General features: G+C 41.3%; 3 protein-coding genes across 8 annotated transcripts; all 3 read right to left on the reverse strand.

The window, feature by feature from the left end:
• Positions 1–6,711: 6,711 nt before the first annotated feature.
• LOC307039198 (endothelin-3-like) lies at positions 6,712–11,674 on the reverse strand. Of its 2 annotated transcripts, none has more exons than XM_079681042.1 (4): positions 11,414–11,674; positions 10,723–10,912; positions 8,313–8,456; positions 6,712–7,898 (listed from the first exon to the last, which is right to left on the reverse strand). In XM_079681042.1, the coding sequence occupies exons 1-4, from the start codon at positions 11,559–11,561 to the stop codon at positions 7,823–7,825; spliced, it is 558 nt and encodes a 185-aa protein (XP_079537168.1). In that variant the 5' UTR covers positions 11,562–11,674; the 3' UTR covers positions 6,712–7,822. The 2 variants fall into 2 exon arrangements, with proteins under 2 accessions (XP_079537168.1, XP_079537167.1); XM_079681041.1 differs by having other exon boundaries at positions 10,723–10,915.
• A 2,192-nt stretch (positions 11,675–13,866) lies between these two features.
• LOC307041962 (uncharacterized protein) lies at positions 13,867–24,745 on the reverse strand. 4 transcript variants are annotated; one of them, XM_079685581.1, is made up of 4 exons: positions 24,046–24,745; positions 19,118–23,219; positions 16,977–17,131; positions 13,867–16,223 (listed from the first exon to the last, which is right to left on the reverse strand). In XM_079685581.1, exons 2-4 carry the CDS (start codon positions 23,169–23,171, stop codon positions 15,504–15,506), a joined length of 4,929 nt encoding a protein of 1,642 aa, XP_079541707.1. In that variant the 5' UTR covers positions 23,172–23,219; positions 24,046–24,745; the 3' UTR covers positions 13,867–15,503. The 4 variants fall into 4 exon arrangements, with proteins under 4 accessions (XP_079541707.1, XP_079541706.1, XP_079541709.1 ...); XM_079685580.1 differs by having other exon boundaries at positions 19,118–24,745; XM_079685583.1 differs by having other exon boundaries at positions 16,077–16,219; positions 19,118–24,745.
• A 10,700-nt stretch (positions 24,746–35,445) lies between these two features.
• pdrg1 (p53 and DNA-damage regulated 1) lies at positions 35,446–39,193 on the reverse strand. Of its 2 annotated transcripts, none has more exons than XM_079681192.1 (5): positions 39,038–39,193; positions 38,308–38,377; positions 38,128–38,202; positions 37,915–37,995; positions 35,446–35,822 (listed from the first exon to the last, which is right to left on the reverse strand). In XM_079681192.1, the coding sequence occupies exons 1-5, from the start codon at positions 39,119–39,121 to the stop codon at positions 35,740–35,742; spliced, it is 393 nt and encodes a 130-aa protein (XP_079537318.1). In that variant the 5' UTR covers positions 39,122–39,193; the 3' UTR covers positions 35,446–35,739. The 2 variants fall into 2 exon arrangements, with proteins under 2 accessions (XP_079537318.1, XP_079537317.1); XM_079681191.1 differs by having other exon boundaries at positions 38,922–39,059.
• Between the last annotated feature and the right edge of the window lie 32,896 nt (positions 39,194–72,089).

A 72,089-nucleotide genomic window follows, 5' to 3' on the forward strand; every position in this document is an offset into this window, starting at 1 on the left:
GCGTATTATCCTTTGCAGCCCGCTGAGAGAGAACTGCCCCCACACCGAGGTTAGAGGCATCCACCTCTACCACGAACTGTCGAAGTGGATCTGGGATGGTGAGGATGGGAGCAGAGGTGAACATCTCCTTTAGGCCTTGAAAAGCGTTAGCAGCTTTGGAGTTCCATTCCAGACATGAGGAGAGCTAAGTATATGTAGCGGGGAAGCAATAGAACTGAAATTCCTGATGAAACGTCTGTAAAAATGTGCAAACCCCAGGAACTGCTCTAGTTTTTTCCTGTTAACAGGAACTGGCCACTGCGCCACGGCACTGACCTTGGGAGGGTCCATCTTTATTTGACCGGGGGCGATGATGAAACCCAGGAATGATGTGGTTTGGACATGGAACTCGCACTTCTCTGCTTTGACATAAAGTTGGTTCTGTAGCAGGCGGTCGAGGACTTGACGGACATGCTGCTGGTGGGTTATGTTGTCAAGAGAAAAAATCGAAATGTCATCAAGATATACAAACACAAACTTATTCAGGAAGTCCCCCAACACCTCATTTATGAGGGCCTGAAACACTGCCGGTGCGTTTGTCAAGCCAAAAGGCATCACTAGGTACTCATTGTGTCCACTAGGTGTGTTAAATCCAGTCTTTCATTCGTCCCCCTCCCTGATTCTCACCAAATGATAAGAATTCCTTAAATCCAGTTTGGTGAAAATGTTGGCGTCTTGCAAAAGTTGAAAGGCGGAGGAGATGAGTGGGAGAGGGTACCTGTTTTTGATGGTGATTGCGTTCAGAGGGCTGTAGTCTATACAGGGCCGGAGTGATCCATCCTTTTTGTCGACAAAAAATAATCCCGCTCCCGCCGGTGACGAGGAAGGGCGAATGAGTCCGGCTTGCAAGGAGGTCTCAATATAATTGTTCATGGCCTCCCTTTCAGGTCCGGAAAGAGAGTAGAGGCGACCCTTGGGTATGGGGGAGCCAGGTACCAAGTTTATAGCACAGTCATTAGGCCTATGTGGTGGCAGGGCAGTAGCTCAGGCTTTACTAAAAACTTCCTTCAGGTCCCAATAGCAATCGGGCACCTTGGACTTGTCAGGCAAATCTTGCTCCTGTACTTGGATAGCCTCAGTCATTTCTGTACATGCAATCTGGACAACATCTTGGGTCTCAATCCTTCTAGCAACGGTAGTGTTGTCACCAGTCTTATTGTCTCTCAAACAGAAATGTTTGCAGTCCTCTCCCCATCCCTTAACTCTCCCAGATCTCCAGTCTATGTGTGGGTTGTGCTTGACTAACCATGGGTAACCAAGAATAAGTGGATGCTGAGCAGAGTCAAATAAATGGAAAGTCATGTGTTCAGTATGTGTTGCATTTACGGTTATTTCAATGGGCATAGTACGATGGGTAACGGTAAACAATAACCGACCATCCAGAGCAGAGGCCTTTAACGGTTGCTTCAAAGGAATTACCACACAGTTCCACTTCTTGGCCAACCCCCAATCCATTAAACTTTCATCTGCACCAGAGTCTATGAGAACCCCCTGAGTTAAAACATGTCTGTCTACTTTTACTGGCACCTGTGTCAATGTACGAGGAGGGAATCCAGATGACAGTCGGCTCACCAGAGTCCTCCTCATCCCTGATGAGCCTGAACTTTTACTGTACAAGAAGCCAGGAGGTGCCCCTGCTCCCCACAGTAAAAACACCTGCCCTCCTGAATGCGCCGAAGACGTTCCTCCGGAGTCAACTTTGCCCGAGCCAACTGCATGGGCTCCTCTGAGACACTAGGGGGAGTATCGGCAGGAGGTCTCCAGGCGGGACGATGGCTTGGTGTGTCCCCTTGGTGTCGAGGCAGACGTGCCACATTCTTAAACCTTTCTTTTTGTCTTTCAGCCAGTCTAATGACAGACTCCAAGTCTTCTGGGAGGTCCAAAGGTATTAACTGGTCTTTAATGGAATCCGAAAGACCAGACAAAAAGGCGTCGAGCAGTGCTGAAGAATTCCAGCCACTATCTGCTGCAAGGGTCTTGAACTCAATGGCATAATCCGATACTCTGTGCTGGCTCTGCTTAATCTGCATCAGTGTTCTGGCTGCCTCTCTTCCAGTAGCCGTGCGATTAAACACCTTGGTGAGAGTGTCTGTAAATACATCCAGAGAATTACAGGCAGGTGAACCTCTCGCCCATTCGGACATAGCCCAGGCTGCTGCTCTCCCCGTTAAGTGGCTCACCATGAAGGCCACTTTAGAGTGATCAGTGGGGAATACAGCAGGGTTATATTTATAATGGAGATCACAATGAACAATGAAAGGGCGACAGTCACCGGAATCTCCGGAGAATCGCTCTGGAGATGCCAGACGAGGCGGTGGAGCATGGAGTGGCACATGGTCAGCTGGAGCAGTTAACAACCACAACATTGCAAAGGCGAGTAAATGTAAATTAAAAACGTTTCACAATTTTTAAATTTCTTCTTCTTTCTTGCAGTGAGGTGAAGCTGACCTTGCACTTGGTGCCAGTAAGGATGTTCCTCATGCAGGCTGAATGTTTCTCCTTCCTTACTGACACAGAAGCCCTTGATTTGCAATGCTTCACTAATTGTCATTTCCCTGGCTCCGTAGGGACACTTTACCTCCAGCACAGCGGAAGACCCTACCAGACCATCTGGAGATGCCCCCAACAATCCTGATTGGGAGAGCCACAAATCTGACTCATGGACCTGCATCTGGGTTGAAGTGGTGAATGCCCTGACGCCCTCACATTCATTCATAGTCCCCCACTGTACAGACAAAACACCATCAAGGGCCTGTTGTTGCCCTAGCACCCTGGCAATAAGGGAAGCAGTCACACGCTTTGACCTCAGGACAGCTCCAAAGTTGCTGGCACTCAACCTTCCTTTCCTGAACAAATGCCAGTTTGGGTTGGTTCGCTGACCAGTGGTAGCCACCTGAATTGCCCTCTGTTGCTCTTTAGACAATGCCATGCTTGCCACAATTGCCTCAGGTCCCTGATGCCCAACAGATTTGATAATTTCAGGAACAGTAAGTGTTTCCAAGCTGCAGTGTTCCACTTCTGGCTCGGGGGAGAGAAGCCAAGAAATTCCTGAGAACCTGCCCCCGAGTCTGTCCCTCAGCCAGTCAGGATCTTCGGAGGTGGGCTCTCTTGTCAGCGGGTTAAATTAGTTATTGGTTGGAGGAAATAGCTCCTCCACTGAATGCATACGTTTAGCTGCCTTTGGCTTCTTCCACTGACAGGGGGTGTCAGTGCAGCTGAAATTGTAGATGGCAAAGATGGCTCATGCAGCCGCATGACTGCATTTTCATTCTCCACATGGGCATTCACATTTTGTGGAGAGAATTCCCTCTTCTCCTGTAGATACCTGTGGTGGTGGGATTGTTTTATTATTTAAAATATATTTACATTTGTAATGCCTTCCCAATTATCCCTTTAATTTTTTATAGCCTACTGTATCTTTATTTCATGGATATTTCTGTGTTTTCTGGTGTGTAATATTTGTAATCTTGGGGCCTCTTCTCTTTAACGTCTACATGCTACCACTGGCTCAGATAATGAAGAACAACAAAATAAGTTACCATAGCTATGCGGATGACACACAAATGTACGTAACCATTTCACCAGGAGACTATGCTCCGATTCAAACACTGAGTAAGTGCATTGAACAAATCAATGACTGGATGTGTCAGAACTTTCTCCAATTAAACAAAGATAAAACTGAGGCAATGGTTTTTGGAGCCAAGGCAGGACGTTTAAAAGTTAGCGCTGAGCTTCAGTCTGCAATGTTCAAAACAACAGATAAAGCCAGAAATCTAGGTGTAGTCATGGACTCTGACCTGAGTTTCAACAGTCACATTAAAACTGTTACTAAATCAGCTTACTATCACCTAAAGAACATATCTAGGATTAAAAGACTAATGTCACAGCAGGATTTGGAAAAACTTGTCCATGCTTTTATCTTCAGTAGACTGGACTACTGCAATGGTGTCTTCACAGGTCTCACTAAAAAATCTATTAGAAAGCTGCAGCTGATTCAGAACGCCGCTGCTCGAGTCCTTACCAACACTAAGAAAGTGGATCACATCACTCCTGTTCTGAAGTCTTTACACTGGCTTCCTGTGTGTCAAAGAATAGATTTCAAAATACTGCTGCTGGTTTATAAAGCAATGAATGGTTTAAGCCCAAAATACATTTCTGACCTCCTGCTAAATGATGAACCATCCAGATCTCTCAGGTCTTCAGGGACTGGTCAGCTTTCTGTCCCCAGAGTCAGAACTAAACATGGTAAAGCAGCGTTCAGTTATTATGCTCCAAATATCTGGAACAAACTCCCAGAAACCTGCAGGTCCGCTACAACACTTACTACTTTTAAATCCAGGCTGAAGACTTTTCTTTTTGTCGCTGCTTTTAATTGAACTATTCATATCTTAGACTGGGTAGACCTAGGACCAGGTGGATGGATTATATCTCTTCGCTGGCCTGGGAGCGCCTTGGAATCCCCCAGTCAGAGCTGGTTGATGTGGCCAGGGAAAAGAAAGTTTGGGGCTCTCTGCTGGAACTGCTACCTCCGCGACCCGACCACGGATAAGCAGGAGAAGAAGATGGATATTTTAGACTGCACTGTAACTTTTATCCATATATTTTTTCTTTTAATGTTTATTTTATTAGCTTTTCTTTTTAATGACTGATTTTAAATGCCATTTTCTTAATGTCTTTCATTTTTTTTAAAGCACTTTGAATTGCCTTGTGTTGAAAAGTGCTATATAAATAAGCTTGCCTTGCCTTGCCTAATAAAGATTTCATGTGACACATACAATTGATTTGTTGATGGGAATTAATGTGAATAAATTAACTCTAGGTTAACGGTACTCTTGCTATCACTACTCACCGACACTATAAACCTTGTCCCTCATGCTAGCCCTGACAACACCGGTAAGCACACCTTCATCTAGGCTGCACTGTAACGTGTCCTGACTTGTAGTGGTTCTCTCCTATCTACACTCTTCTTGTCATCTTTGTAAAACGATATCAGACTGGTAATTGACACAGCCATGACTTCTAGTTAAATTCAGTGTGGCTAAAATGAAAAGCTTTGTTAAAATATGCAAGCCCGCGAAAGTCAAAGTCAGCTTTATTGTCAAATATTCTACATGTGTTATACATCCAGAAATGTTGTTTCCCACAGTGTGACATGTATACATAAAACAAAACAAAAAGGGCCTAGATAAACGTGGTATACATTAAACAAAACAAAAAGGGCCTAGATAACCGGGGTATACAGTTTAAAATGTTAATATATTTAAAGTGTTCAAAGTGCAGTTTCAGTGCAAGTCAGTTGAAACGATCTTAAGTTGGCGTGACGTTGAAGTCGTGCGACCCTGCTGCTGTACTGGCTTGTAGTTCGTCTATAGCATAGCGTTAGCATTTTGCTTCTGGCGACTAGATTTATGATTCAAAAATTATAAAAGTAGGGTTGACATGTGGAGATTATCCGGCTGAACAAAACGTGATCCGTCTCTTAAATGTGTGTCAACCACAGACCTTATTTCGAGCTATTTTCCAAAATCCTATGGAGAAATTGCATTGGTTTTTGACAAAGGAACCGGAAGAAGTTTACTTCCGGGTTTTATGACGCGTCACTGCGGTTCTCTATAACTCTCAGAATAACGTTATTAGCACATTTTTACAACTTGAGGAACGAATGTTTTTAATAAGAGCTACAAGTGTTCATACTGGGTAGTTTATTTAGTTTTTAAAAAATTATCCAACGATTTACAGACCACTCTTTCCCCATGTAAGTCAATGGGAAAAAGTGTTTCCGGGCCTGGCAACCAAACGGAAGTGTAGTACCGCCGTTTGGCTAGCACGAATATTTTCATCTGAGTCCGGCGCACTTCCTGGGGGCTTGACTTAAAACCGCCGTGTGGACTGGCCGTAACTCGCAGAGAGGGCCAGACGAGCTTCTTTCATTTAACCCTTCACATTCCAACAGAAACTGAACAGGCAGATTTGAAGGATTTATTTATTTAGAAATGTTATTCTAAATACAATTAAATACAATTATTTTTGGTAAAAGTAATGAAAAATATTTTTGAAAAAATATATATATAAAAAAAAAGGTTTTCAAATATTATTTTTTGGAATATCTTAGGACCTCAGGGCTTAGGGGGCCCTGACGGCTCGCCACTGGTTAAAAGCTATAAAACGTTAAAAAATCACGACTGATTTTGGAAAAGAAACACTGCTGCTGCCATCTTGTATGACGTCACTCCATGTCGGCAGTGAAGATTGCATCGGCGGTGTCTTGTCTTATATGAATTATAATTTATTTGTGCATGGCAACCATTGTATGGCTAAGATCGATATACACAATATACATTTTAGTTTTGGCGCTAGGCATTTTAGGAAAAAAATGACTGAATTTTCTGTCTTAATAACAAACAAAGTTTTTTTGTATTCTTACGTTATAAGAATAGTGTCTAAATATTAAGAATAAACTTGACATTTCAAGATTAAAGTAGAACATTAGAAAATAAATCAAATTCCTTTATAAAACTACATTTACTGAAAGTTGTACTTTTCTCAAAATCAAACCCATGTTCCTCCTCAGGTTTGATCCTTTATCTCTCTGATACTGGACTGGATAATGGGGCCACCAATACATACAGCGTGGTTTCAGTAGATAGTTGATCCTTGGGTATTTCATGCATATATTCATCAGGCAAGCAGATACTGTGTGGGGGAAACTTCTGAAGCAATTGGAGTCAGGACTCAGAGAGATACGAGGAGAGCTGGAGCTTTGAAGGCAAACACTGATGGCTTTATTTGGAGCTTCGGCCGGAGAATTCACAAAACCAGTCAAAGAGTCAGAGGTTCTGACTTCACGGTATAGTTGCCACAATCAATTCTGAAGAACTCTACCCCAGACCCATGTATTTAGCTAGTTCAGAGAGAACAATCAGCATTGCGCATAACAAGATAGAATCATAACACCTCTATCAGCTGACGCCAACAGGCAGGAACAGGAAGACAGAACCCTGAGAGCACAGCAGCCAAGGTTACAGGTGCGTGTGCTCAGTCAGGACAGTTTGAACTGATACACTGGGTCAGAGTTATGGGCCTTGGAAAATATTTCCCCAACAGATACAATTTATGAACATTACACATACATGATGATATTGATCTACTGCCATCTTAACACAAAGTTATAGCTCTCATTCTTAACATCATTTCTGTGATCACATCTACAATATAATTCTATATACAACGTTTTTTATACACATTCAAACTACATATTGTAATTATGTATTTCCTATAAAACACATTTAATTTTTATTTCACAATCCTTGGATACAGCTTAACACAAGTTCCATTTCCTCCAAAAAATCATAGCAAAGTAAAGTAGTTCTTCCAAATGCTTTCCACAATTACTGCTGAAATAACTCCCCTCAAAAGGTAACAAGTTAATATAAAATGTACGGGTTGTTTCCGTGACTGTGACCATTTTTGAATTTTGAAACATAACGGCCGGTTAGAAGTCCCTGTGGAGGGGCACGGCTGTGAGATCACATTCCCTCTGATATTTGAACATGATGTGGCCTCCACTTCACAAATCCTGAACATGTGAGCTTCACCAAAGTCTTTCATCTTTGACCATCCTACGTTGTGACAGGATGTTAGAAGAACCCTGATGAGAAATCTGCAGAGCTGCTGTCCTCACTTTCAGTTTGTGCATCTCCTTCACCATTCTTCCTCTCAGCCGGATAGAAAGCAGAAGGTCAGGGCTGCCTGCAGGACAGTTGGTGATGATGTCACTGAGACGTCATGTGATCACAGGCCTCCTGCGCAGCGCAGCGTTCCTCCTGTCAGCTCCAGACTCTGCTCTGGGGGGCCTCCGCCTGTGGCCAAAAGTACACAGAGACGCTTTTCATTTCCTAAAGAGGAACACCTTAGATTACCTTTATATTTAGACCTTAGGCCTTGTTTAAATTATAGTTGGAAACCTAATACAATAAGCTTGTGCCCGAACATTATCCCCCAATCAGAATTCCCATTAAAGAGACAATATAAAGTAAGGGCATGTCAAGCATGGGGATGATCATGGCTCCTAAGGTTCCTAGCAGGTAAATATTGATGAGTTAGAGTGGGTTACATTTTTGGTTTGGTTTTGATGGACACCCATAGGATAATGAGATATGTGTGTTTTCAGTAGCTATGGTAAAACATGTGATCACTGTATATTCTAAAAATAACATTCTTGTGATATGTATGACTTACACTTCTGCCCACTTCACCTTTCCTGTATTAGTTACCTGTTCACACAGAAGCGGCTGCAGTCGGAGTCAGTTTGCTGTATGCAGACACAGCGCTGGGCCCTGCCCCCCCTCTTAGTCCCAGCAGAGCGCCGCTCACGTTGGGGCGCCTGGTAGCTGGACAGACCGTATAGGACAGTGTGCCTGAAGAAGAGAAGGGAACTCTTGTACTTTGAGACTAAAGGCTCGTCATGTTCCTGTTTCAGTGATGCAGAGGCTGGGGCAGTGGCAGTGTCAAATTGAGAGGTGTTTCTAATATGCAGCCGCTGTTTGTTTATGAACAGTAAACTCAAACTGGAGTGCTGCTGGGTATGTAAATGATTTGGTCATGTCCACTATTGGGAATACATTTTTTAAAGACAAAATATCTAGCATAAGAAAACATTTCATTGTATATTGAGAGCCAGCATTAATTTATAATATTAATAATGATAATAATATTATTTCAGTTTCCAACTTCTCTGGTCATCTCGCGTATTCACTCACTGTTTGATGATAGTTATAAAAACCTTGTGTCAAGCTTCCTTATCTGCACCGTGAAGTAGAGATAACAGAGCAAAGGGTGTTTCAAGGTTCTCAAAGTCTCAACGTTTTTAGGCAAATGTATTTTCATCAATATTACATGGATGTATAACCCCACGTTAACCTCGCCTCAATCTTCTCAAGGTCAAGATCATCTCAGGTTGACATTGATGGTAGTATGAGTACACAGCAATGAAACGGTCCAATCTCCTGTGATATCTTGTATTAACTTATATGAATGCACTTGTGTGGCAAACTCCTGAGTTTCATGTTATTTGTACTCTTTCTCTAAATGAAGACCTTTGCCCCAATGTAGACTGGGAATGAGTTCAATCTGACCAGGAATAAGCACATCTAGACAAAGGTGTGTTGATCACATTACCTTGCCATGTTAACAGGGACTACAATGAACTCAGTGAAAGGAGAGTAACTCCAATATCTTTGAAACAGCAGAAAATATAATCCTTTTCCATTCCTCCTCAGCTGACCTCAGCATGCATCACATCTGAAGGTCGGCTGCTGGTGAGCTCTACATCTGAAGCCTGGCTTTACCGTTCACCTCCCGCTGGAGGTGAACACCATATATTTGCCTAAGAAGAATCTGAAGATAATGAAACTGCTTGCAAAGTTGTATTATTATTTGCATTGTGCAGGCATTGTGCCTGCATGGTTAACAAGTTTAACACAAATTGGTCACTGACAGCCAGGGTTTTCCCAGAAAAGGTTTCTGTACGGTCAGTGCTTGAATTGGAATAAGAAAGGTGCCAGTACTCTAAATCGGCAAATGTTTCAAGTCAATTTATTTATACAGCCCAAAAACAAGTATTTGGCTCAAAGTCATAGTATATCCTATAATGCTTGTGGGTTTGTCTCTTTACTGTATATTTTAGAAAGGCTCACTGTATGTAAACATATTGACTCAGGGTGCATCTGAGATTAGAGGGGGTGCAGTGGTAAAGTGCTATTTTAAAAGTGGGGAGTGGACCTGACACCCTCTAGCGGGGTCCGGGGGCAAGCTCCCCCGGGAAGAGTTTTTCTCTAAATATTGAAGTTAGATGCATCAATCTGGTGCAATTTGAGAGCAAAATGAAGAGATATATGGATACCTCTCAACATCCATATGAAACAACTGTAAACAGATTTACTTTTTCTTTATGGATATAAAAGAAAGTAAAGCCTGACTCCTACTGGCGGCTAGTTAAATGACTCCTCGTCCCTGAGTACACTCACCATCTTTCAGCAGGAACGGAGAGAGGGAATCCTTGTCCGGCGACAATCGCTGTCTTTTTGCACTATTATTAAGCCACTCTAACAATTTCGAAATGCTAACATTATGTGATGTCTTTTCTGCTCTAGTCTATCGGCGGCCGGCGGCATCTCATGACGCATCTAGGTACGCTGGGCATATTTGTTGTCATGCGTCATGACGTGCCGCCGGCGGCCGCTGGCTGAGTACCGGCATTTAACTGAGCACCGGCACCTTACCTTGCACTGTGTACGGTCCAGAGAGCAGCAGCACTCGGCCCGAAGCCTTATAGCGTTTCTGAGGGAAACCCTAGGCAACTGAAACCTTTTGACATCATATATATGTTCATATTACTTATTTTATAACTGTCAAGCACTAAACCTGGAATAAGTTGGGATCTTTCAATACATCCATATGTCATGTGTGTGCCTCCTGATGTAAACAAAATGTAATGTGTTGATAGCTTTCCAGCTTTACAATGTTCGTATACTAATAAGATACTGAAGCTGGAAGGCTGTGATAACAGACACTATGTAAGTAGATGAGTAACACAGTAAAGCATGGTTGGATGATTCTTCAGGTAAACCCTATAGAAGCATCAACGGGACAGAACAGTGCTATTCCAGATCAAATAAGACTTACTCTGGTGAGTGGATCCAGATGATGTCCAGGTGGCAGTAATACACACACTCCTTGTCTTTGTAGGTGTAACATGTGCATCTCTTGAAGCGTCTGGGGGGCCCCTGGAGGCCACAGGTAGAGCAGGGCTCCACTTCATGGGGGGTCCCCTCCACCTCCTCCCCCTGGCTCACAGCTGCGCTCCATGAGGAACCTGCTGGATCACACACTTGCTCTCTTAACTTCTGCCTCAAATTGCATCACTGAACATCTAATATTGTATTAGAAGTGGTAATCCAATGCTGATGACTGTAATATCAACACTGGCTGCGATTTCAGCAACAGGCAGAGTGCTGATCTGATTGGTTGCCTGGTCAACTGACAATGACTTATCTGATAATGGATTCATTTCAACAGTTGACATAGCAAACAGTGTCACCGTGAGGCTTCTACTCTGTTACACATCACTGTAAATGACCAGAATCAGAATCGGTTTTATTACCAAGTAGTTTTACACTTCACTTTTGGCTCTTGTTACCTGACAAGACCATGTGTTTACATCTATTTACATAGACTCAGTGTTTGCGCCTAAAAGATACCACAACTTTACTCCTTTTGTTGTTGTTTGTTATATTTGTAGTGACTTCAATGCTGATGTGAACAGTATGAGTACTGAAGCCTCACAAAAAAAGTCTAACACTTCTGGGCTACTCACCGTTTGCCAAAGATGCTGTCACCAGGATAAGAATCCAAACTCCCACATCAACAGGTGGTATGATAGCCATCACACATGAAACATCTGAAAAATAAAACGGCTGTTGAAGAGATGTGCAGGTGCTGTCCTCAGTCCTGTTAATGTTCATCAGTCTCCTCAGTGACAGAGTAGAGCTGCTGCTCCAGGTCCTCCCACTCTCACTCACACACACTGCTTCAATGAGAACTGGCAGATTAGACACAAGTCACCAGTGACACCGCTGTTTCCTGTTAACTTCAAAATAAAAGCTTCCATGTCAAACACTGATGGAGTGCAGAGCCATCTGGAGGTTTGCTACTGTTACTCTGGAGAGGATTTGTAAAGGGCAGAGTTGGGGCAGTCATCACCAAATTGTCTATTTACTGCTGGAAGACCTAAAAATAGAGTATTTTGAAATGTTCCAATAATGTTTTTCTTATTTTAATCAAATATTAGCTTAACTACACAAATAAACAGGAATTGTGGTGCATTCTTGGCGGCTCACCCATCCACTGAAATCTGTCAGCTATTTAGCATCCGGAAAGAATAAAGCACACCTGAAAGACAAAGGCACTTACAAAGAGAAGCCCTTCACTGAGGCAGAGGAGCGCAATTATTCATAATGTAGCGAATTAATGACATTGGTCCCTATGAATTAGAAGAAGAATTGACAAATCACTGTTTCTGATGTGTGCGCCTCACTGGTGTTTGGAGTTAGTGTCTACACCTTAAAGCCAAATGTTACATCTTTGGAAATATAATCCCATGTTCTCTTTTGTTTAGTTTGTTGATGTGGCTGTAAAAGCCAATGAAACAACAGCACCTCCTGACCATGCTTAAAAGGTTTAAAGTAAAAAGTGACATTGCCCAGCCGGTAGAGTTATGAGGAAGCATTCCCTGGTATTGCCAACCTGCTGGGGATGATTCCACATTCCCATTCCCTATATGCTGTATATCATTAGCGGCCGGCCCATAGGGGCGCTAGGGGCGCCCCCCCTCTTCCCACATCTTTGATTGTCATAAAAAAAAAAAACATTTTAAAATATATTTAAAAAAGAAATATATATATATTTTATTATTTAAGGTAAATATTATATAGTTGGTATCAGTAAAATGTATAATCTACAGTAAAATCTCGTTTAAAATTGTTTTACGATGTCTAAAGTTACTGATAAGTCACATGTTTCCTGGCTGGCCGCAGCGTGTATCATTACCCTCTCTCGTCCGGGCGGTAAGAAAGAGCCCTCAGCCAGAGCAGCTGCAGCCAACAAGCTGACTGTTGCTATCTGTAAACTATGCCACCATAACATGATTTCAGCCAATCAGCGTCGTCAGATCTGATGCTCAAAGGGCGCCCTGTCAGCGCCCTGGACTGTGTGTCTGTGAGTTGTTTGAACTCGTATCCAAGGTGACGCTACAGTAGTTGTCGAGGATGGCTGCGGCTGCAGGTGGAGACTCCGGTGCTAGTGGATCGCCAGAGCTGTAGATTAACATTTACATGCTTATTGTAGTTGTAAGGGCAATGCCTGTGGCACCATGGAGCATATGTGTGGGCTGGACCTGTATTTTACAGGAAAGGAGTGAGCAGAGGGTCGAGTTGTCGATTCTTGTTCAGTTGTCATCTTCCTCACCCTCTCAGACTTTGAGTTGCGCGCGCTACTAAAGAGACGCGCTACCATGGAAACCAAACAATGGTGTAGCTGTATTAAAGTCAGAGTGGAAACAGTTGTCAGTAAATCTGATTTTGTCAGAAATCGGGAGAAATACGGGAGTCTCCCGTGAAAATCGGGAGGGTTGGCAAGTATCACACACACACACACACACACACACACACACACACACACACACACACACACACACACACACACACACACACACACACACACACATAATGTTCGTATTTAGTCTCCTGATTTTAAATGGGAATTCAATAATTTCAGTGTTCCCAAAGCACCAGTGTTCTGCAGTTTGTGTGGGCATACTGTACTGTTGAACAGTTTTGGAAGATTCATAGCTAACCACACTGAAAACTATGGATTATCATATTTTAGGCCTCAAATTGTCCTCCCCCCCTCCACCAGCCGCCACTGCTGTATATATAATATGAGAATGGCTATAGGCACATATGGGAACCCACAGAGGCACATCCTTAATACTGTATCATCACAAAACAAGGCATCAACTTTTGAAAAGTAACCGCTTCCTGAAAAGGATTAAAAAAAATCTCTTCCACAATGACAATCCTAACCCCCTAACCCTAACCCAAGTTGTTCATTTACTTTGCATTAATATTTCTGACATTAACCCACTCACAATGACAAGAAAACTATATTTAATACAATAATGCAATTAAAATCCTCTATATTTTGTCTATTCAAATGAAAGTGTGTGTTCACTATTATTTGAGTCTAAATACATTAATGAAATCAACACTGTGCATTAACAATTATTTATTTTACTGGTGCAAAATCGTCCACATCTGCTTTTGCTGAGGTGTATTGAAGAAAATGTGTGAATGGCCTGCAGAGCGCCACCTGCAGGATGCCTGGCTTCAATCTACCTCAGCCCTCAGGCCAGAGTTCAGGGACCTGAGGAGGGGCTTGTGGTGATGGCTGGGGTTCCACAAGAAAATTATAAACAACAAAATTAAAATGAACATTAATTAATTCAAAATTTGAACAATTTGAAACACATTAATAAATCAACTTGCACTCCTGCACACATACAACTGTAAAGTCCAAAAGTTGTTAACCACTAATAGGCTGAGGAATGGAAAGCATGTCATCGTGAGCTGTAGCTGTGTAAAAAATGCAAATGCTGAATTATGTACAAACATGTTCACATGCACCCACTTCCTGTTCTTGTGACTGCAGGTGCCTAATCATAGCTGCTGACTCATCACAAAACCCATGCTGGGAAAGGCTCAGCCAATACCGCTTCACCTGCTGATCGGACAGCACAGATCTGTTTAGTGCTGCAGCATGTGAGTCACAGACACAGGTGGTGTCTGAAGATTCAGAGTAAAACAGAGTGCACTTTATGAGAGAAAGAGAGTGTGTGGGAAGGCAATCATTCTTTATCTGTATGTAAGAGCGTGTCAGCAGTTCAGGGTTAGAAGTGTGTCTGGAAACGGCAGCAGCAGCAGACAAGCAAAAAGACACAAGGTAGATGTAAAGCAAGCAAACTCGCTGCTCACACAAACCATAGCCTGCTGTTCCATCTAACTGAGACCTACAGGTGAATACTCATTTCTGCTAGTCACTTAAACATCAGTTAAGAGACCTTGAGAACAAGATCGGAAGGCTTGTGTCATGGGCGCTAGTAGCTTTCCTATTGAGCTAGCTGGCCAAAGAAAAATAGGTCTTTGTTTTATAGTCATTCACTCTTTCATATGTTCAGTTCTAAGAAAGCCTGGGTGCTGGTATTGGGCATGAGTGGAATGATGGCAAAAACCTCTAAATATTCCACACATTAATCCCAGATAACTACCCGCATTGCTACTAGTCACAGTAGGGAAATTATCAATTCAGAAATTAACAAGTTAAACCAGATACAAACGGTGTATTGATCTGCATTGATCCTAACATGGGGTTGTGGGGGGCCAGCTCTGTGAACACAGTGTGTGACAGTCAGTGTGTGAACACAGTGTGTGACAGTCAGTGTGTGACAGTCAGTGTGTGAACACAGTGTGTGACAGTTAGTGTGTGACAGTCAGTGTGTGAACACAGTGCGTAACACTCAGTGGGTGACACTCAGTGTGTGACAGTCAGTGTGTGACAGTCAGTGTGTGAACTCAGACACGTCACAGCTGATTTCTGACAGTCAGAATTTCACAGTTATGAGTGAGCAGTTTTACTGTACACTTATAATAACAATTCATAATACCCACCCTACTGACCTTCACATTTATAATTTTTTGGTAAGCGATATATAGCCAAATAGTCAATGACAGTTTGAGATTGTTGTGTTGTTTTGGTGTTGGTCACTATCCTAACTCAGCCTTTAATCTTACTGCTGGCTCTGAAGAGAATATATGTGCTGCAGGTAAAAGTCCAAAAAGCATATGTGGACGTTACAGCTCGATGATGAGCTTGCCTTCATCGTCACTGCTGCTGGTGTCCTCTATGTGTTCCTGGCAGCTCTGCACAGGCCTCGCTCCGTCCACCGGCACACACTCGGCCGGCTGGTAGCCATGAAGCTGGGCACATCCGAAAACGCCCCCCCCACAAATACTGCTCTGCGCCCTGAGGACATTCGCTGCTTTAACCACAGTGTCCTGATCATCCCCAGGTCGTAGGTGTGGAACAGGCTCTGATGGCAGCAATGCATTATGGCCCAGCAGCACCTTGGAGTTGGACACTTGGTTTAGCCCACTCTGATACTTGGTTAATTCAGAAGCAGAATAAGAGGCTGAAGCATGTTGGACGCTGATGCTGCTCTGCTTCTGGTCCTGCTGTGAAAATGTTCCTGTTTGCTGAGGGCTGGGTTGAATTGGAGACAAAGCATTTTGTCTTTCTGTTGATATGGCCTGTGCTTTGATACGTTGATTTGGATAAGATTCACATAAGCTCTGTCTTTGTTGGTCAAGAGTGCTGCCGGAAAAATAGAAGTTGCTCATTTCCAATGGGGCCTGTGGACAGTTGGAAAGGCTGACCCCACTGCCGGCAGAGTGCAGAGTTTCTGACTTGATCTGTGGAGGGTACTCAGACATTCCTGAGTGTGTCTGGGGAAAACGCTGCTCAGAATGCCAAGAGTGTTTAAAGGCATTCCCCTTTACCTCTATGTCTTCTGCCTGTTCAAAAGAGAAGAGTATTACCGTGTTACAATCATAATCCTCCCTCCATTGAAGCTTGTCATTTGCTTCCTGCATTTCTCAAGCTCTGCAAAGCTAAAGTGACATAAATGATGAAAAGATAATCCAAGGATTTGTTATATAGTAAAGACTTGTGTAAGTGCTTTTCTCATAATGTGTTGCTGATGTGTTTATCTTTGGCAAACATCTCTGTAAAGCCTCATAAATGATATCTCACTTGCCACTGTGTGTTGTTCTGTCAAATATATTTACGTTTATATTGTACACCTTATATATTTACTGTGCTGCAAATATTTAATTAGAACAACATTATGTCTCTGTCTCTCTCTCTCTTGGTAAATGCCTTTAAAAAATGAAAAACAAATCTGTTAACCCCATTATACCTGAAACCTCCTCCCACATGATCTCAAGATCAGGATAGTCTGAATCTGTGAGGGATTGGTTGAAGGTTTAAGGATAATGAAACACTAGAAACTAGAAAGAATGCTGGATGGGAGAAAATCCTGTGCATTTGAAGTGTACTTGCTGTTTGTCTGTCTGTAGTTTAGCGTGGGTTTATGTTTAGTGTATGTACACATGTGAAGAAGGAGGTAAGGAACCATAGAAAGGACAAGAGATGATTGGAAGTTGTTTGGGCTGTACATTTATGTGTGAGGAAACTCTGAAAGGGTGAGGATAAAATAATTGTAGAATAAATCTGCATCAGCGAGCTGTGAACACATTCCATCTCACCTCTGCCTTCGTCATATCTGGTGAACTTGTATGTGTGCAGCGTGACTTGGGCTGGTCTCTCTTGGTTCCTCCACTCTGCCGGGCCCGGCCCTGTAGGGAGCCCCCCTGCTGGGTGTTCTCTCCTGGGCCCATGGTCTGCGCCTCCTCTATCAGCCCTAAGGGAATGTAAAACTCTTAACGTAGAAACTATAACTGGTACAGATTTTTTCAAAAGCACCAAAAAATACTTTATCATAATATATTATATTATTATTGTTGTAAATCTTATATCTATCTCATACTAACATCATATTACCAGTCCATCACCCAAATAAAAGACAGCAATACATGTTCTTGTGGCAGACATGGGAAAACAAAGGGACATGCGCTCTCTCTTTGAATTAGAATTGTCTGCTGCTGTAAGGAAAGGATATCCTCCCCGGCCCACTCCTCTACACCTGTCTGCTATATGTTGGTTTTGAGTCTTTTCCGGACAACTAGGAACTTGATAATTGTCTGAAGTCCCAAACTTCTTAAAAAACGAGTGGCTACATTAGTCTTGTATGCAGGACGGGGTATAATGAAACTGAGAGGTTTGACAATGATTTCAGTTTGCCATGGAGAGATGTTTAAGCGAGAACTCTTTTGATTATTTGTTTGTAATAATAATTCCTGCATTTATTTTTTCAAATTGCAAAAAGAAACACTGATCATACAGGGCCCTCTTGTGCTTAAAACTGGTTTCTCTCTTAGAATGTGTTGAGTCAAACCACTTAGTGACAACTATCCCAGTGCAGTCTGTTCATAAGTATTATATAAAGTTGCAATAAAAAGTATGTCAACCCTCCTGGTTTTATGCATGAATTGGTCATTAAATGGGATCTGACCTTTATGTAAGTCACAAATATAGACGCACATAATGAGTGTAAGCTAATAATACACAAACATGTTTAATCTTTCATGTGTATCATGACGATATCATGATGAACTTGGAAAGGATTATTTCCCTTGATGGTGGCAGGCTGTCCAGGCCCTGAGTCAGCAAAGCAGCCCCAAATCAAGGTGTTCATTTCACCGTACTTTACTGATGGGATGATGTTTACATGTTGGTATGTGGTGCAGTTTTTTTCTGCCATACGTAGTGCTGCTTGTTCTTTTCCTTTAATGCAACCATAGTTTAATCAGACTAAAAAACATTTTCCCAGTATAGTTTTGTAGTTTTAGGCAAGACTTCAGGTGCACAGTGGTGTTATTTTGGAGAGCACTGAATTAAAAAAGTTTGATAACTCCTAACTCAATTTACTTTCGTTAAAGTCTAGGGGTTCACATACTTTTTCCAACCTACACTGTGAATGTTTGAATGATTTATTCATAATGGACTAGAAAAATACAATCATCTGTGCGCTATTAGTTCAAATGGATTGTTTTAGTCTATAATTGTGATTTAGATGAAGATCAGATCACATGTAATGACCAATCCATGCATAACACCAGGATATTCCAAAGGGTTCACATACTTTTTCTTGCCTACTTGTATGTAAGTCACATTAGAGTTTTTTCTGAACCCCAGCACCCTGTGCAATGACGATGAGGTCATGGGATGTTCACATTCTGGGTCCTCAGTATGGTCTTCAGCAGGGAAAGCCTCTATCAGGGGGAAAAGTCATGTGGCAGGTGAAGAAAGGGACTGGCTCTAAAGCAGGGGTGTCAAACTCAAAACTCAAATCCGGCCCGCGACTTCCTTTTGTGTGGCCCCGCAAGAGCTTGCAAAGAATATAACACGTTTAATATACGGTTACATGTCGCTTTACAGAAGCTCATTGCCCATAAACTATATGTCCACAATGCATCTCATTTTGTGACATGCACACTGAAGAGACTTGCAATTATTTGCCCTAGACTTCTGCTTTCAGACTTAGTTAATTATGAAGTTATTACCCTAATTAAGTTTGAAACCCCTGCTCTAAAGGCTTGGTTGTCATGGCGATACTGAATGTTTTACTATAATTACATTTTCCCATAATTCTGTGGCTGAACACTAATTGTGAGTTTTTTTTGCCATTCCTGTCAGTGTTTAATTTAAAATCAGATGTTCTCGACCACAAAGGGAAATCAATGACACATTCACACATTCTTAATTTGATTACAATATTCACATATACCTGCAGCAGGGCTCTGATTTCTTCTGAAGACATCTGGAACATCTTCAGGTTTTTCTACCTGGATACTAGAAGACACTGGAACAATCTGAGCGAGGGGTTTCTCTGAGTGGATTGAACTGCCTACATCCTGTGACAGCTCACTTTTCTGTGAAAGGTTCTGGGATAATGTGGTTTGCAGTGGATAACTGCAGGAGATGGATGCTTGTGGCTTCAACTGTCTTGGATGTTCGCATTTATTGATTGAAGATGAAGAAAGTGACCCAGAAAGTTGATCAGCACATGCAGTTGCGGGGGCCTGACCGGGATGGATTCTTCCACTATCTAACTTCCTGCTTTCATATGCAGAGGCATCCTCCACAGCTTTAAGTGTGCCTACATTACCTGCTTGATTGTTAAGTATGTTTTGTCTTGCTTGGCCCAGTCTCTCAGATCTTGTTTGAGAGGTCAGCCCACCGCGGCCGAGCCTCCGGTGCTCCTCAGCACAACAGTTCAGTGAAAGAGAGTGTTCCTCCTCTGAAGATTGGCCCCTTCCTGACTTGACATCGCTGAGTGAAGCAGCAGTTGACGTAACATTACCAGTGGAGCTCTGAGTCGCAGTGACCGTGTAACTTTTATGTGGGCGATGCAATGGGCCAAGTGCTTCAGGATGTGTAGATTCAGCTGATGGTGTATCCTGAGTGAAGTTTTTCTGTTCAGTCAGCTCTGCCTTCACAAATAGAACGGGCACTGGAGGTTTTATTCTCTCCATGTTAAGTGTGGGTAAAGACACACTTTGTTCCAAATCAAAGTTTAGAGTTTTGTTCTGGATCACTTCCGGGAGTGTTGCTTCCACATCACACCTCTGTGAGAGGGCACTGACTGATTGCCTCTCGATTTGGGGTTCAATGAGAGCCAGCTGCTCGTCAGATATGATCTGGAGGCAGATCTGGAGGTCTGCTGTGTGAACATGAAACACATTCTGATCATCTGGCCGCATCTGGTCCAACGGTACAATGTGAGAAGGCACCACAGGGGGGTTTGAGCTGCCATATGCACTGTTTACAGAGCTGAAATGCTCTGATGCTGGCAAGAGTTGTGTGTGTGACAGAGGGGGGGGAAGGTTAGTCTGACTTTGTGAGAGAGCTGTAATGGCAGCAGGAGATGACTGATAGTTTGCTGTGGTTAAGTAAGGAGTAGAAGAACAGTTTGCAACCACAGGTGCAAGAGGTCTGGGTAACTGTACAGGCACTGAGCCCCCTGAGGATTTGGATGGCAGTATTGAAGTGCTGAATAATCCTGCCTGGTAACTTTGCAGGCTGGCTGTGGTTGTTGTGGTTGATGAGAATTGCCTGTGCACTACAGCTACTCCAACTGTTTCACTTGGATTTAGTCTTTCAGCCTGACAAAGGGTTGTGGCTGTGCAAGTCAAGGGGATCTGGTCTTGTGTGGAGCTGAGAGTATTTGTCTTCATGATATCACAAGTTTGCTTTGGTGTGACGGGATGAACACTTTTCCTCCCAGAAGTTTTGAACGAGGCAAAGCTTTGCTTACTCTGACAGGGTGACAGAACAGAGTTCAAAGTACAGCCATCACTTCCTGTTGTTTTATCCACCCCATTCAGTGAAGGAATTGCACCAGATTCTGAATCATGAGGTAACTTTAGCTGGTATTTGGGCAGGAAGCTCGCCTTGGCAGTGGGGGGGTCAGATGGTGAAGTGCTAACAAACAATGTATTTGCATTGATAATGCATGTGGGTAGAAGAGCTGCTTTGAGCGCTATGTGTTTTTGAGTTTTTGGAGGGTTCATACAACTGAGATCTTTATCCTGCTGAGGTGTACTGCTACTGACAGAGTGTTTTTGTGTCGGTGTGTTAGGTTTGGTTTCCATCTCCAGAAGGCAAATTATTTTGTCATTAGTCTTCTTTTTTTTCCTGTCAGAGATAATATTGGCTCCACAGAGCTGCAATGTGGAGTCAAAATGTTTTTCTGCATCAATAATTGTTCCTGCTTCTGCTCTGCTCACACTGTCTGTTTGGTGTCTAACCAATGGTCCAATTGAAGAAACTGGCAGTACTGACAAAGACAGGTTTCTCCGAAGCGGTGTCCTGAGAGAGCTGCATGATGTATGAAGCTGGCTAGTTTTTATATTCAAAACCTTTGCAAAGACAGGGGTTTCTGCAGGAAGATAGCCTGAATGGCACACTGTAGCACTGCTGCTTGTGAGGTTTATGGTTGAATCTGTTATTGTTACTGTCTCCTTATGAACTACTGACAAACTCTTTGGCAGGCCCCGCCCAACCTCCTGCTCTGGGTTTGTGGAACATTTCCTGCCTTTGATAACGCTATCATCACCACCCTTTTCCGCATTGTAAAGCTTTTTGAATGTCCCTCCCCCATACATGTACCACTTGTTGTAGGCAAACTTCTGTGCTTTTTTCCTCCGGAACTTTCTGCTGCTTGGCTCTCCACAAATGTCACCACCGTCACCGTCGCAGCTGAGACTGCCGGTGCTGGCCTCCTCCACAGATGAACTTGTGAAAAGAGCGTCTGTTGCGTGGTTGCCATCTACGGCTGTCTGCCGGACCAGTGGGCGGTGGGGGGATGTATGCTGGTTCACAGGCTGAACAAAACCTGTCGGAGTTATCTGGCAAGAGCTTTCCCTCCGGACAATTCTTACATAATCATTCTGATAGCAGGATGTTGGGCTGCTCCTGTCCGGCTGCAGGAGCGCCACACTGAAAGGGAGGGAGTGGCTGCGGATGAGGGGGGCATGCTCCACTGTGTTGGATTGCTGAGTGGGCACGGAGGTGTAGAAGTTGGGCTTCTTGTGTCTTTGTAAGCCAACATTTGGAGCCTTATTGATCCTCATATCAAAGTGAAAGGAGTCCTTGTATGTGTACTGCATGGGGAGGTCAATGCTACCCTGCTGGAACAGAACTGTCTTTCGTGGCCTAACGTTTTCTAGCTGTTTGTCCTCCACAACAGCTGTGTTCTCTGAAATCAGCTTCGATATGTGCTCCTCTAGTGATTTCTGCTCCTTTGCCATGTATTTGTGTTCCTGTTCAGCCTGGCCCGGTCCTGAAGTTGTGTTTGTGCTGGTGGTGTCTTGAGGATACTCCTTAGTGGATTCGGTAAGGGAATCTATACTGTGGTCAGTTAAAAGGCTGCCGGGGCTTGGGTAGTGGTCCCCGCTCTCACTAAAGCCTGAGTCTGTGCTCTCATGGCCCTGGGATTTTCCTCTGGATACAGAGCTCTCCCACTGCTTGGAGAACAGAGTGGCTTCTTGTCTCTGAAGGGGAAGATGTCGACTGGCAGTCAGTGGAGGTTTCTCATTTTCCGTCCTCTGTTTTTTTATTGTTACCTTTGCACATTCATTTTCTTCTGACTTCTGACCTGCATGGGTCATGGCCTTCTGTGTACCGACAAGACCCTGCGTCTGTACAGAGAAGACCTTTGCAGTACTGGCCGGGCTGTTGGTGTCAGCAGGTTTGGCATCCTGTTCCACGCTGCTGGACTCCCCGCTCCGCTCGTCCAGAGACGGGCTGGAGGTACAGGTCTCTCTGGAGCCGGACATGCTGTCCAGACTGCTCATGCTGCTCTGCTCTGACTCAGACCAGAGGCGAGCATGAGCCTGAGTACGCTTATGTTTGTAGAGGTTGCTCTGAGTTTTGAAAGAGACTCCGCAGGTGGTGCAGGGATACGGCCGCTCCCCGGTGTGGCAGCGGAGATGCTTCTCCAGCACACTGGGCTTCATACAGTCCCGTCCACAGTGAGAACATACATGTTTTCCTGTGGACTTGGGTCTGGCTGCAGGAGCAGCTGCGAGCAGACTCAATCCCGGTTGACACTGCAGTCCTCCAGTAATATGGAATGTGAGAAAGGGAAGTGTCTCCTTGGAGTAAAGCGGCGGCATGGCCACATGCATTGTGGCTGGCTCTCGGGGAGCTGCAGGAGGCACTGCTTGGATGTAAACCGCCGTCAGTGGAGCCTGGAGGTCCATCCTTCCCTCTCTCTGCTCTGCGACTGTGCTGATGTGCACTGAAGCACTCTGCAATCCTGGCTTGCCAGTCTCCATGGTAACCCTGCTGCTGTCGTGATGTACCAGATCCAAGTCTGCAATTACCTGTAAGATAAGAATAGTTTGCATTAGACCTCTGCTGTGACTAAGATCAAACATTGCAATCGATTTTAGCCAAGATGCTAGTTGCTCATAAGGAGGATATTAGTGTTCTGTTTTGGAGAGTATTTGCATAGCATCATCAGAAAAGAAGACAGGAGCAAAGTACCATATAAATATCCAAAAGCAACTAATGATAACATATATGCAATATTGTTCGGATAGATGGCTGATATGGCAATCAAAAAAAATTGGAAATGTTCATGTGTATACAATCCAGAAAGACATGGGTGCATTTCTACAGCACCAAAATAAACATTTAAATGTTAGCAGTAATATTCATGTTACAGAGCGCAGAGAAAAATTGAGGCATTCAAATCTGTGCTAAGTAATTTTAAGAGCAGGCTGTGCAGGAATACAGCTCTTAAGATGTGTTTTGTATGCAGGCACATGCAGTACAAAGAGAGAAGGAGGGACGTAGGAGAGGGGCGAGGGACTGACATCTGACATTCGTACATAAGAAGCTTTCATCTCCCAAATAAAGTGTGTCAGCCGAAAAAAAAGCCTTTGGAGCGGTTTTAAAAAGAGGCAAAAATTGTTCTGAAAACCAGCTTCTGCTATAGCAAGAACACACTTTAACAAAGCTGTAACCAAAAAGCGAACATCTCTAGACTAATTTCTTGTTTCATTCTGTCTCTATTAATTGGATTTATAATTATTCATCTTATGAGGGAATGAAATAGAAAATACCTGATGGTGTATAGGCAAGAATAAACTAAGATAACAGAACACAACTGAAAACTGTGAAATCAATCAGTGAGAAGTCACTTACCTTAATACTCTTCAATCAGCAACAGACGTCTGACTTAGAGAGTGCTGAACACTGAACAGCCCCATCCTCAGTGTACCTGCTCATGCAATCTGTTCCTCTCTCACAGCTCTTTCATGTCAACTGCTTCTTGTTGAGGAAGCCGAACAAATGCAAATGAGAGAGAAGATGCACTATGAAAGTGGTGAGGCAGAGAGGAGGAGAGTGAGTGAAGGAGAAGGGCTGGCTGAGTGTTTGGCTGTCAAACAAAGGCTTCTAGAGGACAAGTTGAGAACATAGATTACACAGTGTGATCAGCAGGAGAGCCTGGAAGAGTTGGATGATGATCGGGTTGTGCAGAAGTGAAAGCGACTGCTTGGCAAAGGAAGTGCAGTGACAGTGGCGAGCTTACCTTCAACAGTCACGTGGGCTGACTGACTGACTTTACCGCCAACAGTTATATGCTTGCACCCCCACCTACCTACTTCCTCCCACACACTAGTTGATACACCCACAAAGACAAGGGTGCAGCAAAGCTAATGTTGATGTGGCTGCTTTTCCTTATGTGCACTGCTTTCATTCTCTCAGGCAGAGAACAGATGGATGACTTGTGAGTTGATTGAGTAAAACTCATACCTCAAGCCCCATTACACCATGTAATACACCAGGTCATACAGCACATGCTTATACATGTGTCTATAATGAGTCAAATTTATTTTCTTCACTTTAGAAACACAACACAGATGGAGTTGCTCTCTTTTTAACTCAGGATTCTTACAAAGCCTGAGGAATTATGTGTTATCGGTTTCAATCTTTTGTTTAGTCTAATGTCATTGAACAGATAATAGTGATGTTAACAGTTCATGGCAGCATAAAAAGACAAATGCAAAAAATACTGCTACACATACACATCCACTTCTTGTCCACTCCATGGTCACTAGTGTTAAATGTCAGTGTCCGAGGCCCAGTTGTGGACAACATGAAGAAAGACAGTCAGTCTGAGTATGAGCTGCATCACATGTTGCAATTGCTCTTATATAACAGTTACAAGATCATTAATACAAACACTATAATATTTAACCTAAATAAATAGATATTTAGTATTTCTATACACTAACATATTATATACAGTATATTATATGTAACATAATATACATGGTATATATATTATGTATAATACTCATATACATGGGAGAGTCAAGTACAACCATATTCATATTTCACTAACAGTAGTCAACTGATTTATTCTTAATACAAAGTGTTTACCATGTATAAGTTTTGTATGTGTAAGTTGATATATTGACTTTTAAATGTGAATATATGAAAAGCATTTCAAAATATGTATACCCTCAATAGCTCTGATGTAATGGATTTTTTCAAATATCAGGATTTTGAATCAGTATGTCATTCACCTGCAAATTGCAATTATTAGAAAACATATACTTTTTACATAATTTCACTGCTACAGACTCTAGCTGGTCTCCACGGCAACTGCAGGCTGATCCCATGAGAGCATGCTTTGTGTTGACATGGCAACAAGGCACCTCTCTTACCGTGCATGTTTTCTACCCCCGTACAGAGCTCAGTCCTAGTTTCAGGCATGTTTGCATGTTTTAAAGACAAATTAAATTCTTTCCAATCACAGTAAAATGTATAAACATGTCTTTCCCCATACAGTCAGTCAACAGCAATGTGTTATGTTTTTGATAGATTCTATTGTTTGCCACGGAGTGAAACTGTTGAGTTATAGATACCACCCTGCTGAAAAAACCAGCATGGGCCAGAATGGACTTCATGCTAGTCCATGCTGGTCTTTGCTGGTTTATGCTGTTTCATGCTGGTCTATGCTGGTGAAGCTGGTTGTTATGCTGGTCTGCCGGCGCAAAAGGCTGGTAAACCAGCATGATGTTGCTGGTGAAGCTGGCATACCATGCGTTGCTGGTGAAGCTGGTACACCAGCCTGGCGTTGTTGGTGAAGCTGGTATACCAGCAGTGGCGGCTGGTCGAAAATGTTTTTGGGGGGGCTGTTGATATAGTGAGTAAAACAATTTTTTGGGGGAGAAATGACCCCTTAAATTGGGACTTCTGGTGATGTAATGACCCCATACAATCGTGGTTCTAGGGCCAGGAACAACCAGGCTGAGTCGGGCTGAGTATGCTAAACTAACTGCGGTCAAGCCAGCCTCCACTCGGGAAAACCTAGTCAAGCCAGCCCTCACGTGATATTGCGGTGCGCGAATATCCTATGCATTACGGTAGAGTCAAAACAAATTATCCCTCTGTGTTTAGATGAGAATAAAACAAAAACTGTTTTGTATCAAATACTCATTTCACTTCAGGGTGATAGCAGGACATCCCATCTAGTCACTCAGAAAAAATCAGGACATTCTGAAGTAGAGTTTCAAAATAAAATCCCTTTGAAATCTCTATTGTATGAGCTATCATCCCTGTTTTTAGATGAGAATAAAACAAAAACTGTCCAGTATCATAGATCAATCTCACTCCAGGGTGATAGCAGGACACCCCATCTAGTCACTCAGAAAAAATCAGGACATTCTGATGTAGAGTTTCAAAATAAAAGACCTTTGAAGTCTCATATATGAGCTATCATCCCTGTTTTTAGATGAGACTAAAACAAAAACTGTCCAGTATCATAGATCCATCTCACTCCAGGGTGATAGCAGGACACCCCATCTAGTCACTCAGAAAAAATCAGGACATTCTGATGTACAGTTTAAAAAAAAAATAGCTTTGGGGACAGGGATGATAGCTCATATATGAGCAGTGCTTGAATCGGGCCGGTACTCACCGGTACGCAGTACCGGCACTTCTGATTTTTACCCATGTAGTACCGGCACTTCTTACTGAGTACTCAGCCGCCGGCAATATACGTATATATTGTAAACGCAACGCAGCGCAAATGTGGGTCTGACTCTGCCTCACAGAGGGTGACTGGCTGTCTACATGACGTGGCCTGCCGACATTGCCACTTTCATACAGATCATAGTAATGCCCTCGATTGGTCTCTGTGTGTCATTCAAGCTCGGGAGGGTGTGTGTTGGTGTATGTGTGGCGCGAGCGAGCGAGAAAGCGTGCGCACCGGTTACGTGTATTGTTGTTAGCATCTGGTGCTAGCTAGCTGCGCTAACGGATATAAGGAGCTTTTTCAACAACAAGGTGGAGGGAGAGTCCTTTGCTGTCAGACTGAGAGGCTGAAACTACAGCTCTGGTGAGGTCAATTACTCTCTTGAGTCTTTAGATAGTTAACTTAGTTTAAGTTATCTCAGTGGGTCTCAAACGGTTCGGTCAGCATCTATGTAAACACATATTTCCATTTGAGGGGGTAGTGATTAGTCAAATATGCATGAATAATACAAACAAAATGTTAACTAGGTGAAAAAAGGTAAGATAAACTTGTTGAGAGCTAAAACTAGTCTTTGCTGTTGCCTCAAAGAGGAGCAGGGGGGAGAGGAGGTAGACAGGAGAGGCCGATTCAGGAGCCCAGACACACTCACAACTATAAATGAACCAAAAACAAATAAATAAACAAGTTTCAATGTTTTTTCATATTGGATATTGTATGTTATTGGTTATGGCCATGTACTTATGATTTTATGATTATTTAAATGTATACATTTTTGTTTCATATGGGTGTAGTCTCTTTATTTCCCCCTCAAAATGCACCAGATTGATGCATTTAAATCCAACATTTAAAAACAAATCTTACCGGGGGAGCATGCCCCCGGACCCCCCTATAGGATTTGAGGCCCGGCCCCACTGTTCCCAAATAGATTAGGGTTAGGGCATATCTCCATATGTTTCTTTTTGGGTAGTAGATTTAAACTAGAGGGCTATCACTTTGCGCAGCAACGCTATTGACAAATAAATCCAGCAAAATGGCACAAAAAACTGGTTGTGGCCTCAGGGACGAGGAGTCATTTAACCAGCCAGTAGGAGTCAAGCTTTACTTTCTTTTATATCCATAAAGAAAAAGTAAATCTGTTTACAGTTGTGTCATTATGGATGTTGAGAGGTATCCATATATCTCTTCATTTTGCTCTCAAAGTGCACCAGATTGAGGCATCTAACTTCAATATTTTAAAAAAAATGTTCCCGGGGGAGCATGCCCCCGGACCCCCCTAGAGGGTGTCAGGTCCACTCCCCACTTATAAAAAGAGCACTTTACCACTGCACCCCCTCTAATCTCAGATGCACCCTGAGTCATTTTGTTTAATTACAGTGAGCCTTTCTAAAATATACAGTAAAGAGACAAACCCACCAGCATTATAGGATATACTATGACTTTGTGCGAAATACTTGTTGCTGATTTAGAGTACTGGCACCTTTTTTATTCCAATTCAAGCACTGTATATGAGACTTCAAAGGTCTTTTATTTTGAGAAGGAGGATCTTTTTTTTACTCTACCGTAATGCATAGGATATTCGCGCACCGCAATATCACGTGAGGGCTGGCTTCACTAGGTTTTTCCGAGTGGAGGCTGGCTTGACCACAGTCTAAACTAGAGAGAGAATCGCTGTCAAGGGGGCTACAACTACAACAAGATGAACATATTTGACCTCCTATTGGCTGCCGCTTTATGTGCATCTTTTGAATTGCAAACAAAAATGGCTGCCTAACCATCTATTTTTTTATTTATTCATTTATTTATCAGGGACAGTGCACATTAATAAACATTACTGTAAATGTGCCAGAGTTAGCCAAGAGGCTATTTTTCATCCGTAGTCCCTGGACATGTACTTTCTACATTTATAGGTCTCTGTTCAGTGTTATACAAAGGGGTTTGTAGTTTGTTCTTGATATTTAGGCGGAGTACTGCACATGTATTTTTGCATTATAATCAAACTCTTGAAATGTTCACCAAATATATTAAAAACAATTTAACATAGAAAATAAAAATTCCCAGGGAATTCAAGTCTCTTATTTCAATATTTATTAAAAATATTTACAATATTTCACTTATTGTTGTAATTTTTAAGGAATTCCTTTAGGAATTTAATTAACTTCACTTGTGTATAGGCTGTTGACTGCTGCCTTGTCATAGCATATTGGCTCTCCATTTAAAGATGAATTGGCTTAGACCACATGAGCACTAATTGATTGGAATTCATGGAAATACACTATTGAATGGGCAGGGAGATAACTTTTCAGATTATTCCGACATCATGTTGGGGATATTTAAACTTTTAGTGGCGAAGCGCAGCCAGAGAGTACCCGCAGCCAATCAGTAAACAGAGTCCTGACATATTGACCTATGTTATAAAGAATTTCTTGTCGCCTGAAACACATGAACACACCTCAGAAAAAAGTCATCATTGTGGCGATCTGCACTTCGCTGCTGCCTGATGTGAATTTGGCATAACAGAGCAGCTGTTATTGGTAGTGAGAGCAACAAGTTAGTGGACTGCAGATCGTTTGAATGCCGCCTCTCACCTCCGCACACACGGGGTGTGTGTAAAGCTCTGCCCTCGTTGAAACAGAGATCAGAGGAGAGGAGAGAAACTAGCACGACAGAAAATGACAGCAGACCGCAGTAAGACTCTCACTAAGCTGATATGAAACCAAACTCCCGATGTTCCGTCACTGCATCGATGCAGAATCGTACATCGCGATGCATCTTATAAATCGAGAAATGTCCACACCTCTAATGCTCATCTACTATGGCTGTTTGAGCTGAACCTGTAATGAATAATGAAATATAAATAATGTTCACACCAGTTTTTACCACCAATATGTTTTTTTATCAATATATAGCAAATTATCTTACTAGATTTGCACACTGCGCATACAGGCACACTACCTAGTACCTACTATAAAATACAACACATGTTCTAAAACAAATGGGAAGTCACACACATTCATCCAAGTTGTAGTCCCTTTTCAAGAGAAAATATGTGAGAAACACTATGGTTCACCCTGCAACTAAGACACTGCACACAAAACACACCACAACAATTATTGGGGGGCAATAACATTTATTGACATTAATGTATTCTTTATTTTTCGGTGTCTTCCATCTCAGATGTGGTGGGAAGATATCGGCGTGTCCTTAAACTGGTGCAGAGAGGCTTAAGGATGACCAAAGCTTTTAAGTAAGCTCATGTTTCCAGGAATGCTGTGAAAGACACTGCAGCAATTGCTGAAGTATTCCTGGTGGACAAAAGTGTCCTAGACCAGTTTAAGGGTAAAACCACACTTTTAAAATTAGCCCAACTCCGTCAGAAGAAAATAGTCGGTGAACTGGCAGAAAAGATTGCTCAAATGAAAAGCAACAAACAGCTCATCCCCTTTTCTGTCAGGTAATTCTGAATGTGGGTTGAGCGTTGTTGTTGTTGTTTTGGGGGGGGAGTTTTTTCATTTTGGGAAGCTACTTTGGGGAAGTGCTTTGGCGACCTGTTAATAATTATATTTAGATGTCCTTTCGTAGCATTGAATGTGGTTCACAACTGTTCAGTTTTTACTTGTAGTATATTATTAAAATAAAAAAGCTTTCTTTCTCTGATATGCTGTGTATAGTGTTTGTTCTACTGTGCTTTATAGCCTGTTATTGACTTCAGTTATCCAGTCTTCGTGATCAGTTGTGCAAAACATTTAGCTTTATTCCCATGTCTGTTGCATATAGTGGATGAATGTATGTGGTATGTTGATAGGTTATAGACTTTCTACTGTTCTCAACTGTTTTTCGCTTTAATTGGATAGTCCTAACACATGCCTACAAACACTTAGTGGAGAACCTACTAAAAGTATACTAATAGTCAACTCTAGATTAGTTGACGATCAACAGATAGTCAACTAAACTTTAAAGTTGCTTATCTGTTGATCATCAACTAATGCTAAATGTAATATTCAACTAAACTTTAGTTGCTTATCTGTTGATCATCAAGTAATGCTTAATGTAATATTCAACTAAACTCTAAAGTTGCTTATCTGATGATCATCAACTAATGCTTAGTTACTTGTCGGTTTGAACGATGCTGTTGAATGTCAACTGATGCACTGTTGACATGCTACTAAATGTCAACTGATGACTTATAGAGTGTTAACTATGGACTATCAAAATAAAGTGTTACCAGAAAATTTTCCCGGGGGAGGTCCACAGTGTTTACATGCTTATTTATACAATATGTGTGCTTATAATAACATTATAAGACAAAAGTTGGTTCCGTGTTGTGTGTAGTGAAAACGCGCTAGAGTGAGGGGGGGCCCCAAGCCAAAGCTTGCTTAGGGCCCCCAAAAGTGTAGGGCCGGCCCTGCCACTGGGCTTACAACTAAAGACACAGCTATGCAAAACAAGCAGCATGTGTACGGCTCTGAGAATCTGCCTTGGTACAAAGTAGCAGTGAAAACATGGGACAGAATTTTATTGATTTGGGCATTCTCACAATAAGCAAGAGGAATGGATTTGATAATGAAGCACTGACACAGCGCTCTACAGAGAGCGGCGGGTGGATAGACCGCTGCAAGGACTTTCCAAATGGTAAAAGTGGGGGGTCGAAACTAATCATTTTAAAATGGCTGCGACGCCCATGAACTCATTGCTGAAAGAAATTACTTCAACATTTTATTTTTCTGTCCTCCCATTATGCAGACATATACGTAACGAGATAATTTTGTGCTTAGTAACTGTAATGTAAATACTACCGAACCAACAGTAACCAGTTAAATTACTGTGTTACAGATAACATTTTTAAAAACTTTTAAAATTTGATTACTCTAACACTACTACTACTTTGAAGCGTGTTAATCCAAACAATGTATTTAGTAAACTCAATTTACATGGGAAAGTTATAACATTTTTATACATAGGTAGATAGACGGACAAATAGACAGATAGATAGACGGATGGATGTATAGATAGATAGACAGACAGATATAGATAGATGGATAGATGAATACTCTGAACAAAAATATAAATGCAACACTTTTGTATTTGCTCCCATTTTTCCTGAGATGAACTCAAAAATGGGAGCAAAAACAAAAGTGTTTCATTTATATTTTTGTTCAGTGTAGATAGATACTTCATTCATCCCAAATTGTGAAATGTGTGGAAACAAGTATAAACATAATAAAATTAAATACAAATGAAAGCAATAGGCAGGAATATATGCATATACAGTAGAAAGGACACAATGAATATTATAACATTTAATGTAGCCTTACTATGAAGGCTGACCTAAATACGGTGCTTTTCTACAGATTACTTTACCACTGCACTGGTAAGGTAAAACTAGACCGATTAATAAGATGTGAAGTGCTTTGTAACTTTGACCCGCTTGACTGAATACACAAAGAACAATGAAGAAAGAGTTATCTCTGGGGCTGCTTTGCTGCCAGCTGCTCCCCTGGGACCCAAAAGTGGCGTAGCCTGTAGTCTACTTCAACATCAATGCATACGAATGTGCTCTATATATGCTGTATTGAACCAATAAACTAACACAAACTAACAGAACTGTATCACTATAACATGATGATGATGGTGATAAAGAATGCATCTAACCAGTGGCGGCCAGCCCATAGGGGCGCCGCCCCCCCTCTTCCCAAGTCAGATGCCTTCACCACAACTGGCTACAACAACTGGCACCATGTTCTTGTACGTGATAAGGGACTGGGATGTCATGAATCAAGCAAAGAGCACATAGATCCATAGATCTCTTCATGTTGCTCTCAAAGTGCACCAGATTGATGCTTTTAACTTCAATATTTAAAAAACAAAATCTTCCCGGGGGAGCATGCCCCCGGACCCCCCTAGAGGAGGTGAGAACCTCCCTAGAGGGTGTTAGGTCCACTCCCCACTTATAAATATAGCACTTTACCACTGCACCCTCTCTAATCTCAGAAGCACCCTGAGTCATTTTGTTCTGGAACCGGGCCTGAGCTAACCACACTGAAGATTATGGATTATCTCATATTTTATGTATGGTTTGTTCATCATTTTCATAGCCCCACTAAGAATATTTTCCACCAGCCGCCACTGCATCTAACGTTCTGCTGTTCATTATAATAATAAAAAACAGAACATTAAACAAACCATCATGCTCTAACTTTTAAGTCATGCGGAAATGTCGTCATCAGCAGGCCATCACGTGGTTTCCGAAAATAACCGAGTGACACGAGTAGATTTTAGCCGATACCGCCGGAAAGTATGTCTCAAAACTCTGTGTGTGTAAAAAGACGATCCGCAAGCGCATTTGTGGTCGACAAATACAGAATGGATTCACAAATGCCTGATCAAAAGTTGTAAATGTTAAAGAGATATTCACAGATGTTTTTTTATTTGTGAAAATATTTAGCGTATTTGCCGATCCGTTTTACATTTAAAAAATTATTTGAGAGTTTGCAAATCTTTGAAATGCATTTCTGGATGGTGTTTTACATTTACAAATCATATTTAAACACAAATAATGAGACATATCTATACCCATAGACGCCGGTCTCGGCAGAATTCAAGTATCCTGGACATTGAAACAGTCCTTCGGCGGGACTCGACGACGTAGCATCCTTGCAATAGTGGCTCTGGAGGAGACTTCCTCGACATTGAGAAACACCCACTGAACACTACAAAGCTGTGGGGGGCCTCTGCATCCAGTACTGTGCTGCCATCTTGTGGCCACAGAACCACACAATGCTGTCACTCAAACCAATGGAGGACAGTCTCCTGTCCAGAGCAACATGCATGTAGGCAGCTGCTAAACATTGTGTGAAGGGAACCTAAAGTGTACTATGCCTGAAGTTTCATCTTCATAGCTTTGGTTTCAGGTTATGGTGTTGGAATAACTTGAAATAGGTCCAATTGCACAGAAACATGAGCAGTCAGTGAGACAGGTTGTCAATAAGGCAAACAGCATCAACAAACTGAGTTGGAAGAGACAAAGCATATTTTAGAGGTTGCCTCTAAGTGTACTCTGTGTATTTTAACAAATTTGTAGGAGAAACTGCTGAAATGTGGACAGAATTCCAAATGTGAAACAATAATTCAGATTCTATTTAATGTACTTTTAAAGTTGTAGATCATATGGAAACAGTGTGTGAACTCTAGTTAACAGTGTGTGTGTGGTTTATTTCCTTTTCATCATGTTTGGCATCATCTTTGGATTTTTGCATGTTCGTGGAGAATACAATGTTATCATAGGTGACTTGAGTGATAGAACCAGAACACGAGGTTCAAATGTTTTCCTTAAACAAATGGCATGAAATTATATGTTAAAGGTGGGGTAGGTAAGTTTGAGAAACCGGCTCGAGATACACTTTTTGTTATATTCCATGGAATGCTCTTAACATCCCGATAGCAATGAATATCGGGTGTGTTCACATCTGCCTTGTATAGTCCGGTTGAATCGAACCCTGGTGCGTTTAGCCGCTTGGTCCGGTTCATTTGGGTCTATGTGAACACTAAACAACCGGACTCTGGTCCGCTAAAAGAGGTGGTCTCGGAGCGCTTGCTTGCGAACTCTGGAGTGGTTCATTGCTGGTGGGAACGCAGTCCGCACCAAAACATAGGAAGCGTAGTATTTACGTGTCACAAGAACGCGGATATCTTCAAAATCTTTAGCGAAAGAGTCTTTCAAGACATCCGCGGTTGTTTAGTTAAAGAGTGAAGCAGAATGACGAGTGTAGTGTTAAGTAAAAATTCTCCGTCAGCGACATAAAAGTAAGAACACCTGTCGTCGGTGAAACGCCCCTCCTTACTGCAGAGCGTCTCTCATTATATGTGTTATAATGTTTTTTAACGGACGTTGTCTGATTATATAGTCATATGCGTGGGCGGCTAGTGTCTGTTGATCTCCAGATTAACAGCAGCATGAGAATAACCTGCCGAAAGTGCCGATGCTCCATGGCGGAGGCTCCAGTAGAAGTTGCCGGGATTTACGTTTTTATCCCCTTAATGTCTGACCAATGGTTGAACAGCATTTCCGTGCACATGACTTGTGTTTATAGTCAGTTTGAGTTTTGTGTGAACGCAAACCGAACCTTCGGAAAAATGAAACAATGTAACAAACTGTCATCTGGTGCGCACCAGAAAACGGACTATTAGGTGTGAATGCACCCTAGTGCTTTGACAAAAAAATCCATAAAAACATTGTTCATCTGTGGGAGCCGTAGTACTGTAAGAAGCACGACCAATCATTTTAGCCGGCCCGGCTAAATTAACTGGATGGCCTACCTGCCTGTCAGCCTTCCATCTGTGCACAAACTTATCTCGTGCCCTCATTGGTCATGTGCGCGTTTGTGTGTGTTGGAAGAGGGGCTCTGTAAGGAAGTGGCAGATTTTTTCCGGCTGTGTATTTTCAAATTCTAGCGCACTCGAGCTGGTTTCTCCAAAATTACCTACCCCACCTTTAAGTGACCATTTGAAACAACACTATCTGCTCTACAGCACCAGGTACTACTGCACAGTCACACCCAATATAAAAGCCCTGTCAATTTAATCACAGCAGACAACACAACATTACTTTCTGTTCACACACACACACAATGTTCTTCCAGCACTCAGCTGAGCATAAGGCTGATGTTCCACAAGTGAGAGGAAAGGGGAAATACCTAAACATACTTTCTGTCTGAACTTAGCTTTTGTAGGGTTTAGATCGCAACACAATATTTAAAAATGAAAATGTAAGGCAGCTGATAAGGGTAACATATGGGTAGTCAATCATCCAGGAGGCTTCTTTTCCAACAAATGTCCAGTCGTAAAGAGATTTAAAGTCATCTCTTGAAGAGGCGGTTAATAGCTTTGATTTCCTCAGTGGACAGAGGAGAAAGACTGTAGCCCCGCAGCTCAGGTTTCCCTGCAAACAAACAAAAGAGACACATCATGAATCATACATCATCCAACACACCGACACATCGTATTTCTCAGCCTGAGTTCAGGCTGAGAAATATGCGGAGCCGCAGCGGAGAGAAGATAAGGCTGAGTGGCTTAGTGAGTGGCTGAGTGAGTGAGTGAGTGAGTGAGTGAATGAGTGAATGAGTGATTGTGTGTGTGAGGAGATCCACGGATTGGTCCATTTGGACCTGGGCATGGTTACGTCACCACACTCAGGAAGAAAAAAAATGGAAAAAGAGAAATCTCCAACGAGGCGTTCTGGGGCAGCATAGACAGGTCTTTTCTGTTTTAGAGTTTTACTCGCTACAGGGTGTACTTTGAGGGTTTGTGACTTTGCAGACCGTTTACATGCAGAAAAACCTACATAACACACAAGGGGACGGGTAATAACCAGAGAAGCATGACATGGGAACTTTAACAGTTGCAGCGGACCTGCAGGATTCAGGGAGTTTGTTCTTCTGCAGGAGATCGTTAATATAATTTGGTCCTAAACCATTCAGTGCTTTAAAAACCAGGAATAGTACTTTAAAATCAATTATTTGCTAGACTGGAAGCCAGTGTAAAGACTTCGGAACTGGAGTGATGTGATTCACTTTCTTAGGCCCCGGCCCCACGAGGACGCACACGGCTAAACGCATAGGATTAACACAAATGCAAAAAAGCTTCCGTCCACACGCAATATTCACCGGATAGTGTCTGTCCACACGAGACAGCTCCGTTTAGCTCCAACCGCTGGAGAAGCTGCAGTACATATGCATGAGCCCGTACGTGGCGCTGTAACTTCCTCCACAAAAGCAGCGAAGAAGCATGGTTGTCATGGTTGTCATGGTTGTCATGGTTGCCCTTCTGTTTATTCTCCGCGTGGGAGCCGGGCAGAGTTTTTCACCAGTCAACGTGTATTAAAGTTTTAATCTTCCGGACAAAATTATAAAAGTGCCGGTCAAAGGTCTTCTTTGTTATTTATTGAGCTTTAAAACAAATGAATAACGACTCTATATAATATAATAATAAAATACACGGAGCCTCTCTTTTTCCTCCCTATCTTCGGACAGCGTCAGTGTCTGTCTCATGCAGCAGCTGATTCAGTAATGAGTGACCTGGCCGACAGTAAAAATAAAACATATTTATAACTAGTTTAGGTAGTTTGAGAGGTAATTAAAATAGCTAAGGGTGATGACCTGACTTGAAGTGTGTGTTTTGCTCCGTTCACCGCTGAATCACAGCGGGAGGAGCTGCGTGTCTCCGTCCTGTCAGATTAGACTTCCCTCGCGTTTATGTCCATATCGAGAGAAAGATAAATAATCTGAATTCAGTGTGCAGTTTACTTTGACGCGGTGGTGAGCAGCAGAGGTGGGGTTTAGCATACTCAGCCCGACTCAGCCTGGTTGTTCCTGGCCCTAGAACCACGATTTTATGGGGCCGGAAAAACTGTGAATTAGGACCCGCTAGCCGGTACTAGGCCAAGTGGAAACGCAACCAAAAACGGGCCCCGCACGGCTCGGCACGCTTAAAGCGAGCTCTGCGCTGCAGTGGAAACGCGCCATTAGTGTCTATGTACCACCTCACACACAAATGTGACTGTTATGGCGCATTTCCACTACACGGCCTCGCTCGGTATGGCTAGGCCTCGTTAGGACTGGCTCACTTTATGCTGCGTTTCCATTACAGTTTAGTAGCTGTGCCATAACTATAGTAACGCAGTGTAGGCGGAGCAGTGACGTCATCTTCAATGAGAACCACAGAAAAACAACATCAGCCGTTAGCTGTTAGCCCTCAGAGCTCACAGCTCCTCATATCTGTTCAGAAACTAGACAAAAGTTAAACACACAGACGTGTATTACAATTAAATCACGGTCAAATATGTTCATTTTGTTGTAGTTGTAGCCCCCTCGCCAGCGATTCTCTCTAGTTTAGCATACTCAGCCCGACTCAGCCTGGTTGTTGGCCGGGAAAGAACCTCGATTTTATGGGGCCAGAAAAAAAGTATCCTCTCAGCATTAAGTGAGAAAGTGTATTCTGTAAAAGAGTCACAGGGCCAGAGGGGGGGCAGGTACCTTGCAGCTCATTCAGACGGTTTACTTTAGCTTTCAGTCCTTTACGAAGTTCATTTATCTCCTTGTCCAGCTGCTCTTGGTCTACAGGTGACAAACAATCTGTTCAGGATGAAGTTATGTATCCACAATATGTGCACCGCAGATATATTTATATTCAAATACATGATATTCAGTATCTGGTCAATTTTGATTTCCAAATTCCCTTTTTCTTACCTTTCTGAATCATCTCTCTAGTCTTCAGTTTGGGAAGTTTGATGAACATGTTTCCGAAGCAAACCTTCACTTTCTCTGCAAATGACATCAGTTTTGATTCAACATCGATACTCATGTCCACAGCGAGTTTTTGTATACGACCTCCCTAACATCATGAATGTTTGAGCCCAGATGTCTCACCCGTATCCTCTGTCCTCAGCGCGCTCAGAGCCTCTCTGTTCCTGTTCCTCCTGCTGTCCAGCTCCACCACCTGTAACATCAAGTTAGAAACTTCCTCTGGTCATGTGGAGCTTAATAATTACACACACATTTAGTGTAAAATAAACATTTAACAGTGAAACTGCTGTAATATTGCAATGGGTCCAGCGATGCCAATATCGCTGTATGGTCCGTGCTCCCCGCGTGCTGATTATCAAATCAAGTGCTCCCTAAACCAGCTTTGATAACACTTGAATGCATAAATAATTATAAAACATATCATATATTATTCTTAAATGGACCAATCTGCACAATGGCTACTTATAACTATATGTTGATGATAATACTTTTCTACTTTTACTTGAGTAACATTTTGAATGCAGGACTTTTACTGTAACAGAGTATTCCTACACTCTGGTACTTCTACTTTTACTCAAGTACAAGATCCGATTACTTTTTCCACCTCTGGATTTATGAACTGGGGTTGACTATTTATAAGAGACAGTTCCTATACAATGCAGTCAAATCAAGTGTCAAGCCGAATTGAATCTTCCAAGTAAAGTCATTTCTCCACCTGTTCCAGAACTCCATCTAACCTGTGATCTGTGATCGGACCCAAGCAGGATCACACCGTACATGTGGATGAAGAAAAACGCCCTGTGGACCACAGACAGGGCTAACATCCGGGTCCTGCGTGTCTGCTCTCAGTTACCTGCTGCTTGGAGCTGAGCACCTCCTCTGCAGCCTCCTCCACCTCCGTCAGGTGCTCCAACACTAGCTGCGACACGGCGTCCATGCTAGCTGCTGCTGTTAGCTGCTGCTCTTCTTCTTCTTCTTCTTCTTCTTCTTCTTCTTCTTCTCTTTTTTTAATGGCGGGTCGCAAACAGCTTTTGGTTGCATACCGCCACCTACTGTACACGAGTGTGTATCATCATGTCAGTCCTCTATTAAACCAGCATATCAAAAAGAAAACCATAAAATAACATAAAATAAAATAAATAAAACAAAACAAAAAACAAATCATCCATGGTCTACTGTTAAATTCTTTCCCCTATCCCAGTTTCCCTCAAAAAGGTGAACATTGCTTTTCTGATGGCTCTTACTACTTCTCCTTCTGTTCCCAGAATACCCGCTACATTCCACTCCCTCTCTGCCTCTAAAACGGTATCCCTTAATTTCCCTCTTTCAACTCTATAGGTGACACAATGTAATAAAATATGTTCCACATTTTCCCTAACTCCACAGTTCCCACACTTGTCACTGTCACGTTTCCCCATGACATACAGCGTACCATTTAATGCAGTGTGATTTAGTCTGAGCCTAGCTATCATTACTTCCTCCCTTCTGTTTCTTTCTTTATAAATATTAATTGTAATTTTCTTTTGCACTTGATGGTATTCTTTGCCTTTCTGGTCTTTCTCCCACCTTTTCTGCCAGATCTCCATCCCTTTCTTCTTAATAACTGCTTTTCCTTCTCCTTTTCCAAGTTGAACTGGTAATGTGATTTCCTTTTGTAATGCACTTTTTGCTAATCTATCAGCACACTCGTTCCCTTTCACCCCCTCATGCGCAGGCACCCAGCAGAACTGCAGATCTATGCCGCTTCTGTGAAGTCTTAACAGGCTGTGATTGATTTCTATGAGTATGTCTTCTCTGGCAGTTGTTGTTGACTGTATGCTTTGTAAACTGGATAATGAATCTGTGCATATCACCACCCTGTCTGGTCTGACCTCTTCCACCCACTGTAATCCTATTACTACTGCCAGCATTTCTGCTGTATACACTGAAAGTTGGTCTGATGCTCTTTTTGATATTGACACTTTAAATTCTGGGATATATATACCAATTCCGACACACTCTTCTTTGTTTTTAGAACCATCTGTATATATTTTGAGGTAATTGTGATAATTATTCCTGAGGTACAAACTTGTTTTGAGTCCTACTTCATTTATTTGCCACTCTCTTTTCTTTTCTACAATACTCACATCTATATTTACTATTGGAAAGAGCCATGGGGGTACACTACTGAATGGATTTGATGGTGAAAACTCTAACTCATGCATGCCGTATGTCCTTATTTTTTCTTTATTTGTCCATCCAAACCCACGCCCCTGAAACTTAGAATATTCCCAGCACTCCTGTAGTATTTTGTTTGTGATATTTCCTTCCCCACTTCCTTTTAACCTGACCCAATAAGCAAGAGCAATTTTCTCTCTTCTTAGCTCCAATGGAGTCTCTCCTGCTTCAACTAATATTGCATTAGTAGGGGTTGACTTAATTGCACCTATACACAACCGTAACGCTTTATATTGTAACCTATCAATTTTTAGTAATGACGTTTGTGCTGCTGCTGCATATATTAAACACCCATAATCCAGTGTTGTCCTCATAATTGCCCGATAGATGTCGATCACAGTCACATCCAGCCACTGCTCTTAATAGGTTCAACACTTTTTTGGATTTTGTTTCCAAATGTTTAATATGAGTTTTCCATGTACATTTACTATCTAACCATAGCCCCAGATATTTAAATTAATTGACCTCACTCATCGGCTTTCCATATAATGTAAGCTTCTCAGTCTCCATCTTGCGTTTATTCGGAAATTTCATAAAGCAAGATTTGCTTGCTGACAGCTTGAAACCCCAGTTGTATGACCACTTCTCCACTTTCTTTATAGCTTTCCCTATTTTTTCAAACACATATGGAACATTTCTTCCCCGTATCCATATGGCCCCGTCATCTGCATATAGTGCAGATTTTATGCATCCATCCAAATTACTAAAAATGTCATTTATCATAACATTAAATAATATCGGGCTGATTGAACTCCCTTGAGGAATACCATTTTCTACACTGCACTCTTTTGAAACCTCTGCCCCTACTTTAACTCTGAATGTTCTGTCTGATAAAAAAGCAATGATCCAGTTATACATTCTCCCTCCAACACCCATTCTACTCAATTTGATGAGCAACCCATCCCTCCACATAGAATCATAAGCCTTTTCAATATCAAAATATACTATTGCCATAACCTCTTTCATTTTCACTGTCTTTTCCACCTCATTGCTTACTCTAATCAAAGCATCTATTGTGGATCTTCCTTTACGAAAACCACTCTGAAAATGACTTATTAACCCTCTCTGTTCTAAGACGTGTGATAGTCTATGCACTATCATCTTCTCCACCCATTTACATAAGTGTGATGTTAATGCTATGGGTCTGTAATTATTGGGATTAGCAGGATCCTTCCCTGGCTTATTAAATGGCAATATAACTGCCGTTTTCCAACTCATTGGTAAGACTCCGTTTCTCCAGATTTGATTAAATAATCTCAGGACTAATTTGAATGTTTCCTCTGGTAGCTGCCGGAACATGGCATAGCATAGCTGGTCTTGTCCTGGTGCTGAGTATCCTGTACCTTGCAAAGCTATTTTAAGTTCTGCTATTGAGAAGTCTACATCAAGAGCTGAATTATCATCCCGTCTCTTTTCCCTCACATTTTCATTTTCTCTTAATACACACTCTTTTTGCTGTCTATGTTTGTCATCAAGGTGTTCCCCACTATGCACCGCAGCAAATGCCCTACCTAAACATTCTGCCTTCTCTTCATTTGACACTGCCACTTTCTCCCCATCAATCAAAGCGGGAATTTTAACCGACTTCCTTTTCCCATTCATCCGTTTAAACATCGACCATACATCCCCTAACTTTACTCCTCTTCCAATGGTGGAATAATACTCTCTCCATGACGTCTTTTTTGTGTATTTTACTATTTTACGGGCTACTGCCCTTTTCCTTTGATAATCTGAAATATTGTCTTGTGACAAGTTTTTCTTTAAAGACCTAAATGCCTTGTTTCGTTCTTTAATAGCTCTGCTACATTCCTCATTCCACCACGGAACCACTTTCTTCCTACCCTCTGTTGTTCTTTTAGGTATAGTTTTATTTGCTGCTTCTTTAATGTGCATTGTGACTTGATTTGAGCACTCCTCTATACTTCCTTCTAATGTTAACAATTGCGCTGACTCCTTACAGTAAAGCCTAAATGTTTCCCAGTCAGCTTTACCAAAGCACCACCTGGTAAATACACTCCCTTCCTGTCTACATACCTTTGTATTGATGATTGTGAAAACTGGGTAATGATCACTTCATATGGTAGAATCACTTTTAACATACCATTCACATGATTTAACTAACCTATTCGTCACCAGTGTGAGGTCCAAACATGATTGTGTCCCCCTATTCACGTCTATTCTTGTTTTTTGTCCATCATTAAGGCAAAACAGTGATCTTTCCTCTAGCATTTCTTCTACGACATCCCCATTACTGTCTGTTTGACTGCTTCCCCAAAGGCTGTTGTGAGCATTAAAGTCACCACACCATACTTCCCTTCTATGAGCCGTCCCTGCTATTGTCTGTAAGGTTTCAATGTCCAGATTTTTACACGGGTTATAGAAATTGATAAGCTTTATGTTCCCTTCTTTCCTTGGGCTGCATATTTCTATTGTGACACATTCCTTGTCGTCAGGGGATGGGACTACCCTATAGGCCAGCCCATCCTTTATGAAAGTAACACACCCTCCACCATTTTGATTGCTAACTCTATCATATCTGATAGAGCTGAACCCTGGAATCATAAAGTCTAGATGAGGTTTTAACCAAGACTCTTGCACACAAATTACATCTGGCAATGTTTGTAACTCATAGACATATTTTTTAAACTCCTGTCCATTAGCTATGAGGCTTCTAGCATTCCACTGGAGTATGTGAATTACCATTAACAACGTGCTAACCCTCATCCTGGTTGTCCGTTTCTCCCACATCTTTTGTTGCTAGTAATTCATGTATCTGGTCTGCTTTTATATCTCTAATGTTAAGGAATCTCTCCGCTGCCTGCACGATGGTTTTGATTCTGTCACTTTTCTTCTTCATCTGTGCTGCAACATTAATGGTATGGCAGATGAATGTCATAAAGTTGACTTTCTTTACCACGAGAATGCTATCATCTTCTTTAATTTCCACAGGTACTTGGCTTTGATTTGTAACCTGCCTTTCTGAAATGTTGCTACCACTCTGTACTAAGTTTCTTTGAACCCTTCCACTAGAAGCCTGATTGTTTGCTTCCGTTTCCCTAACCTTCTTTAGAGCTTCTGCATATGAGACTTTACTGAGTACTTTGACCCTCTGAGCTTCTCTGGCTTCTCTCTGCACTACACATCCACCAAACGCCGCACTGTGCTCTCCTCCACAATTACAGCATTTCATCTTTGCCTCTTTTTCACATTTCCCATACTCATGTTGGCCTCCACATCTCGCACACCTTAGTTTTCCTTTACACTGCATTGCTGTGTGTCCCATTCTTTGGCATGCATAGCATCTAAGTGGTTTTGGGATGAATTCCCTCACACTGTAGTTCATGTATCCTATTTGAACAGATTTCGGTATATTTTTCTCAAACTGAATAACGACTGAAAGTGTTTCCTTCAATGTGCCATCTCTTTTGCTCATAAGTCTGTTTGCCTCAATAACTTTTCCTCCTTTAATCTCCTTTTTAACATCATCCATAGACATATTAAGTGGAACTCCAGATATGACTCCTCTCAACATTGCCATTGCTCCTGGGATATGAGCCTTTATTTTTTCCCCACTGAGTGTCGTCCTTTTAAGTATTTTTCCCTGCTGTTGCTTGCTGGTTGCTTGTATCAAAACTCGTTTGTTGTTCATAAACTTGGCAAATTTGATTTTACCCATTTCTTTCTCAATTGATTTTGTCAGTTGAATCGGGTGGTAATGCCCACCATCCCGGTTGAATTCTATTATAACTTTCCACTCCTGCTCTAGTTCTGTATTCGAAATTGCTTGTTTTCCATTTTGACTGCCTTTTGGTTTTTTGTTTAAGCCTGCTCCACTCGACCAATCCGACCAACTTTGTGTTCTTGGTCTGCTAACTTTTTCCCTCAAAGCCCTTTTCTTCCTCACAGCTTTGGTTTCCTCCCATTCCATATCAGCTCTTTCGGTCCCATCTGAGCTGGTTGACATGATGATACAGTCAATGTACAGTTTATGCTAACCAGTCCAATGCTACCGTTTCTGTATGTTTCGATGATTTCCGACTCTCTCTGAACTTTCTGCACCGTGTCTCCAACTTCACTTTCTTCTTCCGGCTTCCTCCCCGCTCCCAGTATCTGCTCCTCAGTGCACCGAGACCGGTCCACCTGTCCCTCTCCTACTCAGATATCGGGAGGTCAGATCGTTTTTGCCAATCAGTCTTCTGCCCCATCCGCGCTTTGTGGAGCGCTGCTCTTCTTCTTCTTCTTCTTCTTCTTCTTTTCTTTAATGGCGAATTGCTTCCACTTGGAGCATATATCGCCACCTACTGTTTAGTTATTAAATGTTCATACTAAATCCTTGTCCTCAGACCAGTGCTTTTGAGGAATTTGAAGATCAGCTTGTTTGCTTCATTTCTTGATTTACTTTCAAATATTGCCTTGAAATCCATGTCCTTGATGTTGAGTTGTTCCAGTGCAGTTTTCAGAATGAATCTTTGTCTGTTATAGTCCGGGCAGCTAAAAAATACATGATGTATTGTCTCTGGTTGTTGGCAACCATCACAATTGCCATTTGGATGTTTTCCAATCAGATGCAGTGATGAGTTTAGTCCAGAGTGTCCCAATTTTATCCTGCTGTTGATGCTCTGCTCTCTTCTACTACTCCCCCAAGTGCTTCCTGTTCCTACTTCCCTTTGTATCTGATATAAATGTCTTCCTTTGGTGTTACTGTCCCATAGTTTTTGCCATTGTTGCTTGATAACCACTTTAGTAAAAGATTTGACTTCTGCTCTACTGATGGGTACCATAATATCAATCTGGTTTGCTTTCAAACCACATTTTGCCAGTTGATCCACTACTTCATTCCCTCTAATGCCCACATGCGCTGGAACCCACACAAATTGAACAACAATTCCCAGATGAACTAACCTAAACATGCTTTGTAAAATTTCATGTAAAATATCCTGACGACATTCTGAAGAGAAGTTGTTTATACTCTCCAGAGCTGCACTGGAGTCAGAGCAAATGACCACTCGCATTGGCTGTATTTCCTCTACCGACTGAAGTGCTAGAGAGATAGCCATCATCTCTACTGTATATACTGCAATGTGATCACTTGTACGCTTTCCCACTTTGACTTTTAACTCAGGAACATAAAATGCACAACTCGTTAGACCATTTTCTGGATTTTTGGATCCATCAGTAAATATTTTTATAAAGTGCCCATATTGTTCATGTAGAACAGTGTTCACATAAGCCTGTACATTGAATTTGTTTTTCATTGAATGTACCCGTTTCAATAGTGATAAATCTACTATAGGTTGAGGTAGCAACCATGGTGGAACAGCTGATAACAACACCGTCGGACTAATATTCCATTCTTTAACTTTGAATTCCTTACATATATCCGAAACACAAAAACAAAAACTTTCTTTTTTTATTTTGTTACTTTCCCAACTTGTTTGTACAGTTTGTTTAGTAGGGTGAGTATCTTTATGACCCTGTAGATTTGCCCAGTAATGAACAATTAACTGCTTTCTCCTCAAAGAAATAGGTACTTCTCCGACCTCTACCTGAAGTGCCAACACTGGTGTAGATCTTACTGCCCCACAGCATATCCTTAGTGCTTGTGCCTGGACTCTATCTAATTTTTTAAGAGAAGAGTATGCAGCTGACCCATACACTATTAGTCCGTATTCTATGGCTGATCTAATTAAGGCCGTGTATACGTTCCTCAAAGCAGCTTTATCAGCCCCCCACTTAGTGCCTGCCAAGCACCTCATAACATTTAAAACCCTTTTACATTTATCTACGACTTTATCAATGTGAGTGCTCCATGTGACTCTCTCGTCCAACCATATTCCCAGAAATGTAAATGTCTTCACTCTCTTTAGATCTTGTCCATAAAGTTTTAACCTAACCTCCTCACCTATCCTTTTCCTCGTAAAAAATAAAGTTTCAGTTTTTTCCACCGACAATCTAAACCCCCATGTCAGAGATCAGCTTTCAATTTCCCTAATGGCTTCCTGAATCTTAGCTACAATATATTTTACATTTCTGCCCTTTTTCCAAATCCAGCTCCATCATCTGCAAAAAGTGACTTACCAATATCAGATCCTACTTGTGTATATATATCATTGATCATGATAGAAAATAAAAGAGGACTGATGACACTCCCCTGCGGGGTTCCATTTTCAACTTCATGCCTTCGAGAATATGACTTGCCAACTCGGACTCTGATGGCACGGCCAAACAAAAAATCCATAATCCAATTATATACATTACCTCCCAGACCCATAATGTCCAGTTTTATTAATAATCCTTCCTTCCACATCATATCGTAAGCTTTTTCCACATCAAAGAATACAGCTACAACACACTCCTTGTTCGCTTGGGCTTTCCTGACTTCAGACTCCAGGCACAGCAGTGGATCTAAAGTACTCCGCCCTCTTCTAAACCCACTCTGATAAGGAGTCATTAGTTCATTTTTCTCAATGTAGTATGTTAGCCTTTCTGTTATCATTCTTTCCATAACTTTACACAAGTGTGATGTCAGAGCTATAGGTCTATAACTGCCTGGACTGGTTGGATCTTTCCCAGGTTTCCTAATAGGAATAATGACTGACTCTTTCCATATTATTGGCAGCTTCCCTTTCTCCCAGATCTTATTGTACATCTCCAGCAGCTTTCCTAATGCAAAATCACTTAATTTGGTCAACATTATATAACATACATTATCTTTCCCAGGAGCAGTCATTTTACACTTACTTAATGCTCTTCTCAACTCTTGAATAGAGAAAGGTATATTTACAACACTCTGCGACGAATGTCTTTCTTCATATACATTAGGATGCTCATCTAACACTTCCTGCCTCCTGGTCTTACCTTCTTCTGTCAAATTTTCCGAAGAATGAACTTTGACAAAATTTTCAGCTAGAATTTCTGCCTTCTCCAAAGCACCAGTGGCAACTTCCCCTCCAATCTCTAATACTGGCAGGTTACTCTGATGTCTTATTCCCCTCATCTTCTTAATCATTCCCCATACTTTATCTAATGGTGTAGTTCTCCCAATACTTGAACAGAATCCTCTCCAACACTCACTTTTTGCTCTTTTAACAATGTTCCTTACCTGAGCCTGTGCCTTTTTATATTCTAATAAATTATGTAATGAATGTGTCTTTCTTAGCTTTCCAAACAGCCTGATTTTGTTTCGGATTGCATCATTACAGTCTTTGTTCCACCACGGTACCATCTTAACACATTTACCAAGTTTCCCAGTTTTATTCCCAATAGTTTGATTAGCGCTTTTAATTATATTTGAAGTAAATTGCTCATTTATTTCATCAATACTTTCTGCCATATCAATCTGATCCAATTCATTATCGCACAATTTAGCAAACATCTCCCAATTTGCTTTAGAAAAAGTCCATCTCATGATACCGTCTAGCTCAACCACATGATTTATATCAAACTTGATTATAATTGGAAGATGATCAGTCCCAATACTGTTATTTGTCAATACTTCCCAACTGCTACCAGAAGCTAATTCACTTGTTACAAGAGTTAGGTCGATCGCAGACTCTGTTCCATCTCTAAAATTGATCCTTGTACCTTGCCCATTATTTAAACAAACTAATTCCTTTGCCTCCATTAAATCCTCCACCACCTGTCCGTTGTAATCTGTTCATCTCCCTCCCCACATTGTATTATGTGCATTAAAATCACCACACCATATTATTTCATTTCCTTGGCAAAGACTGTCTAATTCCTCTATTCTGAGTTTATTACATGGATTATAAAAATTCAGGACACTAATTTTCCTTTTATTAATCCAAACTTCTACACCCACTATTTCTAAATCATGACTGTTCTTAAAAGTTAGCTTACTATAAGACATGACTTCTCTGATAAAGATTGCACATCCCCCTCCCTGGCCATCATCTCTATCTTGTCTTATAGCAGTATATCCCCCAATTATGAAGTCCAAATGAGTCTTCAGCCATGTTTCTTGAATACAAATAACGTCTGGTTTTTCTTTTAACTGATATATATATAGGTCTTGAATTCTTGTCCATTTGCAATAAGGCTTCTAGCATTCCATTGCAGAATGAGAAAAACCATTCATCTACTCAATCTGTGAATCATCATTATTGGTGGCTAGCATTTCATGTATCATTTCAACGGTTATATCCTTTATCCCCCAAAATTCACCTGCTGCCTCCACTATTGTTTTCAGTCTTGACCTCTTCTTTGTCTGTTGTAACGCAACATTCACCACTTTTCCAATAAAGGCCACAAACTTGTACTTATTAACAATCAATGCATCCTCTCCTGTCACACACTTATGTGAACACTTTGTGGGGCTTTCCTTTGCCTGTGGGAGTTTGGGAAAATCTTTTGAAGAGAAAATACTTGATGCTACTTGGGATTTCCTAGCTATGTTTAGTGAAACCTTTTCTGTTGCTTCAGCATATGAGACTTTATTTTGCACTTTGTATCTCTGCACCTCCTTGGCCTTTTTCTGCACTTCACAGCCCTGATACGCAGCACTATGTTCCCCACCACAGTTACAACATTTCACCTTAGCACCTGCAGTACAACTACCATATTCATGTTCCCCCGCACATGTTGGACACCTGGGCTTAGTTGCTTTGCACTTGTCTGCCACATGCCCAAACCTTTGGCACTTAAAGCACCGCAGAGGTTTAGGGATGAATTCCCTTACTGGAAAGCTCATGCAACCGATCATTATCTTCTGTTGCATTGTTTCTTCAAACTGAAGAAGAACAGACAAACTATCCTCTATCTTACCTTGATACCTAGTAGGAAGACGCTTTACTACACTTACTTTCCCCCCTTTAATTTCCTTCTTGAGTTCTTCTATGCCTATTTCTATGGGAACTCCACTGATAACTCCAAGTATTTTCCGATTTGCTCCAGGAACATGGCATTTAATTCGAACTTCATTCAGGGTCTTCATTTTCAGTAACTTTTCCTGTTGTCTTGCATTAATCAACTCAACCAACATCCGTCCTTTGCTCAGAAATCTTGCTTGTTTTATCGATCCAATTTCTTTGTTAATTGCTTTAGTCAGGGCCACTGGATGTAGCTTAGCTGCGGATTGCTCACCAAACTCCACAATCACTTTCCACTCTTCATTCTCAATCCTTTTCTTTACTTTCTTCAATTCATTCTGTGAATCAGATTCACTAAGACTGTCACTTGACATGTCTATCTTCTTTCTTGAAGTCTTTTTCCTTACTTCATTCCATCCTCCTTCAGATGCACTTTCCATATCCTCCTCTCCAGGACTCAAAGAAGCCATTCCACCAGCTGCTCTCAATCTCGCACTCACTTCAACGTTCACTCCTATCTCCGTCTACTCAGTCTCAGCACGTGTGTCCGCTCTGGTCAGGATCTGGATCCCTGCTGCTCTTCTTCTTCTCCTTCTTCTCCTTCTTCTTCTTCTTCTTCTTCTTCTTCTTCTTCTTCTTCTTCTTCTCTTGCTTTTGGCGGATTGCAAACAACTTAAAAGGTGCATACCGCCACCTACTGTACATGAGTATGCATCATCACATCATTCCAACTCATTAACCTATGTTCTAATCAAAATAAAATTAAAATAAATCAATCAATCAATAAAACCATTAAATAAATAAAACAAAACAAAACAAATCTATGTTCTTTCCTGACCTAATGTTAAATAGTTTTTCCTACCCCAGTTTCACTCAAGAATTTAAACAGTGCCTTTCTGGTAGATTTTACTCCCTCTCCCTTTGTTCCCAAAACACCAACCACACTCCACTCCCTCTCTGCCTCTAAGACTTTAGCCTTTAATTGTTCTCTTTCCGCTTTATAGCTTTCACAATGTAACAATATGTTCTACATCTTCTTTTACTGCACAGTTCCCACACTTGTTACTGTCACTTTTCCCCAAGATATACAGCGTACTCTTCAAAGCCGTGTGATTTATTCGGAGTCTAGCCATCATGATTTCCTCCCTTCTGTTTCTTTCTTTATGAATATTAATTGTAATTGTATTCTGTACTTTGTGATAGTCCTTGCCTTTCTGGTCTTTCTCCCACCTTTTCTGCCAGATCTCCAACCCTTTCTTCTTAATGATTGCTTTTCCTTCTCCTTTACCAAGTTGAACTGGTAGTGTTATTTGCTTTTGTAGTGCAGTTTTTGCTAATCTATCAGCACACTCGTTCCCTTTCACCCCCTCATGTGCAGGCACCCAACAGAACTGCAGATCTATGCCGCTTCTGTGCAGTCTTAACAGGCTATGATTCAGCTCTATGAGAATGTCTTCTCTAGTAGTTGTTGTTGATTGTATGCTTTGTAATATGGAAAATGAATCTGTACATATAACCACCCTATCTGGTCTGACCTCTTCAACCCACTGCAATCCTATTATTACAGCAAGCATTTCTGCTGTATACACTGATAATTGATCAGATGTTCTTTTTAAAATAGATATTTTAAAGTCTGGGATGTATATGCCAACTCCAACACGCTCTTCCTTGTTCTTAGAGCCATCTGTATACATTTGTAGGTAATTGTAGTACTTTTCGTTCAGATACATACTTGTTTTAATTCCCACTTCATTTATTTGCCACTCTTTTTTCCTTTCTACAATACTCATATCTATTTTAGCTTCTGGGAACAGCCATGGGGGAACACTGCTAAATGGGGTTGCTTTGGCAAACGTGATATTCTCCACTCCATATGTCCTCGTTCTTTCCTTACTCATCCAGCCAAACCCACGTCCCTGGAATTTTGCATATTCCCAGCAATCCTGTAATATTCTGTTTGGAATATTTTCTTCTCCACTACCTTGTAGTCTGACCCAGTATGACAGAGCAAGTTTCTCTCTTCTGATCTCCAGAGGTGTCTCTCCTGCTTCTATCAGAACTGCATTAATAGGGGATGACTTTATCGCTCCAATACACAGCCGCAATGCTTTATATTGTATTCTATCAATTTTTAAAAGCGATGTTTTTGCTGCTGCTCCATACACTATACAACCATACTCTATTGTGGACCTCATAATTGATCTGTAAATGTCTATTAAGGCTTGTTTATCTGCGCCCCAGTTGCATCCAGCTACAGCTCGCAATAAATTTAATACTTTTTTGCATTTTGTTTCCACTTGATTAATATGCATTTTCCATGTGTATTTGCTATCAAACCACAGTCCTAGGTATTTGAACTCATTCACCTTTGTCATTGGACGCTCATATAGTGTTAGCTGTTGGCCATCAATCTTGCATTTGTTTGTAAATACCATGTAGCATTACTTGCTTTCTGACATTTTGAATCCCCAATTATATGACCACCTCTCCACTTTTGTAATCGCTCTAGCTATATTCTCCATTACAAATGGGGCATTTCTTCTCCTCATCCAAATAGCCCCATCATCTGCGTACAGAGCCGATTGTATGCATGTGTCTAAGCATGTAAATATATCATTAATCCTGATGTTAAATAATATTGGACTGACTGCACTCCCTTGGGGAATACCATTTTCAAAATAATTGGAAATATCTGCTCCAACCTTTACTCTAAATGTCCTGTCTGTTAAAAAAGCCCTTACCCAATTGTACATTCTCCCTCCAATACCCATTCTACCCAATTTGATCAGTAGCACATCCCTCCACATGGAGTCATACGCCTTTTCAATGTCAAAGTACACTATTGCCATTATCTCTTTCATTTTCAATGTTTTTTCCACATCGTTACTCACTCTTACTAGCGCATCTATTGTGGAACGCCCTTTACGAAATCCGCTCTGAAAACTACTCAGCAGGCCTTTCTGTTCCAGTACATGTGAGAGCCTACGGACAATGATCTTTTCCATCCATTTACATAGGTGTGATGTAAGAGCTATTGGTCTGTAGTTACTAGGGTTAGCTGTATCTTTCCCTGGCTTATTGAATGGTAGAACGATTGCTGTTTTCCACACACTTAGCAAATCTCCTTCTCTCCAGATTTTATTGAAAAGACTCAACACCATTGTCATAGTTTCCATAGGTAATTGTCTAAACATAGCATAGCATAGCTGGTCTTGTCCTGGGGCTGTATATCCTGTACCTTGTAAGGCTATTTTGAGTTCTGACATTGTAAATTCCACATCCAGAGCCGACCTATTATCCTGTCTCTTCTCCTTCACGTTTTCCTTCTCTGCTAGTAACTGCTGTTTTTGCTGCCTATGAATATCACTGAGATGCTCCCCACTATGTACTGCTGCAAGTGTCCTTCCTAACATATCTGCCTTCTCTTTATCTGTCACTGCCAGCCTCTCCCCATCCACCAAGGCTGGAATTTTAATGGATTTCCTTTTCCCATTCATCCGCTTAAACATGGACCAGACATCACCCAATTTAACTCCTCTGCCAATGGTAGATCAAAATTCTCTCCATGTTCTCTTTTTTGTATATTTAATTGTCCTTCGAGCAGATGCCCTTTTCCTTTGAAACTCTATAACATTATTTTGCGTCATGTTTTTCTTTAATTCTCTAAATGCATTATTTCGCTCTTTAATAGCCCTGCTGCATTCCTCATTCCACCATGGCACCACTTTCTTCCTACCCTTGATTGTTGTTTTGGGTTTACTGTTCTCTGCTGCATTCAGTATATGTTGCGTTATTTGGCTTGTAATGACCTCTATGCTTCCCTCTGATGTTAGCAGGTGTACCGACTCCTCACACCATATCCTAAATTTCCCCCGATCAGATTTAGCAAAGCACCACCTGGTTATTACACCTCCTTCCTGCATATATACATTAGTATTCATTTTAGTAAGCACTGGATAATGGTCACTTCCTACAGTGGAGCTATTCAAAACAAACCATTCGCATGTATGAACCAAACAGTTTGACACTAATGTCAGATCCAGGCATGAGACTTTCCCCCTATGTACATCTACTCTTGTGCCATGTCCATCATTAAGGCATACTAGTGTTCTTTCCTCCAGCATTTCTTCCACTATATTTCCGTTACCATCTGTATGGTTGCTGCCCCATAGACTGTTGTGTGCATTGCAATCACCACACCAAACTTCCTTCCTATGTTTATTACCTGCTATTTCTTTAAATATATCAGTGGTTAGATTTTTACATGGGTTGTATGAATTGATTATCCTAATGTTATCTTGCTTCCTAGGGTTGCACATTTCCACTATAATACACTCTATATAATCAGGAGATTGCACCTCCCTATATGCCACACCATCTTTGAGAAACGTAGCACAGCCTCCACCATTTTGACTATTAGCTCTATCATGCCTTATACAGCTAAATCCTGGAATGACAAAGTCTAATTGAGGTCGTAACAAGGTTTCTTGCACACATATTACCTCGGGGACCACCTCTAGCTCATATATATATTTCTTGAATTCTTGACCATTAGCTATGAGGCTTCTTGCGTTCCACTGTAGTATGTGCAGAACCATGATTAAGGATCTAACTCTCATCCTGATTTTCATTTTCCCCAGCTCCATTTATAGCTAACATTGCATGTATCTTATCTGCTTTAATATCTTTCATGTCTAGGAATTTTCCAGCTACCTCCACAATGGCTTTGATTCTATCACTTTTCTTTTTTAAGTGTAATGCAACATTTACAGTATGGCATATGAATACCACAAAATTCACCTTTTTCACTCCTAGAACATCTTCATCCTCTTTACTCTTGGTGGCGCTGTGGGTTGGATTTGAAGATTACTTTTTGGTGTGTTCCTGCCATTTTGTATTGTAATGCTCTGCTCCATTACACTAGGGGTCTTATTGATTGTTATTGTTCCCCTTACTTTCTTTATTGCTTCTGCGTATGACACTTTGTTTGTAATCTTAACCCTCTGCACCTCTCTGGCCTCTCTCTGCACTTCACATCCTCCAAACGCAGCACTGTGATCTCCTCCGCAGTTACAACATTTAACCTTTGCATCCTTTTCACATTTTCCATACTCATGTTTTCCTCCGCATCTCGCACACCTTAGCTGCCCTTTACACTGCTGCGCTGTGTGCCCCATTCGTTGACATGCGTAACACCTGAGAGGTTTGGGAATGTACTCCCTAACAGTGAATTTCAAATATCCGATTTGTACTGCCTTAGGTAATGTTCTCTCAAACTGAATGAGAACTGATAATGTTTCTTTGAATGTGCCATCCCATTTGCTTTTAAGCCTTGTGACTTCCACTACTTTACCTCCTTTTAATTCACTTTTAATATCTTCCACTGACATGTCCAATGGTACTCCTGAAATTACTCCTCTCAGTTTTGCCATTGCTCCTGGTACATGCGCCTTCATTTTCTCCCCATTCAGTGAGTTCATTCCCAGAATCTTTTCCTGCTGCTGTTTGTTATTGGCATGTATCAAAACCCGCTTGTTGTTCATGAATTTAGCAAATTAAATTTTTCCAATCTCTTTTTCAATTGCTTTGGTAAGTTTAATCGGGTGGTAATGCCCGCCATCCTGATTGAATTCTATTACAACTTTCCACTCGTGTTCTAGTTCTTTATCCAACATTGCTTGGCTGACACTTTGACTGATTTTTGATTTTTTGCTTTGATTAGCCTTGTCTGCTTCACCCGACCAATCCGACCACCTTCTAGCTCTTTCTGAACTATCTCTTTCTTTCAAAGATCTTTTCTTCCTCGCAGCTTTTGATATCATCCAGTCCATATTGTCTCTTTGGCTACCATCTGAGCTGGTTGACATGATGAAACACTCAATGTACAGTTTATGCAAATCCGCCAAAAAATAACAGTCCAATGCTACAGTTTCTGTATGTATCCGAGTTTTCCGATTCTCTCTGAGCTTTCTGTCACGCGTCTCCGACTTCACTTCCACTTCCGGCGACCTATCTGACGACGACTCCGAATCAGAGGGCTTCAGGTCTGTATGCGCTGCTGCTCTTCTTCGTGTTCTTCTTCTTTTGACGGCTTTATTGCGGGTGGCAACCAGCGTTTATAGGCATTACCGCCACCTAGTGTATTGGAGTGTGGACCAGAATTATCTACCCCAAAAAAAAGAAATAGATAAAAGAAAGAACAGAAAATGTTAAATCCTTTTTATTAATTAAGTCAGTCTTAGATAATATAAAGTATATCTATTTTAGTGTTGGTTGTTCCACCCCAAGCTCCCTGATTATTTCGGTCTTTAGAGTTTGTCTTTCTTGTCTTTTCACAGGAGGACATGTTCTACTGTTTATTCGACCAGGCAGTGTTCACATAATCCTGATGGATGTTTTCCTATTAAATGCAGCGCTTGGGCCGGTACTCACCGGTAGCCTACACAGTACCGGGACTTCTGATTTTTACCCATCTGCGTACCTTTACTTCTTACTGCGTACCGGCACCTCATGACTCATGTGTCCTCCCTTGCAGCTCCAGTGATGCCCTCTCTCCTAGAGATGGGTCTGGATCGTCTGGATGCAGACCGCAGGCAGGGGGCGGTTCCTATAAGAGGAGGATCCTATATCTATAGGATCCTCCCCTATCTATCCCCTATCCAATAGAATAATGACACTCAGCAGAATGACATACTGTATATGGCAGTAATGCAACTTAAGGGATTCCAGCTGCTTTTATAAATCCTCGCAGAAGAAGTCATTCGTTCTTTCAAGATGGCTGAACAAAACGTTGAAACAGCGGTAATACTATACATTTCATGTTTAGTATTTGATGTGTATTGTAATGTTTCAAAAATAATCTTACCACCAGACACAACATCAACAAATGAATGATACACATCAGGACAGTAACTTCAACTTCAGTATTTTAGGTGTACAGAAACCTCTACTCATGTTGTTAAATGATATACAGCAATATCTTCCATAAAACGTAGTTGATTGATTTGAATAATAATTACTACCACTGCACAAACAGTAAAAAATGACATGCCTACAATTTATGAGTTAGGGTTAGGGTTAGGGTTGACTGTATTCATTATGATCTGTCAATAGGTCAATTAATGTGTCTTCTCTTTGGGTTGCATACTCTTCATTCTTTATGCAAATTAATTATAATTATTATTTTCAAAGTTCCTTTATGATTCATTCAAAGCAATAACATAAATGAGAAACAGAGCGTCATATACCTTTAAGAAATACGTGGGGGGCGGGGCTCTTAACCCTTTAGGAAACGCCCCCTATAGGATCCGCCTCCTTGCTGCGGTCTGCATACAGACTCAATTGCTCTCCTTTGCTGCTGAAAGTTGCATGAGTGTACTCAGGGACGAGGAGTCATTTAACCAGCCGCCAGTAGGAGTCAGGCTTGAGCCATATCTGCTGACTTACTTTTTTTTAAGTACAGTGAGCCTTTCTAAAATATAAAGTAAAGAGACAAACCCACCAGCATTAAAGGATACTATATGACCTGATGCAGGCACATGTACAGATGGAGCACTGAATTTCGGACTCCAGCTTACAGCTTCCTGCCTACGGCCTGCCAAAGACCAGTATAGAGGAATGTTAAGCCCTCCCACTATTTTCCAAGAGGGCGTTGCCAGATTTTCAATTTCAGGTTTTAACCAGGAGATGGCGCTTCATTCACAAATACAGAAAGACAAGTTTCATGGACTTTCAGTTGTGTTTTGAAGAGCATTTGAACACATCAATATTTTAGATCAACTAAAGTATATCTAATCTTGTAATTCAATAATATATAGTCTTTATATATTAAATAATCATAATTATAATGTAAATGTTTACATTACACTTCTTTATTTGTTATGCTCATACTTTAACCTTTACAATCGTTTGCTTTAATATGCAGTATATTTTTGTGTTTGCTTCTTCCTGCTCCCTTTCGGACACATACTGTATGATTTGTTATTATTATTAATATGAAGATATTATTAAGATAAGATAAGATGTTACTTTATTGATTGAACATTTTAGTTTAGAATGTGCTGTCCCACGGTAATTCAGAAGGCTCACAGGGCACATTCCGACCATTATTTAAAACAATAGGTGCTTTCACACCTTCTACAGTTTGATTTGTATAGAGGGAGCTCTGTCAGTTTTCAAATTACCCATTTGCTTTCGGGGAGCCCTATTTTTCAGAGCACATCCTGCTACTAAATATGTCACACGCACGCTCTGTTGACTGGCGCAGCAGCGCGGATGCGATCAATTGCTATAAAAACACTCTTCTACTAATACAGACGGTGTCACTATGCCGGCGGATGTGGCCGTTGTTGAAGCCTCTTCAGGCTCCGCATCGGCAGGCCTCTCCCTCGGTGTGGAGCTGTCAAACTCGACCCTAACGCCGCTTACAGCCGGCCAACTAAAAGTTGTTTTCCGTTCACGTTGTCATTTTTAGACTCCTTCGCTTCTTTGCTTGTGAATCCAAAAGCTGTGACGCTTGGCTGTTTTCGTTTTGCCATATTTGTTTATTACACAGCCAGAGTTAAAAAAATATCAATATGAACATTTCAAATACCGCGCCGGCATCACCGCCATAATCATAGCAACGTAAGTAAGAATGCAGCGCCGCCAAATACAGATGGCAACACCCAGACATATTCACAAATATAAAACAAATATTCAGAAACTGTAATGAACAATAACTATTATTTATTTCAAGAACTGTTATTTACAGAAACTCAACATTTCTAATCTGTGTGACACAAATATGCACGATTGTTTTGGGCTCCCCCTATTTATCTCAAAGTCAGCCTTCAGGGGAGCTCCCTCCCTCTTCGGAGGAGCCAAGCTCCTCCTAGCTCCCCCCCATTTCGAACAGTGTCTGTGGCTGAATGGCCAGCGATTAGGTGCGGCGCATTTGTCATAGGTGATCAGAGCTAACTGCCTGCCGTCAGATTTCATTTAAAAAACAGATCTGATTTTAAGACTATTTCTGCGCTCATAAAGAATGATAAGAATAAGAATAATGCGTATTGAACTGGTTTCATTAATTAGTGAGTTTATTTAATACTAGAACCGCCAATCGGGTCAATTTGTGTGATGTGTGTTGTGTGTGTGCAATGTAACTTTTTTTCAATAAAATATTAAAGTCTCCCAATCCCTGACTTTTCCTGAAAGTGTGTTATGTAGCACCCTATGTTGTTAAAAATGTCATTCTAATAGCGGGATTTGACAGGTTTAGGTAGGCCTATACAAAAACCTCTGGCGGTTCTAGTGTTAAGGTAATTAGGTACAGTAGAAGCCCTTTTTTATCAGTAACGAATTTAGCAGTTGAACATAAAAGTCAACTAACTGAGGGTCACTTGCAATGACAGTGTTGTGTCTAACTGTAATCTTGTCACTCAGAGTAACCTACCGTTAATTGAGCTGCTGGAGAAGAAAGATCAAGGGGGGAGGGGGGGAGAGAGCTGTGGTTGATGGGCCATTAGTTGTGTAAATACACAGCTGAGAGCTGCCGTTTCATTCAGACTGTTTAAAAAACTGTAACAACGGACTATTTTTCTTAGCGGATGCATGTCAATTTAAATCAATACATACAACTATTTTTTAAATCAATACATACAACTATTTTTTAAATCAATAAAAGACATTTTCTAAATCCATAAAAGCATTTCAATTAATAATGGGAGTCATGTCGTTACTTTGTTGAGAATTTGGCCGTGTAATAAGCGGGATAATTTGCAGCAACTTGTTCCTTATGGGGAAAATAACACCCGTCATGTGTGTGTAGAGGTGTGTGTGGTTAAAACACTTTCATGAAGTGAAGGAATTTCCTTCTATAAAACAGCTGTGGGCAGCAGTGAGTGTCACGGACATGAATTCATAGATCAAGGCAGACTGGTGCACACACTCTCCTTTCCTGCCAGGCGACACGTCCGTTCTAAGCCGTGTCCCTCACTCCTCACATCCCAAGCATCCCCACAAGTGTATTATGTTGTTACATCGTTTCAGATGTTATGTTTCAGTTGTGCTCTGTCTATGTTCAGTGATGCAAACTTGTCACCTTTCGGCGAAATTCGCCGTTTTTAATCCAAAATAAGTCGTTTGTGTGATTCATGTAGATCTGCAATACAAATATTTTTGGGGTATGGGGGGGGCTGGGACCCGGAGTAATCTGCAGCCGTGAGTTGTTATGTGCCATCATGACACGCATGGTGTTCTTTTTTTATATATTATAATGAAGTACGAGCTGTGTGCTCGAGTCTTCCTGCCTGTCGGCTCTGCTCATGGATGTATAATAAGGCTCTGCTGCTCCGAGATGATGGTCTAGCTTCAGCAGCTACATTACCTACGGGTGCGTTCGTTAATATTAACTGTGCGTCCGGAGTCACTGTGGCACAGACTGGACCGCTGGTGAACAGCTGTTAGAACGGGCTGTTCAGGTGTTCAGAGCAGAGCTCCCTGTCGGAGCGGCAGAGCGTGATGTGAACTGAAAAGTTTTTCTGTGGCAATATTATTTAAGGAATCGTTGAGCTAGCTAGCTAGCATACATTGTCACTATCTGCTAACGTTAGCTTTAGCCTTCTATTTCTAATAGTTTTTTCATAGGCTATAAACAGAGGTGGTATAAGTATATATATTGTACTTGAGTAAAAGTAGAAGTACTCAGATCTTGTACTTGAGTAAAAGTAGAAGTACTCAGGTCTTGTACTTGAGTAAAAGTAGAAGTACTCAGATCTTGTACTTGAGTAAAAGTAGAAGCACACAGATCTTGTACTAGAGTAAAAGTAGAAGTACTCAAATCTTGTACTTCAGTAAAAGTAGAAGCACACAGATCTTGTACTAGAGTAAAAGTAGAAGTACTCAAATCTTGTACTTGAGTAAAAGTAGAAGCACTCAGGTCTTGTACTTGAGTAAAAGTAGAAGCACACAGATCTTGTACTAGAGTAAAAGTAGAAGTACTCAGATCTTGTATTTGACTAAAAATAATAGTCCCAGAGTATAGGAATACTCTGTTACAGTAAAAGTCCTGCATTCAAAATGTTCCTCAAGTAAAAGTAGAAAAGTATTATCATCAAAATATAGTGAAAGTAGCGACAGTAAAAGTAGTCATTGTGCAGATTGGTCCATTTCAGAATAATAGATATGATATGTTTTATAATGATTGATCATGAAAGTGTTCTCAAAGCTGCTAAAGGTGCAGCTAGTTTGAATGACTTTGTATACTGCAGGGTAGCTTGTGGATTTATTCCAGGTGGAACTAAAGTCTGATTTAACACTTGATTATATTTCACTTAATTAATCCAGATCTGTGAAGTAACTAAAGGTATTAAATACATGTAGTGGAGTCAAAGTACACCATGTACCTCTGAACTGTAGTGGAGTAGAAGAACAAAGTAACAAAAATATTGAAATACTTAAATAAAGTACAAGTATCTCAAAATTGTGCCCAAGTATAGTACTTGTTGAGTTTATGAACTTAGTTACTTTACACCATGTGGCTATAACGATAAAAAGACTTAAGCCTTGCACAGAGGCCTGAAAATACATTTTCAAAATGCTCAACAGTGCTGCCAAAATTATAAACTGACTGCTCCACAATTTGAAATAAATGCTTTTATATATTTCTATTATGTGACTCTTTGGCGTTTCTGTTATTATTAACACTGCTGCTTTAGTTGTTCTGACTGCTAAAATCCTCTGTCATTCCGTGGGGTGGGGGAGCCGGGGGCTCGGATCCTTGTCACCTTTTTCATACCTGATGAGTTTGCATCCCTGTATGTTAAAAAGCCTCAGTCACCTTAATTCATGTAATAAAAACATCTCAGGTCAGTAACAGTCAAAGCTAAATGTGCAATACCATGTTCAGCTATGTTACTATTTATAATGTTATTGTTGTTACATCAGAAGATGTACATATTGAAATGATTTCTTAACTTAGAGTAGGCTATTTTTTACAATGTGTGTTGGAAGGATTTATTAAATTACAATGAATATTGTCATTGTTGAAGGTTTTTAGAGAAGGGTGAACTATAAGCCTGAATTACATAAAATGTTATACCTAAAAACATAAAAGCCACAATAAATAAGTCACAATTATTGTAGTTATTTTTACCTCCCGTATTGCTTTCAACCCACCAGCTTTTATGGTGTTGTTACGTCACTAACTGTAAGCTTGTCACATACAGTCTATGGTCACTCAGAGTAACCTACTGTTAATTTAGCTGCTGGAGAAGAAAGATCAGGGGGGGAGGGGGGGAGAGAGCTGTGGTTGATGGGCCATTAGTTGTGTAAATACACAGCTGAGAGCTGCCGTTTCATTCAGACTGTTTAAAAAACTGTAACAACGGACTATTTTTCTTAGCGGATGCATGTGAATTTAAATCAATACATACAACTATTTTTAAATCAATAAAAACATTTTCTAAATCCATAAAAGCATTTCAATTAATATTTGGAGTCATGTCGTTACTTTGTTGAGAATGTGGCCATGTAATAAGCGGGATAATTTGCAGCGACTTGTTCTTTATGGGGGAAATAACACCCTTCATCCAGATGAGGATCCCTCCGCTACACTTTGGGATCCTGATCGACCGACGAAACTCCATTAAAATATACATATTTTTGGTGAATTACTGAGTTTAGGCACGTTAATAACGTTTTAATGAAGTTGAATACAGTATATTCATATGTGTCAGTGATTTCATGTCAATTCGGCGAACATAAACATAAATGATCGTGGTGAAGATGATGATTAAATTAGGATTAAAAATCGAGAGCCGGGCTGCATTTCCTCCCGTTCGTTTTTTTCGAATAACAAAATTATTTTGTTAAATAACAACATGGTGATGTTTTGTAAATGATTACATGTCTCTTATTTAGCACAGTAGTATGATATCCGTGACATATGGATCTTAACAATGTTCCGCTGTACATCCAGCATACTGTATCTCACTTTATTTCACATGAGCTCCAGTGTGGAACCCCACTGCACCCCCTGGTGGATCAATGATCCATTTCAGCTGGCTTCATTATAATTACATTTATCTATCACGGGGGCGGTCTCAAGTCAAGCTGGAGGTTTTGCCTTGAGCGAGGGCAGATCACGTACCAATCACGGCCCTCGCCTTTCAAACTGTCTGAAATGAATCGCTACATCTGTATAGGCTACATCATGTTCTCTATGAGAGCCCCGGACTGATTAGTTGTGGAAAAACATGCAATTTCTGAACGTTACAGTAAATATTCTGTTTTTAAAAAAAAAACGTTTCCTTGTCTGTTAACGTTTTTTTGTGTTTCTTTTTCATTACTGAATCAAAGATATGAGGATAAAGATAGAGGGAGTCGTATGTTGTACAGATTGTAAAGACCTTTGATCCAAATTCTTGTTTTTGGGCTGTATAAATAAAATTGACTTGAAACAGTTCCTGATTTAGAGTATCAGGCAACTTTTTTATTCCAATTCAAGCATTGACTAAATGTAGTGTTTTGTTCAGTCTTGTTGTATGTCCTTGGTGCTCCTTTTGACTTTCCTTACTTTGTAGATTTGTGGCTGCGATGCATAAAGGTGTCGTCCTATGTCCCAATTGTGTTGCAATTCCTTGAAGACATTCCTTTTTCCCCCTCAGATTTACTGAGTGCAATTTCCATTATTTCCTCATGTTTGAGAGACTGCTTGGCTATGTGTCTACAATTTAATTTCCCTTAAAGGTGGGGTAGGTAATTCACTTCAGAAACACTTTTTGTTAGATTCCATGGAATGCTCTTAACATCCCGATAGCAATGAATACATTAAATGATTTGACAATAAATACATACAAAAACTGCATCTGTGGAACTATGGGATTAGTTTTGTATCATAAAGATAAAGCAACACTTTCTCAGAATAAATCACAACTATGAGTTTAAAAGAAAAAAAACTGAGTCAAGCTCAATAAAATACATTTTAAAAATAAAACTATAAGTTGCAAACAAATCATTTGTGTAATCATGTAAACTATAAGTATTTTTTCTTTGTTTTAACATAGGTTTTTGTTTGCAGTTCTTGTTTCTTCTTTCTCAATGATCAGACTTTTGCTCTCGCTGCAGCTCTTCTCGTAATGCTCCCTCATTTTTTGTTTTCTATTTTGACACAAACCTCCCAGGTGGGCGGGACTTTCTGGGGTGTGTCCCCATTGGCTACTCCTTTTTGAGTGACAGCCCACTACACCACAGGTCATATGTGCAACTCATGCAGCAAACTCCGGAGTCCACTCGGCCACGTTAGTGTCGGTGCCTCCTGGGGAGTTTTCATGAACATATCGGAGTTCTCTTATGGATTGCTGTGCATTATACTTCTGTTGTGTAGTTTATACTTTATTTCAACTTTAAATATTTTTAATACCTGAAAACACTGCTGCTGTTAAATAATTTCCTAATTTGGGATCGATTAAGTGTCTGTCTGTATATTTATTTATTTTATAGATTAAAAAAACACATCTATGTATTTTGAAGCTAAAGCTGATACACAATATAAACTGTTTTCTGTTCTTTTTTCAAAGACATGTTACATTTCAAAAGCATATATTGCTATGTTTAGGACAAACAATTAAAGACTGCTTTAATTGAACAAATTCTACAATATAAATTAGCAGATTTGCTTTATTAAACAGAGAAGACCTAGGCTTCATACCAACACAATTAGGAACATGCTCACATCTTACTATGTTGGTCTGAAGAGCTGAAGCATTCATGCACAATGGATACAAACGGTGTTGTCTCATTCTATATCCTGTGAGAAAATGATATCATTTAGCATTAAAAACTCAACATACTATTCCTGAGGAAGATATGAATAATCAACAGATTTGAAGGGAATCTCTAACATTTTCATGTTGAATAAAGACAAAAGAGTGATTATACAAATTACATTTATTGAAATTTGAACCAGAAAAAGAAGTCTCAAAAAATGTTTTAAATAAAAGGACATAAAACAAAAAGGTGGATAATAATAACATCTATTAAATGTATATGTAAAGACATTTGGTCAAATTAAATGACACTAAGCAAGTGATAACAGCAACGCCCAGCGTGGAGGAAGCTGGTGCAGGTCTTTCTTCATGCCCCCCCCCCCTCATGAAAGCCTGTTGATAGAGTCGGCCGCTACTTAGCTTGCATTGTTATGGATTTAAAGGTAGCAAAAGCTAACTTTCATAGCACAGCTTTTCTTCACTTCTCACTTAACACAATAAAGAAACAGACCGTATAGTACAGCACAAACAACACAAATGATCAATACTTACATATATTTTCACATGTAGTATTATAATAATTGAAATGCTGGTTCTTCTGGGGGTGTTCTATCCACGCTTAGCTACCGCACAGCAGCTGCCTGCACTGTACTATCGTTGGAGGACTGGGCTGTAACTCAAAAACTGAGTAGCCAATGGGGACGCACCCCTGAAAGTCCCGCCCACCTGGGAGGTTTGTGTCAGAATCTCAAACAAAAAGTGAAGGAGCGCAAATGAGAGAGCTGCAGCGAGAGCAAACGTCTGATCATTGAGAAAGAAGAAACAAGAACTGCAAACAAAAACCTATGTTAAAACAAAGATAAAATACTTATAGTTTACATGATTACACAAATGATTTGTTTGCAACTTATAATTTTATTTTTTAAATTTATTTTATTTAGCTTGAATCAGTTTTTTTTTCTTTTAAACTCATAGTTTTGCTTTATTCTGAGAAAGTGTTGCTTTATCTTTATGATACAAAACTAATCCCATATAGAAGCCGTGGCGCTGTAAAAAGCACGACCAATCACCTGCCCCGGCCCGGGGCAAATCATTGGATGGCCTACCTGCCTGTCAGCCTTCCATTTCGTGCACAAACTTATCTCGTGCCCTCATTGATCATGTGCGCGTTTGTGTGTGTTGGAGGAGGGGCTCTGTAAGGAAGTAGGCTTGTTTGAGACGAGCTGCGGCTCTCCTCGAAAGTAGACGAGAATAGCAGATTGCAGCCGGGGGAGGTCTCAAAAAGCTTGCCTGAAATCGGACAGCTCGGAGCTTCTTCATCTTCTTCTTCTTCTCTGGGTTTTTTGGCGGATTGCAAACAACTTTAAGGTGCATACCGCCGCCTCCAGAGTCGGCTTGACTCGGTTTGCATTTATAAAGAATGCACAAATGTGTTTAATCGTAAATTGTCAGATATGTACTAAGTAAATACATTTGTTCCTGCTCAAGATTAGATTCAACTTTATTGTTATTGCAAATATTACAGGTACTGAGACAACAAAATGCAGTTTAGCTTCGAACCAGGAGTTCACAAAGCAGTAAAGTGAAAAGTAATGTACACAATCTACAAAATAAAATATCGAATTAATTGAATGATGAATAAACAGTGAGGGATATGAATACACTAGATACACACAGCAGCCTATGAGCAGTATGAACAGTGTGTATGAATATGCTAAGATATATATAGTATGAAAACGGCAAGCAGCAGGGACGTGCACAGACATTTGGAGGGGCTATTGCTCTAAACTGGAAAAAGGGCCTCCCCCCGTAAAACAACATAAGACCTTTAGAAAATTGTAACTTGTTTTTAATGTAAAAGAAACCAAACGTTATTACATAAACTGAATTGAGCAGTAATTCACATCTCATAACAAAATAAGCTGAGGTGACTACTTGCATTCAGTGACTTGATTTAAAAAATGAAAACCAGGGACATTTTTTTGTTTTGCGGTCCATATCCTAATGTTAGTAACTATCGAAGACAAAATGGGGACAATTCTGTTCTAATGTAGTTTGACCATTGTAACTGCTGTGCAGGACATACTGATAAAATAGGGCTTCTAACTAATTACATTAAATAAACTCACTAATTAATGAAACCAGTTCAATACGCATTATTCTTATTCTTATCATTCTTTAGGAGTGCAGTAACGGTAAGGTATCTAATTACTTATTTATTTAGTATTCCATGACTTAGTAACAGAGATGGTCAAACTAAAGTGGTAGAGACATGGCAGAAATCATACAATTAAGCGGGACAGTGAACTGTTCACCCGAAAGAGGGCGATCAAGAAAAGAGAGCGAGCGGCCCCGTTGGAGTTTACAGATGAAAAGACACAGAAAGACAGAAGCACAATAACAACAAGTAGGCTATATTTAGTTTTTTTTTTTTTTAAATAACCGACGGTATCAAGAGGAAGTAAAGTCCCCTGGTTTGTCAGTTATACCCTAACTGCGCCATGAGACAACTCAAAATCAAGTTTCCAAAATCCGACACTGAGGTGGTCTTAACGCACCGGCAGATGACAGCGCTGACAAATTGTGTTTCCCGCAGCGAGACGCTACAATACTAATTGTGGGCATATCATGTTGATTCGGCCACAACAGAAAAGAGAAAAACAAACTCTCGCTCTCTCCAGAGGGGCAGGTCAGCCAAAAAGGCCAAACGGGCCATTGCCCGGGCAACATTAGCCCGTACCTGTGCACGTCCCTGGTAAGCAGTGCAAGTATAGTATAAAATATATAGATATTAATTTCATGATGATAAACATTGTGGAACAATGATGAGAAATGTGAATGGAAGTGGTTATGTAAAACTGACACAAAACAACAACAAACTTTTGCCGAGCCAATTGGAAAGTTTCATCAGCAGCACGGGGTAAAAACCACCAATGAGCGCTCAGCTCGAGATACCAGCGAGTCGTTTCCCGTCAAGCATTTCGCTTCCGTAGCCCGTGGAGAGGAACTGTGCCGCCTCGCCGCGCCTTCGCCTCGCTCTCAAGGCTGCGGGCGTCTTTGTCCCTTGAGATTTCAACGTCTCATGAAGGCGAGCCTCCAGAGCAAGTCGGACAAAATGACTACCCGTCATGCAACGCACTAGCAAGACGTTGATCGAAATTGCGCAGGTCTGCGTCGGTCTCGCTTGTCTCAAACAAGCCGAGTGGCACATTTTTTTTCGGCTGCATACTTTCAAATTCTAGCGCACTCCAGCTGGTTTCTTCATTCTTACCTACCCTACCTTTAATTCCTCTGTGTGCTGTTATCCACATAAATGCAATCTCAAAATATCTACTCCTTAATCTGTATAATGTTTCATACATGTCATTAATAATATCCTGTTTACCCCGGGAAGATTTTTTTTAAATATTGAAGTTAAAAGCATCAATCTGGTGCACTTTGAGAGCTTGGATACATCTCAACACCCATATCTTGGATACATCTCAACACCCATATGAAACAGAACTGTGAACAGATTTACTTTTTCTTTATGGATATTTTACAAATCACTCCCCGAAATGTCAACATGCATAGCAGAAGATTGCATCTTTGTTATAGGAATATTCCAGCCAATCTCTGTTTTGAAACCATGAGCTGAAAAATGAGCGCCTTACCCCACTGTACAGGCGAGTTGGGTATTTTTTTAAATATACCTAGGCAGCCTCTGTTTTGCCGAGGACCTCTGGCACTTGCGGGACGCCGAGGGGTGGCGGTGTTTGGGGCAACGAAGACGGCTGCGGCTGCTTCGCCTCCGTGGGCGAGGCAGGGCAAAGCCGGCGAGTCGGGCGGGAGGACGTAGTGTCCACGACAGTGGCCGCGGGTAACGTAATGTCCCCATGATCTGAACTGTTATTACCTGCAGTAGATGCAGTGTTACTGCTGGCGATAAGGGCTGGTTGTTTGAACCATTTTCTGATGTCCATCATTGACTGCTGTGTAAGCACCTTGCAGATGATGAACGTGCAGCGGCACAGGGCACGCGCACCTGACATAATAACGTTACTTACCTGTTGCAGATTCAGTCTTCCCAGCCTGATGCAGGTCTACAATTTTGTTTCTGGTGTCCTTTGACAGCTCTTTGGTCTTGGCCATAGTGGAGTTTGGCGTGTGACTGTTTGAGGTTGTGGACAGGTGTCTTTTATACTGATAACGAGTTCAAACAGGTGCCATTAATACAGTTAACAAGTCGAGGACAGAGGAGGCTCTTAAAGAAGAAGTTACAGGTCTGTGAGAGCCAGAAATCTTGTTTGTTTGTAGGTGACCAAATATATATTTTCCACCATAATTTGCAAATAAATTCTTTAAAAATCAGACAATGTGATTTTCTGGATTTTTCTTTTCTCATTTTGTCTCATAGTTGAGGTATACCTAGGATGAAAATTACAGGCCTCTCTCATCTTTTTAAGTGGGAGAACTTGCACAATTGGTGAGTGACTAAATACTTTTTTGCCCCACTGTATATTTACACTCGCACATTCATACATTTTGCTCTCATATCATATTTCAAAGCACAGATTCATACATTGTCACTCACATAATTATACATTTTTAACTCACACATTCATACATTTTGCTCTAATATTCATATATTTTAAATGCAGATATTTATACATTTTGCTCTCATGCTCATTCATTCAATGTTTACATGTAATACTATAAATAATATATGCATGTCGGAAGACAATATATGTATGCAAGAGAAGAATGTATGTGTGAGAGAAAGTATAGTGGAAACGGAAGGAGTATGGTTGAAACGGAAGGCTGGTCATTATCGCGCTGATTGGCTCAGAACTTCAGAATCAGAAGGTGGGGCGGGCTCATGTTCAGAGTTTCAAATCCAGATCAACATGATAGAGGGAGATGATTTGCGTGTACTGCAGCAAGCAATGGGGTTTTAACCTGTTGGACCAGGGACGTGCACAGACATTTAGAGGAGCTATTGCTCTAAACTGGAAAAAGGGCCTCCCTCCAAAAAAAAATATAAGACCAAAACGATTATAACATTAACTCATTTGAACAGTAATTCACATCATCATCATCTCATAACAAAATAAGCTCAGGCAACTACTTGCAGTCGGTGACTTGATTTTTAAAATGAAAACCAGGGACATGTTTTGTTTTGCGGTCCATATCTCATCAAAATATCTAATGTTAGAAACTACTAAAGAAAAAATGGGGCAATTCAATGTAGTTTGACCATTGCAGACATACTGATAAAATAGGGCTTCTATAATTACCTTAAATAAACTCACTAATTAATGAAACCAGTTCAATACGCATTACTCTTATTCTTATCATTTTTTATGAGCGCAGTAATGTGTAAGGTATCTAATTACTTCTTGAGTATTACATAACTTAATAACAGAGATGGTCAAATTAAAGTAGAGACATGGCAGAAATCCTACAATGAAGCGGGCAGTGAAGTTTTCTCTGAGAGAGGGCGATCAAGAGTAGAGAGCGAGCGGCCCCGTCGAGGGAGTTTACCATGTGGGCAATTACATGTAAGAAGAAGGAGAAGAAGAAGAAGTAGTAGAAGAAAAATGAAGCTGGTGTGTTTCCCGCAGCGAGACACTACAATACTAATTGTGGGTTTATCATGTTGATTCGACCACAACAGAAAGAAGAAAAAAAACTCTCGCTCTCTCCAGAGGGGAAGGTCAGACAAAAAGGGGAAACGGGCCGTTGCCCGGGCAACAATAGCCCGTACCTGTGCACGTCCCTGTGTTAGACCCATAGACTGTATATATAAATGGAAGTAGTGTCCGTGACGTCACCCATAGGATTCTGCAGAGTTTCTGAGAAGCCCTTAGTAGGCGGAGTTGGCCACTAACGGATTGACAGCGACGTCAGAGTCTAATCCCGTCTGCTCCAAATAAGGGCAAAGAGGCAAATGAGTGCCGCGGTCTTCGCCCCCTAGAGCCCGGCCCTCGGAGTTCCCCAGCCGTGGCCTTCGCCCTCGAGCCCGGCCTCCGGACTCTTCCAGCCGCTGCCTTCGCTCTCATGCCTGGCCCCCTGAGTTCGCCCGCTGTGGCCTTGGCTCCTTTTTGAACTCTGCCTTGCCCCCGGGCCGTCCGCCCGAGACCCCATCCTTGATCTCTGCCTTGCTCCCGGGCCGTCCGCCCGAGACCCCTTCCGGGTCCTCTGCTGTGCCCCTGGGCTGTCAGCCCAAACCCGTCCTCCAGACCCCCTCCACCCACCCTGTTGGCCCTAGTTTTGTGTCCCTGCTCCGGTCCCCCTCGACCCACCCTGCTGGACTTTTTTTGGGACGTCTGGGATCCGTCCCTTGAGGGGGGGTACTGTCACGATCTGTCTTTGTTGTGTTTTGTCTTGTCTTTTTCTGTCTTTGGTTTCCTGTTTTATTTTGAAAAGTGTTTACCCCCTGTCTTGCCTGTTGCTTTCTGTCTGTTTTCCCTCCTACCTGATTACCCGATTGTGTTCACCTGGTGAGCTCCGGCGGCCACAACTGGGATAATTGGGTCCCCTATTAACATTTGCTCCCGTTTAGCATTATGGGCTTCATAGCCATAGCCTATAAAAGTCTTACCCAAGGCTGAATCATAAACTAAAATGTATATGTATGTATAAAGGGTTACGTCCTTAGCTGACTAATAAGTAACAAGCTAAGCTACCAAGCACACAAACACCTGCGAACGGAACATGTATAATATTATCATTTTAGACTTCTTGGAAGTTCTGTTAGTACATTCAAGCGCACAGCACAACATTTTAATTGTCTGGTATTTGTAACAATATTCCCTAAAAGGCACAATCACCACGAACACGGCTAAAGCTAAAGGTTCAAGTACAGATGTAGCACTCCAGATAGGACTCATATGGGCAGGGACGTGCACACATAGACTCTAGGTAGTGCTTGAGCACCTGCCCGTTTTGCCCTCTGGACAGCAATGTGCCCTTTTGAAAGTTCGTTTTTTACTTTTTTTTTTTTTTTTTTTTTTTTTACAGTGTACTGTATGTGGTTCATGGTAACATCGATCAATTCTGGATTAAAAGCTTCTAATATATACAACAATGCCCCAAATGCGCATTGTAATTTTGTCAGACATCCCCACACGTGCCCCGCGGCACTCCTGTAAGTGCACTGGCTGCAGCCCCTCCCTTCCCTGCTCTCAACGTGAACGCGCAGCGCGCAGAGCAGACAGTCAGTCACTCAGTCAGACAGGCCACGGCGGGTGTGTGGTGCAGCAGCACACAGCAACACGATTAAAAGTGCCCTAGTGACGACCAAGTAAGTAACCACCAGGTAACAAATACAGTGTATTGTTTAATCTCCTAAATCAGATGCCAAACTAAACTATAACTTCACTTATTTTCTTGCATCCATCCATTTAGTCTCGTTGTGCACTTTGCAATTACGACATACAAGATGTGCCTTTAATAAATCTCACACTACTAAGGCAGCCGGCGGTTCCACCAGGGGCGTCAATCCCGGGGGGGGTTTCGTCTCCCCCTAGCTTCAGATTGGACCCCCCTAAATCATTTAGAATAATAAAAATAAATGTTAAAATAATTAATTTTTTGATAATAAATCAGTAACATCAGGCAAAACTAAGAATTAAATAACATAACCCTAACCTAACCCTAAAACCGAAATAAAGTAACCAAAAACCGAAAAGAAACTAACAAAATCCGCCATTATCCGGCAAATTTTCGCACACAATTTCGGAGCGCACAATTTCAGCCGCCACGACGACTCAGAAGGTGCCCTTTTTTTTTCTCTTGAGCACCTGCCCCTATAAATGTCTGTGCACACCACTGCACATGGGTGTGTACCAGTCAAAAGCCCAGCGGATCCCAGTGGCTGGGGGTGTTGCCAAATTGCTAGAGGGCATTGCCCAATTTCCCCATTTGTTCAATTACAGGATTTGACCATGAGATGGCGCTTCATTCACAAATACACAAAGACAACTGGGTGTTGTAGAACTTAGTCTGTTTGCAATGTTTGCAGCTCTGCAGTTGTGTTTGCTGAATACTGTAGCATTTAATCACTTATTTGTTATGGTTTTCACAGGCTACTATAATGAAAAAACATCAATGTTTTAGATCAAATAAAGTA

Source organism: Notothenia rossii (assembly GCF_949606895.1).
Source record: "Notothenia rossii genome assembly, chromosome: 5".
Classification (NCBI taxonomy): domain Eukaryota; kingdom Metazoa; phylum Chordata; class Actinopteri; order Perciformes; family Nototheniidae; genus Notothenia; species Notothenia rossii.

Excerpts from the sequence above, each read along its gene's own strand:
- LOC307041962 (XM_079685580.1), bottom strand. The coding sequence starts at position 23,273 with ATGTTTGATCTTAGTCACAGCAGAGGTCTAATGCAAACTATTCTTATC. Across the intron at positions 17,132-19,117 it reads AAATCAGAGCCCTGCTGCAG|GGCTGATAGAGGAGGCGCAG; the intron begins GTATATGTGAAT and ends ACATTCCCTTAG. Across the intron at positions 16,224-16,976 it reads CAGATATGACGAAGGCAGAG|GCAGAAGACATAGAGGTAAA; the intron begins GTGAGATGGAAT and ends TCTTTTGAACAG.
- pdrg1 (XM_079681191.1), bottom strand. The coding sequence starts at position 39,008 with ATGTTAGCCCTGTCTGTGGTCCACAGGGCGTTTTTCTTCATCCACATG. Across the intron at positions 38,378-38,921 it reads GGTCCGATCACAGATCACAG|GTGGTGGAGCTGGACAGCAG; the intron begins GTTAGATGGAGT and ends TTGATGTTACAG. Across the intron at positions 35,823-37,914 it reads CCGTCTGAATGAGCTGCAAG|GGAAACCTGAGCTGCGGGGC; the intron begins GTACCTGCCCCC and ends GTTTGTTTGCAG.
- LOC307039198 (XM_079681041.1), bottom strand. The coding sequence starts at position 11,561 with ATGAACATTAACAGGACTGAGGACAGCACCTGCACATCTCTTCAACAG. Across the intron at positions 8,457-10,722 it reads ATCTGGATCCACTCACCAGA|GCACACTGTCCTATACGGTC; the intron begins GTAAGTCTTATT and ends TCTCTTCTTCAG. Across the intron at positions 7,899-8,312 it reads AGCCGCTTCTGTGTGAACAG|GCGGAGGCCCCCCAGAGCAG; the intron begins GTAACTAATACA and ends TTTTGGCCACAG.